Source organism: Xyrauchen texanus, chromosome 18 (assembly GCF_025860055.1).
Source record: "Xyrauchen texanus isolate HMW12.3.18 chromosome 18, RBS_HiC_50CHRs, whole genome shotgun sequence".
Classification (NCBI taxonomy): domain Eukaryota; kingdom Metazoa; phylum Chordata; class Actinopteri; order Cypriniformes; family Catostomidae; genus Xyrauchen; species Xyrauchen texanus.
In genome coordinates this window covers 20636273-20704162 of record NC_068293.1, presented here as the reverse complement: position 1 = coordinate 20704162, position 67890 = coordinate 20636273, and the positions used below count along the sequence as shown (strand labels likewise).

The 67890-nt window shown below is 39.2% G+C and overlaps 1 protein-coding gene and 1 pseudogene across 1 annotated transcript; one reads left to right on the top strand and one right to left on the bottom strand.

Moving 5' to 3' along the window:
* Window positions 1-8038: 8038 nt before the first annotated feature.
* Window positions 8039-15110, top strand: LOC127658798 (uncharacterized; annotated as a pseudogene).
* A 3350-nt stretch (window positions 15111-18460) lies between these two features.
* On the bottom strand, window positions 18461-67339 carry itgb5 (integrin, beta 5). The gene is made up of 15 exons (XM_052149014.1): window positions 66848-67339; window positions 66573-66658; window positions 66067-66274; window positions 64611-64860; window positions 63129-63297; window positions 60326-60487; window positions 55721-55816; window positions 55493-55582; window positions 54739-54873; window positions 49934-50363; window positions 24646-24868; window positions 23609-23709; window positions 20945-21064; window positions 19901-20067; window positions 18461-19350 (listed from the first exon to the last, which is right to left on the bottom strand). Exons 1-15 carry the CDS (start codon window positions 66924-66926, stop codon window positions 19255-19257), a joined length of 2412 nt encoding a protein of 803 aa, XP_052004974.1. The 5' UTR covers window positions 66927-67339; the 3' UTR covers window positions 18461-19254.
* Window positions 67340-67890: the final 551 nt, after the last annotated feature.

Below are 67890 nucleotides of genomic sequence, written 5' to 3'. Positions count from 1 at the left end.
GTTTTATTTACTCGTTTTTAAACTGGAATGTATTTTCTTCAACCTAGAGAGTCAAGAGTAGCTTAATTACTGACAGATTTTCAACAAGATAACATCTGTCTGCTGTGCTCACTATGTAAGTGTAAGAGTTGTTGAATAATCCATTCTGTTTTCACAATCTTGCCTACAATTTAGAAAACAACATTTTCCTCCCATTTGTTTTTCTTGATTTCATGTCATACTCTACTTATAATTCTGTTCACCTCTGGGATAATACAAGACAAATTTCTCAATTGAAAGGCCTACACACTCTGAAAGAAACAGGACACATCATAATAGCTGCCAAAGAAATGTTCAACCCAGTATTTATGACATTTGGCTATTCTAATGGTGGGGTGAGTATAATCCATGATAATAATGTTGGCCCATATGATTTACTTTGTCATGCAGGCTAATGGAGAAACAGTTCATCATTATTAGACAATTTCATTAGATCATTTCATCATAAACAATATGCACATTACTTTTAACCTCCCTTACTTAAATACGTCCAGATTTGCAGTTTACAGGGCTGGGAATGTAATCTAACAAATTATGTACTTCAAACTATTCTATTCTAGGTTTATCAAGAGTCTATAAATGGTGCAGGTATTTGTATAGGCTATATCAGAGTATATATATATATATATATATATATATATATATATATTTTTTTTTTTTTTTAAAGAACATAGACTCCATATCCAAAAACAAGTGCAAAAACAAGAAAAAGTAATTACATCAAAATCTACAGTGATGGTAGACAGTAGAGAACTTTATATCCTTACGTTGGGATGGGTTAATACATTTTAGAATAGCAACATGTACTGTAGAATTTTTTTTCATGTTTTCTGCATTATTTGCTGCTACTTTGTTGTTCATGTGATTTTATAGGTAATGGGCATAACTATTCAGATTGTGATTTGTTTCAATTAAATAATGCAATTGAAGTGTTTAACATAAATGAACAACACGCTTTGTGTTTATATATATATATACACCAACCAGCCCATTTGGCACCAACAATTATCCAAGCGATTATCTAATCAGCCAATCGAGTGGCACCAGTATAGTGCATAAAATCATGCATATACGGGTCAGGAGCTTTAGTTAATGTTCACATCAACCATCAGAATGGAGAAAAATGCTATTTCAGTGATTTGGACCATGGCATGATTGTTGGTGCCAGAAGGGCTGGTTTGAGTATTTATGTAACTACTGATCTCCTGGGATTTTCACACACAACAGTCTCTAGAATTTACTCCGAATGGTGCCAAAAACCAATAACATCCAGCGAGGCACAGTTCTGCTGATGGAAATGCCTTTTTGATGAGAGAGGTCAACAGAGAACATCCATACTAGTTTGAGCAAATATCTACTGTAACTCAGATAACCGCTCTGTACAATTGTGTGAGAAGAATACAATCTCAGAATGCTGTTCTGAGATGCGGCAGGTTGGTGCTGTTTTGGTAGCACGAGGGGACCTACACAATATTAGGCAGGTGGTTTTAATGTTGTGGCTTATCGGTGTATAAAAAAAGCCCCTATATGGGTAAAAAGGGCACTTAAATTAAGTTAAATTCCAAATATTTCAAAATATATAAAAGTTAAAATATTGCAACTAAAACAAGTAACTTTCTTACACAGGGCAGAAGGTACAAACAAATAAACAGAGATAAATAAGGAGATAAATCCTTGCTCTTCTGTGCCAATTGACTTCAGTATATCTTAAGCTAATCAAATGAGACTTGAATACCTCCATCTGTTTGTCTAGTTTTTGCACTGCACAGCAATCACATACTGCTGAACAATCTGTCATTCAGAACTGGTCTCAGTGTTCAGGTCACATTTGGCACATGTGTCATTAACCTGCTGAAATGGGAATTCTAGAATAGAGAAGCGGAAGAGAACAACTCTTTTGTTCACCCCTGTTTTTACAATTTATGCCAATAACATGTAATTCCATGACTTCACATCCTGAATCAAACAGAGGTGGCACTCTATGGGTATGAAACCACAAAGACACACCCTCCAAGCCCACACTCAGTCATGAGTCACTTTAGGCTCTCTCCTCTTCTGATCTTCTGATCTTTAGTTCAACACTTGTCTCTGAATGTTTGGTTCATTATATATATTCATTTATTTATTTATTACAAAATAAATGGTATCATCTTTGAGTGCTATTTACAAGTTCATGCAACAGAATAGAAATATAACAAGAATAACAGTTGCTGACATGAGCTTTGACACTTTATCCAGTAGATGGTGCAATATGTCAAAGCACTGATCAAAGATGCAGCACTTTTCTGCATTCTATTTTCTTCTTTTTACTTCTACATTCTAAATCCCAGAGAAAAGATTCTGTAAATGGATCAACATTTGAATACATAAAGTAAAATATTTCTATATTCAATTATGTTCAAAACATAGAGCTATTTCCTATGTTATTTGTCTTGATTTAGAGCCATATACAGCCTGTGCCCAAGCCATTTTATTTATATTTTTGACCAAAAACTCTATTTTTCACCCTGATAACTTCTGAAACATCTTGTAAAATGGTAACAGTCCTCCTCTTGGTGTTTTTATATATTATAATGATTTTTTCACCAGTTCCATTTTCTTTTCTTTTGAAAATAATCCTGGACACTTACTGATTTCACAACCTGTGTGAACTTTTCATGTCACATAGATTATTGTAAATGCTCAGTAGACAGTAGCTTTTTGGCCATTAATGATGAGGGTCTAAATTCTCTTAAGCAGGTTCTGGATATGGCACTGAGAGCATACCAGCATAAAAGGGTGATTTCTTTAATTACATTTCTTTTTTTAATCAATCTTCTGAGGGCTACTTGATCTCATTGAGGGAAAATTGACATCTGGGCTATAGAATGAGTAATAGTGTGGGAACACACACACACACAAGCATATTAAGGGTTTCACACAGACACCAACATCAACACCGGAGATGAACAGACAAATGTGAAAAGCTCCCATGTGCCATATTGTCTCAGAATAGTCAAAGAAAGTGGGCCTTAGTTTACATAAACATTTGTACCACAAACCCAATGTGTTCATAATTAGAGATGAAAATGTGTTGCAGCAATTTATTTGTCCCGGATCATGAATAAAGCATAATATGCCTGTTTTCAGCTTATTATAATGAAAAACATCAATAGGCATGCTGTGGAAACATAAGGCAGGTCTAGACCTTATTCACTCTAGCACCAATAATGCTATTAAATGCTTTTTAATAGAAATTACAATGAGGCTGTATGGGATAGATGTACAGTCTCTTCAATGGGCTGTACTGCAGTTTTTGGCATAGGGAGAACCTCTTCCCAGTCCACCCATGCAGGTGCCATGGACAGACAGGACAGTGCTCTTAAAAAAAGTGGTTGAATCTGGCACATCTATTTAATTTGATTTTAATTACAGCAAATCTTTGCACTCAGCAATGAAAATTTGTAATGAAATTCTGAAATGCTTCTGTTTAAGGCAAATACATTTGTGAGTGGACATATGGTATGAGGGAGAAAAAACTCACTTAAAAGAGGGAAGTAGGAGACATTTCACAAGAGAGTCGAAAATAATTTAGTTTCACTAATTCCCATAAAAAGGGTACAGAAGCAGGTTGATGAGATTCAGAGAAAAGCTTCAAACCAACCAGACATTCAATCAAATTTGTTTGAAAGGTATCCATCCATCCATCCATCTTCAACCGCTTATCCGAAGTCGGGTCGCGGGGCTTTGAAAGGTATATTTAATATAAATATGAAATTAATATTTAAATACATATCAATGTGTAATATATTTAAATATGTATTCAAATTAATTTTCATTCGGCTCCGTTTTAGCTAAATTAGGTATTCAAACATCAATACAAATAGTAAGAGTTACCTTCAAAACCAACAAGATAATTCTGTCCAAAGATGATTACCTATATCATAAGAAAATGACTGACACTTCATTCTAAAAAGTTTAATATATATGATATCTCATCATTGTGAAACATCTTGAGCAATGTAATAAAATTCAACTAGCACATATTATTTTAAAGTGCTTCTTTGCCTCAGGCCTTCAAAGGCACAGCTGTTGCTGTTCAACTCCTAATGGTTTAACTAAAACATCATAGTCCTGCTAGTGAGCACCTAACACGCAAACCTACTTTCCTGTTATGTGTTTTGTCCTTACCCTGTGTGGATGACTTCACTTCTGTCTAAATTTTCTGAATGTTCATACTGCCTCACAGCTCTGGAGGAAAGGAATATTTCGTTCATCGAACTCAACAAATGTGATTTATGAGCAAACCACAGGGTTGAGATGCAAGCGGGGAACAACCAGTGGAGCTGCACACACACATATTTGTATTTCTACATGCAACCCGAAGTCTCAACTCAAAATGTCAGCAATGGCTGTGTTGTGCGGCAAGAGAGCATGGAAATGATGGCAGTCTGACCACATGGCGGTTACTCTTGATTTGCAGAATATTTAAATTTACAGTGTTAACTTTTATTGCAAACATGGCTTCTGCAGGCACAGAAATAAAAAAATTAATAAAAAACAAACAAACCAAAAAAACTGGGTAATTTATCTCTTGATTTGATAGTAGGACCAGACCTGTAGGACTTTATATTTTTATTATTTGGACTGATAGACCACCCAACAGACCTTGCAAAATGTTCTTTAAGTCTGAGGACACATTTTTGTGTGGTTTCACAGTAAAGCAGTGCTAAAATTACACAGTTCTTTGCATCAAAGTGATATTTTATATTGTATTTATTTTTTATATTGTATTTACAAGATCCATTTACATGTTCAAGTTTTTAAAAAATTTTTATTGTTTGAAAAAAATAAGTAATTGGACTGTGATGCCTGTATAGGTTTTTAACTGGGTCCAAAGGGCAAACACGCATTCCCCGTCACAAACACAGCTGCTCTTTGTAAGCTGTAACTTGAGGACCTCAATGCAGGTGAACACCCCTTGTAGACACACAGTCACACCTCCTTTGAACCTCATAACAGTGTTCACTGCCCATTTTATCCAACTTCTCATTAGTCACTGGTAATAAGACAAATAGACGGTACAAATCACACATTAGGTAATTAAAACCATTGTCCCCTCCAGGTGTACGGCCCTCTTAGATCAAGGGCTTCTGACACTCTGCTTCAGTATGAAGTCAGATTTTCCCATCAACCCACCAAAAGGTGGTTATGGCGTTTCCTGCTGTGCTGGAATGCTTTGTTTAGCATTAACAAAAAAGTTTTGTGCTCCAAGACTTTAAAATGCTGTTAGTGTGCTTTAATAATAAATCATCTGTATTTTTTTAAGTGGATGTAAACAAGGCAAACTTTTAAATGGAGTCTGTTTGAAATGTTACACCCTTCTTACTAGCAGTTAGGGACTAGTGTCTATGTCCCTATGGGATGGGTGAAGAACACAAATTAAACTCCTAGCAACACCCTTCACGGCTGTCCGAGCGTTCGCAAGAGACGCCCTTGTGAACGCGCAGACGGCTGTTACCGGAAGCCAGTGATTATAGTTTATAAAGTTATAAATATGGATATTGTTCTTACAAAAATGCATCACTTCACTTCAGAAGGCCTTTATTAACCCCCTGGAGCCGTATGGATTACTTTTTTAATGGATGGATGCACTTTTTTGGGTACCATTCACTCCCATTATAAAGCTTGGAAGAGCCAGGATATTTTCTAATATAACTCCGATTATGTTTGGCTGAAAGAAGAAAGTCATATATAAATATGACTAAGATGGCTTGAGGGTGAGTAAATTATGGGATAATTTTCATTTTTGGGTGAACTATCCCTTTAAAGATGCAGTATGTTATATTCAGAAACCCTTGTTATTAATGATACCTGTGGCCGTTAAGTGAAATGCAGCCAGCTGCCTGCTGCTCATGATCGCACGCACACACTCCATAGGGACGCAAGCATCGAACAAATCAAAGAGACTGAATATGATTCACAAACATCATGCTGACAGATGAGGCAGCATAATTCAAATTACACAGTTATGATTGTTTTACTAGAGCCTTTGAGACTGCATATTATATTTGTCTCTCCAGAGCTGGAACAGGGCTAAAACAAAGTTTGGATATAGATCTATGCGACTGTAGTTTGAAGTAATCACTTTTCTTTGCATGATACATTGACTGCATTTATACGATAGCCTATATTGGCGTTAGCTAGCTAGCCAGCTTTATCAATAGCTGTTAGCTAAATTTGGTGCACGATGACAGTAGCTGTTTATAAAATAGACTGTACATTATAAATATTTTGACACAATTCAGAATTGATGTGATTCCATCACAACTGTCATTTTAATATATCGATGCGCTATTGTTTTATAATAACAGAATGTTTATATTTTCTGTATAACCAAGTTACGTTACACTAATGAGTCTTTTTGCATTATCTTGAACATTGTCTAAAATTAATTTAATGTATTATTGTAGTTTACCTTGCAGAATAAATACAGATTTATATTGACATTAACCTGACTTTTAGCATAAAGAAAAGATTGTTTAAATTATATGAAGTTACGAAGCAAGGAAGCTTGCAATTCGTCAGCATTAGCAGGCAAGATCAAGTTAGCTAAAATTACACAGATCAAGCCTTAAGGCACTATATTTAACATGTATTGCAGTTATGTAAGCTTTCCTGTCCAATAAGAAGAATGCCAATTCAGGATCAGTTTTTATCCCCTAAACCAAATGAAGGTTCCTCCAGGAATCAAATGCCCTGCCAATGTCCACTCTAGTTTTCGCTCAACAACGATCACGTACCCGCTTAGCCAGACGGGATTCAGTAGACAAATGTATATATATATATTTTTTGGCTTACTCATAGTTTGTGTAGGAATCGGTGTTGTGCTGGCAGCCGGAGGTTTGCTGGATTCCATCTCTAAGATAACGTTACCTAGTGTCGCAGACTGTCTGTTCAATAGTTGAATAGCAGAGGAGAAGCAGCGAGGCAAGGCTCTTGGGAGTGCGCATAAACATCCTTTGTATTTTCCCGGCAAAAGCGACCCACTCCCTTAACATGAAAATTAGTTTACAGGCTTTAGTAGGCAACCTAGGATGTTCGGGAAGGGCTCATTTTTTAAGTTGCGTTACAAGCCGTTCACACATTGGCAAAAAAATAGTATTGTATTACATGACAAATGTTACATTTTGCACACAGCAAAAATTGGAGTGTTACAATTTGGGTGTTAAACATTTCCGAGTTGATTTCAACACCCAAAGAGTAATTTTAACACATTTAGAGTAAGATGGTGTTCGGAGTTGGAGTTATTTGACAGAGTTTATCATCAGTGTTAAACCAACTCCTTTAAAGATGTAATAATTAATACACTCCGCCCAGTTGCGCCCGCGCACAAGCCACGCAGTTGCATTTCATTTCTTGGTTCGTAGGAAAAAGCGCCGCGAATGTCCTTGTGTAGGTTTGAACGGTAAGTCAAATTAAACCAAACTACTTAAACATTTATGATTGATGCAATGAATGCAACAGCAGCATGTGGAATATTACGTATAGTACATAGCCTTACATAGAACATGCGGACAAGTTAATCATTTAAATCAAAACGAGGACATGAATTGTAGGCCTACTTCGTGGTCACAATTTAGCCTAACGTTAACGTTACCTGCCATACATCTAAAATTAATTATTTTATTTATAATTAGGTAACGAATTATTAAGTCGTGGCCACGGTATCATCTCTCTCTCTTTATGCATGAATATAAACGATATGATCATGCATAACGTATGGCTACCACATGTAAATCGTGGTCATGTACTAATACGCTCCCTCGTTTTGATTTAACTAACAATGGATCAAATTATTGCAAGCCAAAATTTAATTAAAATGATGTACGTGACTTGTGTGCATCTGCACATCGAGATATTGATGTTAAAATTATATGTCGTGTAGCCATACAGTGTTCTTCATTTACACTGATCAACATTGTCATACGCATTTGCAGTTAAAAAAAATAAATAAAAAATGCTGGTCCAGGTCAAGTACAGCGAACAGCAGAAGTATGTGAAACTGGATTGCATTGATGGACGGTTTGACTTTATGCTATTTAATCTAAAAGGTATGTTTTATTTCACTTGATTCAAATATGATACATATTTTATATATAAATGTTGTATTTTATTTATATCAGTGTTGTATGATTTCTTAATCTTTACATGTAAAGTACATTCAGTTTTATCTTCTCATCTTTTTCAGTCATCGAGAGATTTTGCTTGCCTCCGGATGCAAAAGTTTTATTCAAGGATGCAACAGGGACTGAAGTCGATGCAGAAATATTCAGCGACCTCGTTGGACAAAGCAATGTGGTGCTGACCGTTTTCTCAAACGATGGTGAGTTTAATTGAATTTGAAAGGAGGAAGGTATTATCAGAGGTTAAATTGGGCCGGAGCGCACCAGAGCGCAGCTCCGCCGACTCAGGTCCACAACACACCCTGCCGGAGCTCAGCTCCGTCTCCTTCAGCACCAAATATTGTTATTCCACTTAAATTATGAGTGGGAGTGGGGGTTCAATCTTCAGCTGGCTGGCAGGAGCCGCCACTGGCAGGTCACGTGACCTGTCAGTGGATGGCTGGTAGCTGCCAGTCTGAGCCTGGCATGTCACGTGACCTGTCAGTGGCTGGCTAGTTGTCTGGCAGTCTGCCTTTGGCAAGTTTCAGAAACCATTGATTTTTGACAGTGTTTGTGTTTTGTGTTCCTCCCTTTCTAGCTCATTTATTATGCATCTGTTGATATGATTATGTTCTTTAGTATGATTGATGTTTTGGGGACTGTTATCCCAATATAACCAGTCAAATGGCCGTGATCAGACTGGCAGCTTACAGACGCTTGCTGGACGCTCATCCAGTCAGTCGCGGCTGATCAGCGAGTATAACGCGTTGCCTGACACTCTCACTGCAAGGAAATAAATTGTTTTCTTATTATGAACATAATATGCATTTATTTATTTGTATGATTGATGTTTTAGAGAATTTTATCCCAATTAAAGCAATCAAATGGCCCTGATCATGACATACAAATAAAACCCAAGAAACAAAATCTATTTACAAATAAAAAACAAGAATCAATATAGGCCACTGCTTGTCGCACTAAAACTATTATTCCACACACACACAGTGTGCAGCTGCAAAGGCCATTTCCGCTTGGAATCTGTGGAACCCCTCTGTCTTTCTTAGAATCAGAATGGTTATCTATAATCAAGGAAAAAAACACAGTCATTAAAATCTTATTACACATTAGAATCTGTGCTTTAAATGTACAATTGGTAACTGCATAATTCACACACTATATTTCAAATATCTATCATTAGCTCTTGAATTATTATTGTGTTCTTCACAAAACGTGATTTACCTCAGGTGTCATGACTTCCATAGCATACTGAAGGGCTACATAAATCTGTATTTGATCAATTTAAAGTGTAAATAAAGTGCTTATTATAGCACAGACCATCTCTTTTAAAACATAATGTCCAGGGGTGTCATGAAAAGTAAATGTCTTTATGATAATGTTGCAATACATCTGTGTGACAAACCCAAAATTCACCCTTTACCTTATATGTTTACCTTTTATTTTAGATTGGTGTTTGCGTTCATTCAGAAACGAAACGAGAATGAGAATGTTAAGGTCACAACAAATAATACATTTTTAACTGCCACCATCATTTAGTTACATTATAATGTAATGTTTTGTCTTAAGGTTAATATGTAAACATTACATTGTGCAGATGTTTTAAAGCACCTAACCCGACCCCTGAAACGCAGAGGTTAGGTCATAGGGCAAAAGAATGGGTTGCAGTCAGGAGAAAAAATATGTAAATGTAAATGTACTTTACTTTACTTGCCTGCCATGATTGTGGATTATCATGTGTAAATTCAGAGACCTACTGAACAAAAGTAAATAAGGATACAAAAAATACATTCCATATACTTATAACAATCTGAAACAAGCGACATCATTAATATGAATACATAATCTTAAGTCATCATAATTGTTATCATTTATAATTAAGGTTTCCGGTAAAGTTCTGGAAGTCTGCGATACATTATTTTTGAAGTGGCAACATACAAGGCTACAATTAAGACGAAACTTAGCCTACATCCCACTTCGTAAGATCCCATTTTTATTGCCCTGGGTAGTTTATTCGAAACTGTCAAATTCTGATATAGTTTACAATTGTTTACGTAGCATACGTCAATTATAGGCTAAATTCTTTTAATCCCATTTACTGAAGTGGCAACATGCCATACACCTCACAATTCTTTCTTTCGTCATAAGATGGGTGGGTGGGTAGGCGATTCAAACAGTCAGATCCCGGCACACACGTGACGTTACAAACAAGTTTATCTAAATATTTAGTTAAATTCATTATTAAAATATATATATGTATGTAGTTCACAATATAGTTATTGAATATAATTATATAATTAGTGAAAGTGTTTAACCATTAGGGAACAATAGAGAAAGATTCACTCACTGTTAGGCCTACTCTGTGAATAGATGGATACAGCGTCCAGCAAGCGTCTGTAAGCTGCCAGTCTGATCACGGCCATTTGACTGGTTATACTGGTATTACAGTCCCCAAAACATCAATTATACAAAAGAATAGATGCATGACATTATATTCATAATAAGAAAACAATTTATTTCCTTGCAGCGAGAGTGTCAGGCAACGCGTTATACTACGCTGATCAGCCGCGACTGACTGGATGAGCGTCCAGCAAGCGTCTGTAAGCTGCCAGTCTGATCATGGCCATTTGACTGGTTATATTGGGATAACAGTCCCCAAAACATCAATCATACTAAAGAACATAATCATATCAACAGATGCATAATAAATGAGCTAGAAAGGGAGGAACACAAAACACAAAAACTGTCAAAAATCAATGGTTTCTGAAACTTGCCAAAGGCAGACTGCCAGACAACTAGCCAGCCGCTGACAGGTCACGTGACATGCCAGGCTCAGACTGGCAGCTGCCAGCCAGCCACTGACAGGTCACGTGACATGCCAGGCTCAGACTGGCAGCTGCCAGCCAGCCAGCTGAAGATTGAACCCCTGCTGGAAATTATTTTTCATCTCCTGACTCCTGGCAAATACATGGCATATGAGACAAGACTCATAGCGCAAGACTACACAGAGACACCCAGGCTACATGGAATTATCAGACGTCATAAATGCATTAATCGCTGGTTCAGCACCCCGCCCACAACCATCAAGGGAAAACTGTCACTATTCTAAGACAGCGACATTACCATGGAATCCCGCTAACGGCTAGAGCGATCGAATATAAAAATAGCATGTAACTAGAACATGTTATATAACTAAAGCATGTTAGTTTACATGTTAAATGAACTACTAAATGAAGAATAACATCAGCTGCGTGAGCATCTAAAGTAATATATTGATTTTTAACAGTTTGCATATACTGTAGGTGCACGACAGTGAGGCCAGACTGCTCCTGTCTGTACATGAGCCCATTATTATCCCATTTGTTACCTAATATTTATACACATATTACACAGAAGGAAAGGCTCCTCATTACCATGGTTAGGTCAGTGTGCTAGTCTTAAATAATAGTAATAATAATAATAATGAATGTATTTATGAAAAATAAATACTAGCTGAAACACATCTTGAAACTTTAACCTGCCACTGTTGATGTCTAATAAATTTTACCTTTAGATTATTTCATTTGAAACTGAAATATTTTGTCAAAATATAACAGTTACTTTTACTGTAAAATCCTGAAACAAATTTGTAAAGGTGATGTGTGTAATTATTAATATTTTTAACTATTTTGGTTAAGGGGCCACATCAGGCTTTAAGTAGTGCATGGGGGGGCCACATTGTAATGCTTTTGAGATACAGTGTTCTGCATTGATTTGGTTTTTGTAACTTTTAAGGCCAGAAATAGTTGTGTACTCAATTTTCTGAAGTGTATCTGTGACTAATGGGACTATTCTGCAATTGCCTAAAGTATTATATTGCTCTCAAAGATAGATACTTTTCTATCAGGCATTACAAAACTCAATAAAGGCGGAGATTATAGTTTTTTTTCCAACTCTACTTCCCTGTTAATTTGTTATTCAGTTTTACTAATAATAATAAAAAAAAACTTTATAGAACGTTTAATGTTTCTTGCAAAGCGGGCGAGTTTACTCTTTTTTTTTTTTTTCTTTACCCGTTTACATGCTAAAAGTGTCATGATGCGTTTCTCCTCGATGGTTTTTCAACACTCAACAGAATAACACAGGCTGCATGAATATGATAAATAATTACTGCAAGAGTTACATTTACATACAGGTGCGAAGGGACTTCAACGTTTCTAAATTGTACAAATAAAAAATACATTTACTACATATTCGTCTCTGGCTTGCAATATTTTCAAACATGTTCCTTTCATACATTTTACGAGGGTGAAATCCATTGCCTGCCTGTTAACATTCAAGATAAAAAATTATAATAAAATAAGTGAATTGTAAAGTATTTGTCTTTGTTTGAATAACTACTCAACCCTACCTTACACATTAATACTGGAAAAAGAGCCCCATTGGTGTAATACCCTAAGTCATTTTACGGCGGGATTTTGAATGATGACCATTGACGTTAAATAAGGGCTCCCCCTCCCTACAAAAGCCAATTTAACCACTGGGTATTATCAAGCACTTTGAATAAATATATGATAAATGAGCATGTAAAATACATGTTTCTGATCCTTGTGCTGGTCATTAACATATTTAATATTTTTTAATTCTTTAGAATTTTCAGACTACTCTTCCATATCTGAGACATCTGACTCATGCAGCTCAAGTGCATCAACTGTAATCTTAGATGAGGTCGCTAACAAAAGACCAAGAACTGAGTATACATCTGCACTGTCTGCTAAACAGGTTAGAACAAAGCTTGATTTTTGTGCTACTCTTAAATGGTTAGTTTACCCAGAAATTAAAATCATGTCATTAAAAAGATTCCACATATGAAGATCTTTTTTTTTCTTTCTTTATTAGTGGCAGAATTAAAATTTTTGTGTGAACTATTCCTCCCCCTTTGAGTTTCTACAAATGTGTGAATCACCATTCTCATGTTTTTATTTTTTATTAGTTGGTTGAAGATGTGCTTAAATTCAAGTCTGGTGGTGAAGCAGTACTACAGGAGTATCAAGAAACAGAAACTCTTACAGATGCCACAAGAAGACACATGATAAACATTCTGGTGTCTCACATGATTGATACACACAGGTATTTGTTTTAGCGTGGTTTTTTTACACACCAATAACTGAATTGTCATTGAGTAAATTACGATAACTAATTTGATACTTTCTCTTAGGCAACTCTCAACTAAAGCAATCAGAGAACAGTAAGCTCATGGCATCGTGGTGCTGTTCCCTTCCCTCAGATATCCATATTCTAAGAAAGGCTACGTAAGTCATTGTTATTGTTTGCATGGCACTTTAATGTCATACTTGCAGTGTTATGACACAAGCTGTTTCTATGACATTGAAATTTGATTGTTTGATATTTTAATCCTAACATGACAAAGGATTAAAAAAAAAAGTATATTTCAGGAACACTTCTATGATGCTGCAAGCAACACAGGATACATCAGCCTGGCGTATGAAAACAGTCCACAGGAAGATTCGGTCGAGGATCTGTGCTACCAGACAGCTCTCTTGATGTTTCTCCAGGAGGCCCTAAATGCCAAAGGGCTACTAATTTTGAAGATCAACTTGATGGGGATGCTTGCAAAGAGGCCATGTCTTTGCTCAACCATGCCACAGAAAAGTTACTAATTTTCCAGAAGATGAGACAGACCTTTCAGCATTGCCAGAAGATTGTTGAAGATCCAGGCTCTAGTGTTGATATCCTCTCCACCTTCCCAAGATTCCTGGATACAAAGGGGCTGGTAAGTTTGGAATAACATGTTTTCAATGGCATGCAAATTGAGAGTATTGTTTATAGTTTAATATCTTCTTTCTTAAAGGTGGATCAAGACTTCACTCTCCTCTTTGATGCTGAGATATCCTCCAGGCTGCTTCAAAAGTGGGACACGTTCTTCAGGCCAAATTTCATAAAAGAAGCCAAGCAGCTATCATCAACAGCAGAGTTGAGTCAGTTGTTGCTGTCAGCAGAAGGTGATCTTGACGAGGCAAGAAGTAAGTTGTATTTGATTTAATTGTTTTGGAGGATTTGCTAAATTTGCAGTTATAGTTACTTGTATTGTTTTGATGAGAAAAATAATGAGCAACATCAAAACCTATAAGATGGTTGTTTTCCGGATTAATTTGTTTAATCTGGAAAACAAATTTTAGGCTAAACATGAACAAAACAAATTAAGGTTTAGAATGCTCTCTGTTCTTAATCAAACTTAAAAAGTATTACATTTAACTATTTCAGTTAATTAATTCATGTGAATCTTTGTCTTCAGTCTACGACCAGGAAATGGACCGAAGTCTCCAAAAATCGAAGTCTCCAAAAATCAGTGCATGTAATGCTGTTGAAAGACTTGTAATCTTTCATAAGGTAGTGGCATTTTAATAATGTGTTGTTGGTTGTTCAAAACATGAATGAGATTAAAATCAAGTCTTCATTGGCATTCCCATATTTCACTAGTCAATGAGTCAATGTTTGAAAATCACTTTTATAATGTTGTTTTCTCTGTGACTGCACATTATGTTTGTGTCTAATGTTCAGTGTTCATCCTAACCCTAGTCATGCTCCAGTTTGGAGGAGCACCTCCGAAACAACCGGCATCAGCACCCGTACCTCCTTGCAGTTGGACGTCAGAAAAGTAAGATTGACAGCTTCTACATCACCTTGGATAAGCATCTCATCCCATGCCAGGCAAACCGCTCCCTTGGGGCATTTGATGAACTTTTCAAGGCACATTTTGTGTTCAATTTGTCCTATGATACTGCACTTGTGAGCTTTTACACATTCCTGCAGACAACAGTGTATAACATTGATGTAGGGAAAATGAAGGAGTCACCCAGATTCAAAGACTTGAGAGCCAGACTGCTTAACCAGACAGTAACCTTGTCTTAAAATCTGAGCATTGTTGAGAGAATGCTGATCTGTTTTATTTGTCAGACACAGCACCACAGCAGTCAACAGTTGATTTCACATTTAAGAGGTGAACATAGTTACTATCCTGGTTCTAAGTTCAAGTTAATTTGTTCGCAGCAAGGTTGTAGGCATCAGTTTCAAACGTATGCAGGTTTTCAGTAAGCACCTTAATAATGTTCATAGCAATGTTCAGAAAATTGCTCTAACTTCAACAGTTGGATGTTCCTCGAGTGAGCCACTTGCAAGTTCATCTCGAGTAGATACTTTAGATGACCAAATGAATCCCCAGCATGAATCCCCTTGTTCCAGTGTTTCTTCTGAGAACAATGATTCTGAGCTTACTAAAGATTCAACTAAAGAATTGTGTGAATCCATTGTGGCAAAATTACAGGGAAGTGGGATTTCAAACAGTTTAGTGACCTCAATTGTAGGAGATTTAGAGGAACTAACAGATACACTTCACTCACAAGCAAAGCATAACATGCTTTCTGCTTTACCTAAAAGTGACCCCTACAAATTTGTGATAAATGAATCTTTTGAAAAATTAGAAAACCCATTCACAAATCTGAATACCGAATGGAAATGAAATAAATACTTTAAATACTTTAAAGAAAAATGGGGAGTGGTTGAACCAGTTGAGATAACACTTGGAATGAGATATGACAGCAGACTAAATCAGAAATCTGGTACTTATGACCAAGTACCAGTTAAAGATACTTTTATTTATGTGCCAATTTTAGAAACCTTGGAATTCATGTGCAGAAATCCAGACATTTGTGATCTCCTAAGGAAAAACTGTAGATTAGAGACTGACACTTTTACAGATTTTAGTGATGGCAGTTATTTTAAAACTCACCCTTTGTTTACAACCAAGAGACATGCATTACAAATCCAAATATACTATGATGATTTTGAAACTGCCAATCCCCTTGGCTCCAAACGTGTAATTCACAAAATTGGCTGTCTTTATTTTATTGTAAGAAACGTGCCCCCCAAATTTAATTCTGTTTTAATGAACATTCATTTGTTATCACTTTTTCACACACAAGATATAAGTAAGTACGGTTTTAATGTCATACTGGAACCATTGATAAATGATATAAAGATACTGGAAAGCCAAGGGTTAAGTCTTCCATTTTCAGATGAGCAGATTTATGGCACCATTGCACAGATAACTGGCGATAATCTAGGGATGCACTCAATTCTTGGTTTTAATGAGTCATTTAATAGCCGTCATTTCTGTCGCCTTTGTTTAATTGAAAAGCAGGATTCTCAAACAGTATACAGTGAGGATGATCCTAAGGTGGTACTTCGTGGAAGAGAAATCTTTGAAATGCATTGCCAGTCTCTCCAGGAAAACCCACAATTGAGGTCACTGTATGGGTTGAAAAAAAAATTCTACACTTAATACACTGAAGTATTTTCATGTTTGCAATAACTACTCGTTTGATATAATGCATGATCTTCTAGAGGGTGTGGCTCAGTACGAAATTAAAATGCTTTTTGGATATCTCACACAAAAATGTATCTCTGAAGAGGACTTGCTTTCAAGGATTTATTCTTTTGATTATGGATTTTTAGAACGTAAAAATCGCCCCACAAAGATTATTTTGGAGAGCGCTGGTAATAACGTTGGTTTAAATTCCATTCAGACATTATGTCTTGTGAAAAACCTCCCTCTATTGTTTGGTGACATTGTTCCTCCAGGTCACAAACACTGGGTTTGGGTTAAAGTTGGGTTAAAGTTGATGGTGTCGAATATAGAGCTGGACTTGTCGTTTGCAGTGCAATGGAAAATGAAATGCCAGTCTTTTGTCAAATAAGTGATGTACTTTTGGTTGACAATCTCATTTATCTATTGGTAAACAAACTATTTACAGAGAATTTTGATGAGCATCTTCATGCATTCAGAGTACTACGAAGTGAGGAAAGGCATGTTATAAAAATGTCAGAGATTAAATTTTGTAAGCCATTTGATATTCAAAGCTCATACAGTGTTGAAGATGAAAGTTTGTATATCATACCTTCTTTTGCAATGTTTTAAATCAACTTGAAATTGTACTGCAAAAGAGAATTAAAAATAAACAAGTTGATTGAAATTATGTTGTGTGCTGGAGTTTATTTAACTATGTTTAGTAGTTTTTTTTGACACTGATTAAAACTAATTCTACGTTAAACATGTAACTCTGAACAGTGTTGTTTTTCTGTATCCCTTTTAGTGTTATTTTAACACTTTATAGAGTCAAAGAAGGAACTCTGGCATAGTGTTACATTTTTAACTATTGTGAAAGTGTTAACTTGACTCCAGAGAGTGTGGAGCTATATAAACTCTCAAAAAGTGTTGAAATCAACTCTGTGAGAGTTAATTCAACACTCGACTTTTTGCTGTGCACCTTTAAAGGAATATTCCGGGTTCAATACATATGTAGCTCAATCGACAGCATTTGTGGTATAATATTGATTACCACAAAAATGTATTTTGACTTGCCCCTGGATTAAAGTGAGTCACTTACAATGGAAGTGAATGTAAAAAAAAATTAAATGTAAAAATACTCACTTTTTCAAAAGTATAGCCACAAGACATCAACCACATGTGTGTTAACATTATTTTAGTGTGATAAAATCGCTTACTAAACTTTTCTGTGTAAAGTTATAGCTAATTTTACAACTTCGTTTCATGATGTTATGTCAACAAACCCTAAAATGACTGTTAAAATTACAATTTAAACAACTTTACAGCTCAAATATTACATTACAGTTTTAACCTGTCTGTAACGTTGATTTTTGCTTTTATTATTTATAAGGAGGGACGAGTTGAAATAAATTTTTGTGGTAATCAACATTATGCCACAAATGCTGTAGATTGAGCTTAACTTGTATTGAACCTGGAACATTCCCTTGCACATGGTGGTCTTATGGTGTTCTAAAATTCAAAACAACTGTTTTCAATGAAGGTACCCACACTCTGTTGGCGGCACCCAGCTACGACTCTGGAGGCTGCTCAAAACACAGGCACGTCGATGCGGTTCAGGTGGCAGACATTAAACACAAAAGTTACTAACGTTTTGCCCTTCTTCAAGAATGAACAACGCTAGAGTAAATAATCTATATCTTTTGATAATGATTTGGGTCGAATTTAATGGAAAAATGCGAGTTGTGCTCTGTGGCGTGGCAGAGATTTGAGCACCATCTGGAGATGTAGCTTAGCGCTGCCAACAGACGCCGAGAGGCGGTGTGCGTACCTACATTGAAAACAGATGTTTCGAATTTTAGAACACGCCATTTCGTCCTCCAGACGCATCCAGTGTGTGTCCCCCTTTAAAGTGGCTCTAGGTATGATTGTTTAGAAAGAAATGAGACAGTCTCAAATTATCAGCAGGCAGTGTTATTGTATCAACCTGTACAATTATAAATCATCAAGAAAACGTGCAAACGTGTGCCAATATTTGCATACACAATAGACTAGCATTCTAGTGTGGAATTTATTTTTTACTTTATAAACCTTAACCCAATATCCAATGTGCAAATCAAGAGTTAAGAAAAGTATTGCTCTGTTTAGGTTAGAACCCTCTCCATCAAAGAGTTGATGTATAATTGCACAATTTGTGGCACCTGGCTACCATACATGTAGTAAATAAGTTGAATTAATTAAAAATGTGTAATGGTTGGGAAAGGCACACTGTTAAAAATATACACAAACTTGAAAACTTCTCCTTGTTTCTACAACACAATGCACAGTGAATCCATCATAATTTGGAGGAGGTATGGTTAGAACTGAAGGAAATTAGTAATGAAATTCAAGCAAGCTGTCCATGGTGGATAAGCGTCCAACGGCAAATGTTTTTAGTAGAAGACAGAAAAGCTTCTCCGACTAGTTCAGCTCATCCTGCACCAGTCCTCTTCTTAAATCCGCCATGTGTCGTAGTGCTGCTAAGCAATGAACTTTACTGAAATGCATAATGATCAGTTACAATCCTCAAAAAACATCCACAAAAAGGAGGTTGCACTGCACATAGGCAAGAAAATGTGCACAAACAAAATGGCCATCTCGGTTCTCCATTATAATGCAGTAGTGCACAACTGGACAGGACCTGCCATGTCCCCAATTCCAACTGCAGGTTAATCAGTGGACTCCTCCATTGCATGATTTGGTATGCATATGAAAAACTGTCTCCATTGGGTGAAAGGGGATGGACTGCTTATAAACAGGATTAAATGCCTAAGAGGAAGACAAGGGGGAGAGACACACCCAGACGGGAAAATAGGTCAGACAGGATCATTGAAATGCACATGGTAACAAGGGTAGAGCGAGCAGAGCCTTTGAACACAAGCTTTGGAATGATCATCATGACTGATTTGTACTCCCATCTGACTGATGCATTCCAAAATGTCTTATGGTTTCAATCAAAGCCTAGTTGTTTTTGTCCTATTGATGACTTAAAGTTGCCAGTACAGAATTTTTACAAACAGTGCTACATGTATGAATTCCTGTAGCTTTGTCATAATATATATACAATAAAAATATGTGCCTAAAAAGTTACAAATAATATTCAAAATGTTATATTTAATTGTTTCATAACTTTGTGGAATGCAATACAAGATCTCTGAATTACACATGGAAAAACATCATGAGCAAGTTTTGAAGTTCTGAAAATATTCTCAAGTATATTTCACGGCACTTTCCACGTATACTAAGTAAAAAATAGGGCCTGAAACTCAAGGCCTGAGACTAGGACCTAAAAAAGTTAGATATTGGTGGATATCCTCACCATCTCATATCGTGCCCGTGAACGTGCACTTTGGAAGCGGGCAAACTCGCGGTGGTCATGGATGGTGATAACCAGTTTCCAGAGAGCTAACAGAACAATACCCATCAACAGGATGCTGCCAATAACTGCCTGGAGTACCGTCATGGCATTTGGGGCAACAGCACACTCTGTAAACATACAAAAAGGCATAAATGCTTGGCTATAATGCTTAAAGGGATAGTTCACCCAAAAAAGAAAATTCTCTTATCATTTACTCACACTCATGCCACCCCAGATGTGTATGACTTTCTTTCTTCTGCAAAAAATTAACAATTTTAAAATAATATTTTAGCTCTGTTGGTCCTCACAATGCAAGTGAATGGTGACCAAATTTTTGAAGGTTCAAAAGGCAGTCTAAAAGCAATCCATACTCCAGTGGTTAAAATCAATGAATTCTGAAGTGATATGATAGGTGTGGGTGAGAAACAGATCAATATTTAAGTCCTTTTTAAACTGTAAATCTACACTGTTCTTTCACTTGTGCATTCTGGTGTGGAAGTGACATTCACTTTCATATTCAGCCACCTACTGGTTGGGTCTGGTCAAAGATGAAGATTGATAGTAAAAAATAACTTAAATATTGATCTTTTCTCACCCACACCTATCATATCGCTTCAGAAGACATTGATTTAACCACTGGAGTCTTATGGATTACTTTTATGCCTCCTTTATGTCATTTTTGGATCTTCTGAGTTCTTGTCACCATTCACTTGCATTGTTTGGAACAACAGAGCAGAGATATTCTTCTAAAAATCTTAATTTTTGTTCTGCAGAAGAAAGAAAGTCATGCTCATCTGGGATGGCATGAGGGTGAGTAAATGATGAGAGAATTTTCATTTTTGGGTGAACTATCCCGTTAATGGAAACAACATTTACCCTTGTTTGCACCAAATCTAAAGGAAGAAACGGCAATAAAAATATGCAACTTCTTATACTTTGCTAGTTTCTTACTTTACACTTTCCAAGCAGGAGTGTGCTTAAAATGAATTAACACAAAACACTGACCTGGTTCTTTAAGTGCGGTTAAGACCGACTGACCGTTGGCATGTTCAGAGTATGTGAACTTCATCACACAGTCATGCTCTGTCTTATAGATGCAACGAACAGTGTTAGGATCATCTGTTTCTAAAAAAAAAAAAAAAAGATGGTGAGAGGAAAGGAGTGGATTGAAAGAGCAGTCTAGTAAAAATAAAACAGCTGGACAAACTGTGGCTGAGGCACAAGAGAGAGAGAGAAAAACACTGAGCCAACAGCACAATCCTGAGATTATTATTGGACCAGAGCTTGCATTCCTCAGCAAGGACACCGATTATCAAGAACACTTGGATATTATTGTAATTAAAATCCCCTAAAGACTAGAAGTCTCTCCTTTTTCTAGAAGGGCTAAAAGTTTCAGGAATGTAAATGTGGAGTCCATTAAGGAAGTCAGCTGACTGAAACAGCAGAGAAATGTTGTGAAACATCAAATCCATGACACCTCCTTTTGCAAATATGGCTGACATAGAAAGGCTTTAAAAGAGTTCACAAGCTTCCTGAATGTTTCACTACAGCATCTCAACCAATAAAAAAAAAAGCTCCATACTGCTCCAAACAAATGACTCATTCAAACATGCATTCTTGGATGAACCTATAGTACCTCTAGTAATGAAAAAAAAACTGTTAAAAAACTCCCGGGAAAGTTTATTAATGGCTTTCAATCTCACACAAAACCTACATGAATTATTACAAATGAAAGATTCACAAAAATCATTCAGAGACATACTGTACATTTAAAGTATGTGCATTTGTGGTGAGGTGGGCGTGGCCAAGTGACATCTGTGGAGAGTGAGGCTGGGAGAGGAAGAACGGTAAGGATGGACACCTGTGGGAAATCCCTTCTAACAACTGTTTTGTGTTGCATTGAAAGCTGGAGAGGGATAAAAGGGCAATCCAAAGAGAGATGCCGGAGGAGAGAGAGAGAGCAGAAGATGAGCTGTGTGTTTATTTGTTGTGCTGAAAAGAAAAACATTTTTGGTGACTCTGAAAAGTGTATAAAAAAGTCTTATGTTGGACATTTACCCAGCCCTCACTTCCTCCTTATGAAGAGAACTAGAGATCTGTCACAGTGGTGCCGAAACCAGGGATTAGGAGGAAACGATGGCCAACGTAAGACTTTATCTTTTAAGTCATTCTCTCCTGGACTCGCTCTCCACAGACATCACTCGGCCACGCCCACCTCACCACAGCATTATACAGTGGTATTTTGATCGCTTTTCACAATGTCTGAATGTCTTTGCATAGATGAAATATCAAACTATCTTGCTTCTGCAAACAAATGATGCAAAAACGTTTCACAGAACACTTTTTAAACTGGTTTCAAGGTGGTTTTTAGATGAAATATGTAGTAATTTCCCCTTCGAATTCATATCCCTGCAGACTAATGACAGTTTATCATGGGTTATATTTGACCAAATATGACAATCAGAAAGTGTAAAAATACATTTTGTCTTAATTTTGAATAACGTATCTACTGTTTTATGATTTTAAACCTAACAAACCCATTTTGTGGAATGTTTTGCTTCAAAAGTGTGTTGTGCTATCAATCTTTAATGTGAATACCACCTGGCATTATATTTTGTTATAAAATGCAAGGACACTATATATAATAAATGTTATGCAAGAATAGTAGGGTTGTTATAAAGAGAGAGCAGTAAGTACTGGCTTTCACAGTGGCTCTGCTGAGACGTCCAGGCTTACATTCTAGATAATAACATAAACAGAGCTGGCCATGAAACACCACAAACTATGCTTCACCCTGCTGCTAATAACACACATATGACCTGGAAGCACAAACTCTGGAGCACAACCACTGAGTCCTGGTGTGCAAGAAAACAGACTGAGCTCTAAAGCTTTTAATGCAAGTTGCAATTTTTTTTTTTATTGAAAGCAAGTCACAACATTCCCTCTTGATAACAGTGCCCATGTAAAAAGTGCATGCTAAAAGAAGCATTCATTTCCATGAGCAGAAGTAGATTTGAAGGAGAATGGTTGGGAATATGCTATAAAGATTATTTATGACATTTCTTTGTAGCTGAAGTTTCATTCTCCAGCCACTGCAGTGGGCAACTGTGTTTATCCAGCAGAACTGACTGCTGAAATGAAACAGTGCAGGAAAAACACTTAGTTTCACATTGTTAAGAGGACATGGAATTGATGCACTGTGCTGTAGCATGCACATTTTGGGTGTCAAGTTCCACTTTATTGAGAAACGCAGATTTAAAGCAATCAAATGCACTTCATAGGTCAAAAGTCTTATTCACTGTAACTTTCATATCTAATCTGAACCTTAAGTATGTGTTTTATTCAAACCTTATTTTAAATTAAAAATTTTATATTTTTTTATAATTAAAAATAAATACAAATATAACACTTAACTCTGATCTTGTATACAAAACCAGTTGATCACCATGTATTATATTGAATGAAAGGTTAGAACATTACTTAATCTTAAGGGGTACTTAATAATCATGTAAATAATAATTAAAAAAAGGTTGTGAATCGCTATTCAAACCAATTCAATATTGGGTCTTATACAGAAAACAGAGCAGTATTTGTTCTTTGTCTACGAGTAAAGAGTCTCCGCCACAAAACACTGACCAAACACTCAAAAGTCAAATAGTGTGTACTCACTAAGGGTTTCCACGGTGATGATCTCATCCTTGCACATGCGCTGGCAGGTCTGGTTGTCAGCGAGTCTGCCTGTATTGAAGAGACGACACTCGATGCATTCCCTGATGAAAGACATTCAGTACAATCATTCAAACAGTATCATAATACTGAACAGACTGATAGAGTTGAGTATAAATACAGGTCAGTGCCAGAGGAAAGACATGTCAGACTGTTTAAAGCCTGTTAATCAGCTACGATTGAAGTCTAAATGAAGATCATAATTGGGTGTATGTCCAAACTGTTAAAGATTCTTTCATCTGACCAGAACTTTTTGACAACAAAAGGACAATCAATACGTTTTAAAAAGGAAAGGTTATGACCAGGGTCCAAAAGAAACTGTCAATGCGAAAATAATTAGCATTAGCTGGGAAATAAAATGTTATGAAAGATACACAAAACTTCTACAAATGAAAACATCTGCTGCGTGCATTCTGTGACATTTATCTCAGGTGATAAAATGTATCATCACAAATGTATCTAGGATGCCTAGATCTCTCTCTCTCTCTCTCTCTCTCTCTCTCTCTCTCTCTCTCTCTCTCTCTCACTTCATTTGATGACACATAAAACATTTCTCATAACCTTTCAGTGATGTTGCAGATCTTTCTGATCCATTTACAACCACTTTAAAAACTTGTCAAAATGACCCAAAATACCATGGATGGGTTTAGCTGCCAAAATGAAAATATGAGGAACAAAATCATGAGGTGCCTTCACATTTTTGAGATGTGTGAAGTGATGGTGCGTGTATGATGGTGTGAGTTTGTTCCAATTATGCAAAAAAAAAAAAAAAAAAAAAGAAAGAGAAAAAAAATAATATATTTTACAATTATAATAATGAATGTACAGTTATGTGGAAGGTAAGAAATATTAACGGTAATTTTACATACATACGGAAGCCCGCAGAGGCAAAGCAGTTTTTTTTTATTTTATATTGTGTTTTTCAACATGACAGAATAAGTTAGCTATATTATATATACATTAGTTTTAGCATCTCTTACCTCTTTGTTCCACAGGCGTCTGGACAGGTAGGACATTTCTCACATGTGTGCCCAAATGCCCCTGGCTCTGTGCACTGACATTGCCCACACACACAGCTGCCCCGTCCGCTACAGATCTTGCCATCGTCTGACACACAGGAAGCCGTCTCTGTAGAGCAATTACAGTTGTCTCCAATATAACCAGCATGACATTTACACTCACCGCAATGGCATTCCCCATGACCTGATGGAAAAATAAGAGGGGGAGAGAATAAACTTTATATAACTTTTATCTAACATTTTTTAAGTTATGTTTGTGTCAAATGGCTGGTTTGTGCAGTGCTTGAATGTACAATAATCTTTCTACACTAACAGCGAGTTAAAATCTGGCATAGGCAAGAGATATAAACACAAAGACCTCTCAGAGAAAGCCTTTGCAAATATACACGCATCATACACCGATAAGCCACAACATTAAAACCAGCTGCCTAATATTGTGTAGGTCCCCCCTTGTGCCACCAAAACAGCACCAACCCGCATCCATCCACAGAACTGCCGCTCACTGTATGTTTTTTTGTTTTTGCCACCTTTCGGAGTGAATTCTAGAGACTGTTGTATGTGAAAATCCCAGGAGATCAGTAGTTACAGAAATACTTAAACCAGCCCATATGGCACCAACAATCATCCATGCGATTATCTAATCAGCCATCGTGTTGCAGCAGTGCATAAAATCATGCATATACAGGTCAGGAGCTTCAGTTAATGTTCACATCAACCATCTGAATGGTGAGAAAATGTGATCTCAGTGATTTGAACCGTGGCATGATTGTTGGTGCCAGATGGGCTGGTTTGAGTATATCTTTAACTGTTGATCTCCTGGGATTTTCAAGCACAACAGTCTCTAGAATTTACTCAGATGGTGCAAAAACAAAAAGCATCCAGTGAGCGGCAGTTCTGCTGATGGAAATGCATTCTTGATGAGAGAGGTCAACAGAGAACGGCCAGACTGTTTCAAACTGACAAAGTCTACGGTAACTCAGATAACCACTCTGTACAACTGTAGTGAGAAGATTATGATCTCAGAGTGCTGTTCTGAGATGCGGGTTGGTGCTGTTTTGGTGGCATGAGGAGGACCTACACAAAATTAGGCAAGTGGTTTTAATTTTGTGGCTGATCGGTGAAAATATTGCACACACAAAGAGAGAGCAAGAGAGTTTGTGCATAACCATAATTTACTTGCAATGAGGTCATTATATTAATAGAAAACAAAAGTGTTCCACATTTCTCAGCCATACCAGAACCATCAAGACGGCCACTGTCTACTTGACCCACAATCCCAGTCAAACACGGTCCATTGCAGTGCACATTCCTACAGACTGATTGCATGCGGATCTCTTCATTCCAACATGAAGGGATCTTGGCTTATTCTTCCATCACTGAGCATATGCAAAACTGGTCTCTGTGGGCTGCAGCAAATGTGCCAATGTGTCAAAACACTTGTGGTCGCTGCATGAATGACCTGATTGAAATGTGATATTATGATGTGGTAATCGCTGTTTAAAAATATGGCTAGTAGCCCAGAGGGTTGATCTTACAGTGAAAATGTACAATACAGCACACTTTCATGTAAAATCAGATACCTGTAAATCTTTCTGTATTATTCTGTGTGTGACAGCAGCAGCCTCAAACCAATAGGTGCAAAAGAACTAGGAAATGTTGGAAAAAGTGCTCTATTGGCAAAATACTCTAAAGTTGCAGTTTTGTAGTTACAGAATGTCATAGAGCAACATCTTGGGAATATTTTCTTAAAAGAATACTTCACCCCAAAATGAAAATTATGTCATTATTTACTCACCATCATGTCATTCTGAACACATATGCATTATTTATTCAGTGGAACACAAAGGGTACATTTTTGAAAAATATTTATGCAGCTCATTACATATAACAACAATCCATAGTGTCAAAAAAGAGGGTTTGAGTCAAAGGGGTAGTTCACCCAAAAATGAAAATTCTCTCATCATTTACTCACCCTCATGCCAGATGTGCATGACTTTGTTTCTTCAGAAGAACAAAAATGCATTTATTTGTTTTAGAAAAATATCTCTGTAGCCTGCATAGTCTGATAGCTTGTTGTAACATAATTTTGTATTTTAACCTCAAGATATGCATTTGGATTTACACAGTATTTAGACATTATCAAACTATTATTTGTCAAAGTTTAGCATTTTAAATTTGATTTGAAGTGTCAGTTTTTACAGTTAATGTCATGCTTGTAATCAAACATGACCATGGTGTTACAAAGAGAAGACAGATAATAAGCATTTTCTACCAATAATTTATTTCAAACATAAAAATGTAATAGCTCAAACTAAGTAAATGCATAATAATGCCAAGAAAATGAACATCAAGAAACAAGAACTGCAAAATTCAGAAAATTCAATTAGAGTATAAAACAGAAGAAACAGAGTAAACATTTAGCAATTTCAAACTTTCTATAGTATAGTTTGTGTGTTTGTGCATGTGTGTCAGATAGCTGTCTTGGATGACTTGGAATGCCAACAATGACCAAAACATGGCAGTACAGCTCCACTTATTGATGCCCTGGTTCTCTGTGTGTGTTCTGCATAGTGAGTGTGTATCATCTCATCCCTTCATTTCTGAGTGTGTGTGTGTGTGTTTAGCATTGTAACTGGTTTATTTATTTATATTTTGGCAAATGTAAAAAAAGCTCTGTGTTAGAGTCTCATCATTTAATGTTTGTGTGTGTGTGTGTGTGTGTGTGTGTGTGTGTGTGTGAGTGAGTTTTGCACTGAGGATGTTTTAGAGTCTCACCCTGTATTTTCTATGTATTTTTTCCTGCATTGTGGCTGATTTATTGATTGTATTTGACAGATCAAAATTTTTTTAAATTGCTCTGCTTTTTGGTCTTTCCCATTCATTTTCAATGGTTGGTAAATTTTGGCCACAAATACCAAAGGTGCCTCTTTTTTATTTTTTTTACAAACACTTAAACTTATTGAATCAAGCCCAGTTTTATTTTATTTTTTGCTATGTTCAGATGGAAAATGGAGGAAAAGTCACCATATTTTGTACTGCTCAGATAAAGCAAACCATTTTTATTAAATGAGGAAAATGTATTTAGGTTTTATGGATTACTTCCATGTTTTCTCTGTGATTTTTGGAGCTACAAAGTTCTGGTCACCATTCAATTGCATTGTATAGACCTACAGAGTAGAGATATTCTTCTAAAAATCTCAGTTTGTGTTCAGAAGAAGAAAGAAAGATACCATAGAATGTTTGTCCTGCCCAAAACTCATTCCTCATTCAACCTGAGTTTTTGTTGCAATGTCTGGCTGGTTGTGACGCTCAAACAAACAGAGCAATTTTGTGATAGCACCACATAGCAATTGTTTATATATTTAGGGGGGGTTAACCTTCGAATTGTTTACTTATAGTCTCTGCAAATTAATCTGGGACAGGAGAAGGCATTGTGGCATTATTATAAATAATTTTAAAAATGACACTAAGAAATTAGCCTCAGGGTGTGTTTCTTTGAACCACTGTGAGATTCCAGAATACAACTCTTCCAATGAACACCTCTGTGTTGAGTAAACTCCCTTTACTGAATGAATTGACCTCTGAACAAATCTGGTATGAACAACGACATGTTGTGACATGTGTTCTCCACATCTGCTTTCTTAATCCTTTTTAAAAGGTGCACATGTGACGGTATGGAAGACTCTTGGTACTCTCTAAAGCTTCACCATTCTACTGAATGAGTGGAATGTTTAAGTTACCTAAGATATTTGGAACTATTATCTTTCATTTTGCAAATGTAATGTATTGAACCACAATTGAAAGCCATTACCTATACACAAACAAAAAAACTGAACATTTGTAGAGTAGAATCAATGCAAACCTGCTTTTTCAGCATTCAACACTTGCAGTCTTTTATTTAGGTCACTGAATAAATGTGTTGTTGCCATGCCAGAAAAGCAGATCCATGTTTCAAAGCCTCTGGGAAGCCCATTGTTTTTACCACATCCATAATCAAATTCACACATGAGAGAGTCCAAAGCCATGCAGGCAATGGCAATAACCAGTAGACCACAAGTATCAGACTATGTATGCGTGTAAAGCTTCAGTCAAAACAGAGACTTTGCTTGCAAATTACAGGGTTTGAATAGTTTAAACCCAAGAAATCCCACTGCAGACAAGTCTGTAAAGAGCATATCGATCTTTAAGCAATAAAGATGTCTTTTCTAACTTGATAGGCTTCTAACTTGACAAAGAATATGTGTAGGTTTATAATTTTTCATTAACTTTGTATACAGATATATGAGTCATGACTGTTTTGCCCTAAATTTAACCAGATTGATTACACAGACATGCACTATTCCAAAGCGGACAATTAAACGTTATTAAATTAAGTATACTCTCGAAAACATTTAATTGTCTTAATATCAAGCTGAGTTTTCCAATGCAAGTTATTTCCAAAGGTAGGAAATGACAAGTCCAAATCTTTCCTTTCTGCATGCTTCAGTCTTTTGTTTAAAACTACATTTTACTTAAAAAAAAAACACAAGATGAGATTTCTGGGTTTTTGACATCCAGCCACAACTTTTGGTATTACACCAAAATAAAAGAACTTTAAAATGTAGGACATGTATCTTGCCGTGCAAAGGCAAAACGCAGTAATTACAAATTTGGTCAAAACTGAGTTATGACTGGTTTCTCTTAGACCCCATTTACACCTCATGTATTAAGATGCTTTTGAGTGATCCAATCACATGGCTTTAAAGAAATATTTCACCCAAAAAAAGAAAATTCTCTTATCATTTACTCACCCTCATGCCATCCCAGATGTGTATGATTATCTTTCATCTGCAGAACACAAATTAAGATTTTTAGAAGAATATCTCAGCTCTATTGGTCCTCCAGTGTTGTAGTACCTTTGTAGGATAGAATTGGCTGATATTTATTCTTCTTAAAAGAATAATGTAATAACTGTATATGGCAATGAAACAAATATTATTTCAACAAGCTATTACATTAAATGGCTGCAAAAATCATTTGTAAAACCCCCTGACCAGTGCTTTTTAACCTTGACCAGTGCTTCCTGTTATAAAGACCTTTTGACCCTCTGCAGTTCCACAGGAACAGAAGATCTTCCAGTTCAAGCAACAGGAAAAACATTCCTCTCTATATAGTGACACCCCAGCTTACACCATCCCTTTAAAATGAAAAGCTTGAGCTATTCCAGCATATTTTCACAGTCCTCTCGGTTTATACAGAAAAGTCACCAATCATAACCAGTGTTGGGGAGTAACAAATACTTGTAACAGGATTAGTATTCCACTACAGTTACAATTTAAGTAATTGGTAATTAGAATACAGTTACATTCATAATGTATTTTGATTACTGAAGAGATTACTTGGCATTTTATTGTAATTTGTTTCATTTAATATTTAGTCCATTCAGATGAAAACATTTATACATATATGTCACGTTCCTCTGTTGTCTGCCCTGTGTCTCACTAGTCTATTGTTAAAGAACTACACTTCCCAGTATCCACCTGTCATCATCACTGCCATTTTGTTCATTGTTCTCACCTGTGTCCAATTTAGTCATCACTCCCTGTGTATTTAAGCCCTGCTTCTTGTTTTCTCCTGGTCTGTCGTTGTATGTTGTCAAGCCTGGAATGTTTCCCTGCCCGAGTTCTCAGTTTTATGTCATCGTGTTTAGTTTCCTGTTTGCCCATTGTGGCTGTTTTCTTTGTGTTTATTTGTTTGTTTGTTTTAATAAAGTTTAGCTGCATTTAGATCCACGCTCCTCATCTGCTTCCAAGCCTCCCATTCGTTACAGAACGATTCACCACAAATGGATCTAGCAGCTTATCCGGCGAATTACCGGCTCCTTTGCCTCAAGCAGGGGGACCGCCCTTTGGAGGACCACGTCCAAGATTTTCTGGAGCTGGCACAAATCTCTGATTTCCCCGACCACGCCCTGGTGGTATTCTTCCGGGGTAGCTTGAACGGGTCTCTGAGGGAGCGGTTGCCGCCCGGCGAATCGTTGCTGGACACTCCTCAATTATGTGGAGGAGACCCTACGAGTCAGCAGATCGCCGCCCACTATGGGCGATCTGGAGGATGGCGCTACCGCTCTTCCCATGAAGGTACTCCCCTGTCTGCCACGATTCGTCTCCCCACGCCCGTCCTGACTTACAGGCTGCCAACCTCGTCCGCTTCAGAGCGGTGTGCCCGCTTCCGCGATCCTCGAGCGGCGTGCTCAACTCGTCCGCCGGAGGAAGAGAAGCGCCTGCCCGGTCTGCGAGCCAGAGCCCACGCCTGTCACTGTGGCGAGCCAGAGCCTGCGCCCACGTCAGCCCGCGGTGGCGAGCCTGCGCCCACGTCAGCCCGCGGTGGCGAGCCTGCGCCCACGTCAGCCACGGTGAGCGAGCCTGCGCCCTCGTCAGCCCCGGTCAACCAGCCAGAGCCATTAGCCTCAGCCATCAGGGAGCCAGCGCCTGTAGCCTCCGATGTCAGGGAGCCAGCGCCTGTAACCTCCGATGTCAGGGAGCCAGCGCCGGCAGCCTCGACCGTCCACGAGCCGGCGCCGGCAGCCTCGACCGTCCAAGAGACAGCGCCAGCAGCCATGGCCGTCCAAAAGCCAGCGCCAGTGGTCGTGCCCGTCCAAGAGTTAGCACCTCTTGAGCCTCTCGAGCCTCCTACGGCTCCGCCTCCCGAGCCTCCTACGGATCTGCTCCCAGAGACTTCAGAGCTTTCTACGGCTCCGCCTCCCGAGCCTCCTACGGCTCCGCCTCCCGAGCCTCCTACGGATCTGCTCCCAGAGACTCCAGAGCTTCCTAGGGCTCCGCCTCCTGAGCTTCCTATGGCTCCGCCTCCTGAGCTTCCTACGGCTCCGCCTCCCGAGCCTCCTACGGCTCTGCTCCCAGAGACTTCTGAGCTTTCTGGGGCTCCGCCTCTCGAGCCTCCTACGGCTCGGCTCCCAGAGCCTCCCGAGCCTCCTGACCCGGCCCCTATCTTGTGGCCTCCTCCCAGGCCTCCTGACCCGGCCCCTGTCCTGTGGCCTCCTCCCAGGGCCCCTGACCCTGTTCCTGACCTGTGGCCTCCTCCCGGGCCTCCTGACCCGGCCCCTGTCCTGTGGCCTCCTCCCGGGCCCCCTGACCCAGTCCCTGTCCTGTGGCCTCCTCCCAGGCCTCCTGACCCAGTCCCTGTCCAGTGGCCTCCCCCCAGGTTCCCCAAACCTGTCCTTGCCCTGTGGCCAACTTCCAGACCTCCTGAACCTATCCTTGTCCTGTGGCCATCTCCCAGACCACCTGAACCTGTCCTTGCCCTCTGTGCCCCCTTGGACTTCCTGCCTGCCCTCTGTGCCCCCCTTGGACTTCCTGCCTGCCCTTTGTGCCCCCTTGGACTTCCTGCCTGCCCTTTGTGCCCCCTTGGACTTCCTGCCTGCCCTCTGTGCCCCCTTGGACTGCCTGTCGTGCCCCCTTGGACTTCCTGCCTGCCCTCTGTGCCCCCTTGGACTGCCTGTCTGCCCCCTGTGCCTCCTTGATCTGTCAGTTTGCCCCTTGTGCTCCCTTGATCTGTCGGTTTGCCCCTTGTGCTCCCTTGGTCTGTCTGTGTGCCCCCCCCTCCTTGGATGATTTTTTGTTTGGAGTATTTCCTTTTTTCTTTTTTCTGAGGAGTGTCTGGAAGCCGCTCCTTTGAGGGGGGCTATGTCACATTCCTTTGTTGTCTGCCCTGTGTCTCACTAGTCTATTGTTATAGAAGTACAATTTCCAGTATCCACCTGTCATCATCACTGCCATTTTGTTCATTGTTCTCACCTATGTCCAGTTTAGTCATCACTCCCTGTGTATTTAAGCCCTGCTTCTTGTTTTCTCCTGGTCTGTCGTTGTATGTTGTCAAGCCTGGAATGTTTCCCTGCCCGAGTTCTCAGTTTTATGTCATCGTGTTTAGTTTCCTGTTTGCTCATTGTGGCTGTTTTCTTTGTGTTTATTCGTTTGTTTGTTTTAATAAAGTTTAGCTGCATTTAGATCCACGCTCCTCATCTGCTTCCAAGCCTCCCATTCGTTACAATATAAATTATGTGATCCAAAGTGCATTTGAACAGCAGTGAACCACTTTCTTATGATGCGTTACATTCATACAAGCAAATCGAGAAGTAATTTTGAAGTAAGTTTGGAGCAGAAGAAATAGAAATAAACCTTGTATAAATGGTCAGCATTACGCTAAGATAAAATGGTATTTCTAGCCATTTTACATGCACATGTTACCAGGCACGATCATACTATTTATAAGAAAATTAACTTTGGATCATAACTTCTTTTCTAGTAAGAACTTTGATATTAGGGAACAAATCATATTCTTGATAATAATTTTTGTATTGTTTTCCTGAAAAAAGTATCTTAAAATCCTTAAAACAAGATCAATTACATTTATCTTGTTTTAGAAACAACACTGCATAAGATATTTATGTTTATCTGAGAATGTATTTTTACCATGTGTATTTTGTCTTTATGTACTGGCAGAAAAAAAAAATCTACCAGTAAAAAAGTATTTAGAATATGTTACTGACATTGAGTAATCTAACAGAATACATTACAAATTACATTTTACAGCATGTATTCTGTAATCTGTAGTGGAATACATTTCAAAAGTAACCCTCCCTACCCTGATAATGCATTTGTCTGCCAAGAGCAGCGTGAGCTACAATTACAGAGAGTGAATCTATGAAAGACTTTTGGGTCAGTATGAGACACTTCTGGTCATGTAATGGGCTCTAACCATGGACTGAACACACCCACCTATTCCCATTTCTCCTTAAAGTCAACTCAGTGATGTCACATTTATTATAAAAATGGGTCACTCCCATTACCATCATCTTGTATCAACAGCAGACCATTGAACATCATACAACTCTACAAATATGAGGCCAACCGCTTATCCTGTGTACAGGGTCGCGGGGGGCTGGAGCCTATCCCAGCTAACATTGGGCGAAAGGCGGGGGACACCCTGGACAGGTCGCCAGTCCATCGCAGGGCCACACATAGACAGACATACACACTCACACTCACCTCCACATCCACACCTAGGGCAATTTTTTTTGGAGACACCAATTAACCTAGCCTGCATGTCTTTTTGGATGGTGGGAGGAAGCCGGAGTATCCGGAGAGAACCCACGCAGACACGGGGAGAACATGCAAACTCCACACAGAAAGGCCGGGGCAACCAGGGTTTGAACCCACGACCTTCTTGCTGTGAGGCAACAGTGCTAACCGCTGCACCACCAGCAATGTCCTAGTCATTTTCCTAGTCTTCTTAATGACCATTCTTCAAAGGCCGCCACCCTCCCAATCTCCGAGCACAATTCATGAAATGAGGGCACTCTAGCTGACCTCCAACCCCTTAAAAGTATCTGTCTGGCAATCATGATGCTAGTTAGGACCATCTATTTATGTGTCTATTTTGTGCATCCTGTTTCCACTGATCATCCTTGAGATGTTTCTACAACTTGACTGGAGTCCACCTGTGGTAAATTCAGTTGATTGGACATGATTTGGAAAGGCACATAACTGTCTATATAAGGTCCCACAGTTAACAGTGCATATCAGAGCACAAACCAAGCCATGAAGTCCAAGGAATTGTCTGTAAACCTCAGAGACAGGATTGTATCCAGGCACAGATCTGGGGAAGGGTACTGAAATATTTCTGCAGCATTGAAGGTACCAATGAGCACAGTGGCCTCCATCATCCATAAATGGAAGTTTGGAACCACCAGGACTCTTCCTAGAGCTGGCTGTCCGGCCAAACTGAGCAATCAGGGGAGAAGGGCCTTAGACAGGGAGGTGGCCAAGAATCCAATGGTCACTCAAACAGAGCTCCAGCGTTTCTCTGTGGTAAGAGGAGAACCTTCCATCTCTGCAGCACTCCACCAATCAGGCCTGTATGGTAGAGTGGCCAGACGGAAGCCACTCCTCAGTAAAAGGCACAAGACAGCCCACCTGGAGTTTGCCAAAAGGCACCTGAAGGACTCTCAGACCATGAGAAACAAAATTCTCTGGTCTGATGAATCAAATATTGAACTCTTTAGCCTGAATGGCAAGCATCATGTCTGGAGGAATCCAGGCACCGCTCATCACCTGGTCAATACCATCCCTAAAGTGAAGCATGGTGGTGGCAGCATCATGCTGTGAGGATGTTTTTCAGTGGCAGGAACTGGGAGACTAGTCAGGATCGAGGGAAAGATGAATGCAGCAATGTACAGAGACCTCCTTGATGAAAACCTGCTCCAGAGCTCTGGACCTCAGACTGGGGTGAAGGTTCATCCTCCAACAGGACAACAACCCTAAGCACACAGCCAAGATAACAAAGGAGTGGCTACGGGACAACTCTGTGAATGTCCTTGAGTGGCCCAGCCAGAGCCCAGACTTGAAACCGATTGAACATCTCTGGCGAGATCTGAAAATGGATGTGCACCTATGCTCCCCATCCAACCTGATGAAGCTTGAGAGGTCCTGCAAAGAAGAATCGGAGAAACTGCCCAAAAATAGGAGTGCCAAGCTTGTAACATCATACATAAAAAGACTTGAGGCTGTAATCGGTGGCAAAGGTACTTCAACAAAGTATTGAGCAAAGGCTGTGAATACTTATGTACATTTGATTTTTTTCATTTTTTATTTTTAATAAATTTACAAAGATTTCAAACAAACTTCTTTCATGTTGTCATTATGGGGTATTGTTTGTAGAATTTTTAGGAAAATAATGAATTTAATCCATTTTGGAATAAGGCTGTAATATAACAAAATGTGGAAAAAGTGAAGTGCTGTGAATACTTTCCGGATGCACTGAGATTATATATACATACACACACATATATACATACACACACTATATATGAACATTTGGCAGTATAATTAAAATACATTATTTCTATATTTCTATACTTATAAATCAACAATTTTAAAATCAATAGTTTTATATTTTTCGTTTTTTATTTAATTATGCCATTCACGATGCTTCATGAGATTGTTGTTCCTTCCTGCCCTCATGGAAGACATTAGAGTCTTATATCTTTGTCTTTTCTTCCGATCTTAAGAAGGCCTCTTTTATGATAAATTCATGGTTAAGTTGCTGGTGTGTGCTTTACTAGGCAATTTACTGACTAAGACAAAGGAACATTGGGATTGTGGAACTGAACAAATTTCAAAAAGCAAACTAATCATACATGTCAGAGTGATCTGTAAAATGCAGCATCTAATAAAAGATTTAAAAGTTACCAAACTATGTAATGCTACCATAGAGTTTAATTTTCTTATTTGCTGTGCACATAATGTAGGTTGCAGGAGCTTTTGGTCTTGCAGACTGACTTCAGATCAGAGTTATAAAACAGTCATGGCTTGTGGTTTCTCAGTCGCTCTTTTGGTGGCAGCTTGAAATAGATCCTCTTTTGATTCTGAAAAAACACTTGCAAGAAAGCCCTGTAATCACAGCAGACGTGGGCTGCGCATTCTCTGCCACGTTCTACCTTCCACACATTTGAGGAACCACCAGCAGTTCTAATCCAGGGTCCTTCTCACTTTCCTGTCTGAGCCACATACAAACAATCTCATATCTCAACAGTCTCCATGCAAAGACTTCATATATAATTGTCACCACAGAGGCAGTAGTGATTCTTCCTTCCCTTCGAAAGAGGAAAAAAACTAGTGCTGGTATCACGGTATAAATCAGTTTGATGACTAGTGAATGCATGAGTAATTCAATTAATCTGTACAGTGGAAAATTCTAGACCCAATAAATACTAAGGTACAATAAAATATTTTAAGGAAATCTTTTTAAGGAAAATAATTTTGAAGAAACAGTCAAATACAATTAAATGATTGAAAGTAAAAAGAAAAATATTGAACCAATTTTTGTAACTATTTAAGAAATTCAATTTTTCCTCCTCAAGAACAAACATGCGTGACAGCAGCAGCTCTCTCTGCTGTGACATGGACCACAAAACAAATATTTTAGACACACGACAGTAAAACATCCAGAGACAACACAAGGGCCCCAAGGTCAAACATAGTTGATGTTGCTACTGGGAAATAAGCCAAAGGGGAGGGGAGGAGGGAACTATAATAGAAGTCATTCAGTTAACAGAATACCAAATTTCCAAGGTTTCACAGAGCTCTGATCAAACACTGACCGTATTAAGTGGGAGAGCACTGTGAATTTGTCAATCTAGAGGTTTTTTCCCAAGTCATCTAGTTTTCAAGTTCACGTCCTATCAGGATAACCCCAGGTGTAGCTCATCATGTTAACTATTGACAACCAGAAAGCGTCCAAATGCATTGTCTTAATTCTGAACAGTTTATTGTTTTACAATCTAAACCAAACAAAAACAAATAATGTTTATGGTTGTAAAAATTTTTCAAAGGAATAGTTCACACCAAAATTGTGATGTGTATGACTTTCTTGTGATGACCTTGCTATCCAGTTTCCACCAACACCCTGAACTTTGTGTACTTTCCTTAACAACGAAGATATTTATCAAAATTATTATTTTTTTTTTCAAAAACAAGAAATGCAGATATGTAGGCCTGGACACCAAAAGCTGCCTCTTGAAATGGTGAAAAAGTCTTTAAACAGAATTGTCTGTTAGAAGCCTAGATTTGGGGTCCGGTTTCTTTAGAGACTTCATCAGTACTGTCATGAATGATTAATGAGGCAGACGAGGAGATTCGGATCCAAACGCAGTTTTGAATTTTATTGAACCAAAACACCAAATGAACAACCCACGATGGGGAAAAGAAACATAAACTGAATAAGCTGACCAAGGTGGACACGAACAGGGCACTAGGGAGAGAAGCACACGCCAGGACAACATCAAACAACGATCGACGAAGACTGAACAAAGACACGGAGTATAAATACACAAACATGGGAAAAGGGGCCAATGAAAGAACAGAACTCAAACAAGATAACAAGGTGATTAACAGAAACCAAAGGAAAATTAACAAGGGCAGGTGCAAACAATGAACAGTGAACACAAGACTATGGAGGTACAAGCGTGACAAAAGTGAAAACTAAGGAAAACCAAAAGTGACAAAAATCACAAACAAAGGGCAACTGTGAGACAAGACAGGGTAACCGTTACATAGCCCCCCCCTCAAGGATCGGATACCAGACGATCCTTGACAACAAAAGACAAAAATCCACAAGAACAACATGAGGGCACCAGGGGCAAACAGACAGTACAAGTGGGCACATGGGCAGACAGGCAGACCAGGGGGGCACACTGGGCAGGCAGGAAGTCCGGGGGGCACAGAGGGCAAGACAGGCAGGTCCGGGAGGTGCCAGGGGCAGATAGGAAGTCCGGGGGGGAAATGAGACAGTCCACGAGGGCACGAATGAAGGTGAGACAGTCCACGGGGGCACAAGTGGAGATGAGGGTTAGGGGGCCAGGGAGGTATCGACCGGGCAGGGACAGGTTTTGATGGTCTGGAAGCTGGCCACCGGGCAAGGACAGGTTTGGGGAACCTGGGAGGAGGCCACTGGACGGGGACTGGGTCACGGGGCCTGGGAAGAGGCCACAGGACGGGAACAGGGTCAGAAGCCCCGGGAGGAGGCCACAAGACAGGGACCGGGTCAGGAGGCCTGGGAGGAGGCCACAGGATAGAGGCCGGCTTTGGTGGCCTGGGAGGTGGTCGTGGGCCAAGGGCCGGTTCAGGGGACCTGGGAGATGACCACAGGACAGAGGCCGGTTTTGGTGGCTTAGGAGATGGAGTGGCCACAGGGGAGGCCGGCGGAGCCGCGTGAGGCGGAGCCAAGGAGGACCTCTGAGGCGGAGCCGAGGGAGGTGATGACTCAGAAGGCCCAGAAGGCGGAGCTGAGGGAGGCTCAGGAGGTGAAACCGAAGGAGGCTCAGGAGGCGGAGCCGGGGTAGGCGGCGCCGTGGGAGGCTCTAGGAGCGGAGACCAGGAAGACTCTGGAGTCTCTGGGGGCAGAGACGTAGGAGGCTCTGAGGGTGGAGCCGTCAAAGGCTTGAGTGGCTTGAGAGGCGGTGCCGGAGGAGGCTCGGGAGGCGGAGCCATAGGAGGCTCGGGAGGCTCTGAGGGCGGAGCCGTCGAAGGCTTGAGTGGCTCGAGCGGCAGAGCCGTAGGAGGCTCGGGAGGCTCGGAGGGCGGTGCCGTCGAAGGCTTGAGTGGCTCGAGAGGCGGAGCCGTGGGAGGCTCTGAGGGCGGAGCCGTCGAAGGCTTGAGTGGCTCGAGAGGCGGAGCCGTGGGAGGCTCGGGAGGCTCAGAGGGCGGAGCCGTCGAAGGCTTGAGTGGATCGAGAGGCGGAGCCGGAGGAGTCTCGGGAGGCGGAGTCATAGGAGGCTCGGGAGGCTCTGAGGGCGGAGCCGTCGAAGGCTTGAGTGGCTCGAGAGGCGGAGCCGTAGGAGGCTCAAGAGGCTCTGGGGGTGGAGCCGCCAAAGGCTTGAGTGGATCGAGAGGCGGAGCAATAGGGAGGCTCTGGAGGCGGAGCCGTAGGAGGCTCTGGGGGCGGAGCCGCAGGAGGCCCCGTGAGGGCGGAGCTGCAGGAGGCTCGAGAGGCTCTGGGGCGGAGCCGTAGGGAGGCTCAAGAGGCTCTGGGGGCGGAGCCGTAGGGAGACTCGGGGCGGAGCCCTGGAAGGCTCGAGAGGCGGAGCCCTGGAAGGCCTCGAGAGGTTCAGGAGGCGGAGCCCTGGCAGGCTCGAGAGGCTTGAGGGGCGGAGCCCTGGCAGGCTCGAGAGGCTTGAGGGGCGGAGCCCTGGCAGGCTCGAGAGGCGGAGCTCTGGGAAGCTCAGGGGGCGGAGCTCTGGAAAGCTTGGGAGGCTTGAGAGACGGAGCCCTGGAAGACTCGAGAGACTTGAGGGGCGGAGCCCTGGAAGACTCGAGAGACTTGAGGGGCGGAGCCCTGGAAGGCTCGAGGGGCTTGAGGGGCGGAGCCCTGGTAGGCTCGAGAGGGTTGAGGGGCGGAGCCCTGGAAGGCTCGAGAGGGTTGAGGGGCGGAGCCCTGGAAGGCTTGAGAGGCGGAGCTCTGGGAAGCTCAGGGGGCGGAGCTCTGGAAAGCTTGGGAGGCTTGAGAGACGGAGCCCTGGAAGACTCGAGAGACTTGAGGGGCGGAGCCCTGGAAGACTCGAGAGACTTGAGGGGCGGAGCCCTGGAAGACTCGAGAGACTTGAGGGGCGGAGCCCTGGAAGGCTCGAGGGGCTTGAGGGGCGGAGCCCTGTTAGGCTCGAGAGGCTTGAGAGGCGGAGCCCTAGAAGGCCCGAGAGGCTTGAGAGGCGGAGCTCTGGGAAGCTCGGAGGGCGGAGCTCTGGAAAGCTCGGGAAACTCGGACGGCGGAGCTCTGGAAAGCTCGAAACTCGGAAGGCGGAGCTCTGGAAAGCTCGAAACTCGGAAGGCGGAGCTCTGGAAAGCTCGAAACTCGGAAGGCGGAGCTCTGGAAAGCTCGAAACTCAGAAGGCGGAGCTCTGGAAAGCTCGGGAGGAGGAGCCCTGGAAGACTCGAGAGGTGCTGGCTCTTGGACGATCGAGGCTTCTGGTGCTGGCTCTTGGACGGTCATGGCTACTGGCACTGGCTCTTGGACGGTCATGGCTACTGGCACTGGCTCGTGGACGGTCATGGCTTCTGGTGCTGGCTCTTGGACGGTCATGGCTACTGGCACTGGCTCTTGGATGGTCATGGCTACTGGCACTGGCTCGTGGACGGTCATGGCTACTGGCACTGGCTCTTGGACGGTCATGGCTACTGGCACTGGCTCTTGGACGGTCACGGCTACTGGCACTGGCTCTTGGACGGTCGAGGCTACAGGCGCTGGCTCTGGGACGGTCGAGGCGACAGGCACTGGCTCACTGACCTCTGAGGCGACAGGCTCCGGCTGGGTCACCGTGGCATGCGCCGGCCTGGGCTCGCTGGGCACTGAGGGCGGCGCCAAGGGGGGGTTTAGGGCACGGGGCGGAGGCTGGCGGAGGCTGGAGAGCAGACACCTTTCCCCTTCTCCTCCTCCTCCGGGCTGAGGCGACTGGCGAAGCTGGGAAGCTGTTCCTGGTCAGCGTGGCTTCAGGCTTGTTGACCATGGCTGGCAAGGGCTCAGGTTCGCTGACCGGGACAGGCGTGGGCTCAGGGGCAGGCAGAGCGGTCTCCACGGTTGATGGGATGCTCGCTAGTAGGGTCGCCTCTATGTAGTCCAGAAGACTCCAGCCGGGCGTTGGCAGTGGCGCCCGCTCCCTCAGCGAGGGGTTCAAGTTGTCCCTGAAGAAAACCATCAGCATTTCGTCCGGGAAGTTGGTTAGGTTCGCCAGGGGGAGGAAGTTGAGGACGTGGTCTACTATTGGGCGGTCTTCTTGTTTCAAGTTGAGCAACCGGTTGCTGGCCCAAAGAGCTGCTGGATCCATGATGTTGGTCGATCGTTCTGTCATGAATGATTAATGAGGCAGACGAGGAGATTCGGATCCAAACGCAGTTTTGAATTTTATTGAACCAAAACACCAAATGAACAACCCATGATGGGGAAAAGAAACATAAACTGAATAAGCTGACCAAGGTGGACACGAACAGGGCACTAGGGAGAGAAGCACACGCCAGGACAACATCAAACAACGATCGACGAAGACTGAACAAAGACACGGGGTATAAATACACAAACATGGGAAAAGGGGCCAATGAAAGAACAGAACTCAAACAAGATAACAAGGTGATTAACAGAAACCAAAGGCAAATTAACAAGGGCAGGTGCAAACAATGAACAGTGAACACAAGACTATGGAGGTACAAGCGTGACAAAAGTGAAAACTAAGGAATACCAAAAGTGACAAAATCACAAACAAAGGGCAACAGTGAGACAAGACAGGGTAACCGTTACAAGTACCAAGCAAAGATCACTGTTTTCCAATAAGAGAATAAAAATAGCGATAAGTTACTTCATTAAATGATTCCCACATGTCCCTCATATTCAGGAGAAGCACATGTGACTCACAGCTATTTAAGCAGAAAACCCCCCCCCAAAACATTTAAGATAATTAGAGCAGACAGAATTTTGTCTTAAGCCGACTTCACACTAGTAGACTCCAAACAACTTAATTTGGTTGAGGGTGTCACACTTGCTGACAGTTTTGATTAGACGTCAATGCATTCGTCTCTCATCTATTGGCCAGAGATTATTTTAATGATAATCACACCTGAAAATGACTAGAAAAAAATTAGCTAGTGTGATGTTGACTTCAAGGGTAACATCATGTGCTTTAGAGACAATGGCAATTACACAGTAGGCTTACTAGATAAATATAGTTTTCTTTTGAAACAAAGCCTTCTGATGCATTTTAAAAACAGGCATGGGAAAGCAAACACATTTTTGCTCAAAAGCCTATCAAAACTAAGTAATGCACATTACTTTTGAACCTGTACAGCTGACAACAGTTTAGGCCTCTGATCCAAATAAAGTGAGCAAGCTAAAATGAGCAACCACATACATTAGTTATAGGTTTCTTCCAAGGAGCAAACCAAGATGTTTCTATGCATGCTTTACTGCTGGTTTAATAGTGTAGTTTTGCACTAAATACTATTTGCACTAATAAACATTTCTAAAGAGGTCTTGCAGCCTCCTTGTACAAGAAATGCAAAGGAGGGATGTTGACAGTCCTGTTTGTCCTCACAATACCACTAACTACTGAGGTTTTCTGAGACACAGTGTTTAAGAGACTTTAACTCACCACTAATCTTACCTTGTCTAGTCCAACATGACCATGCATATAAAATCCTTTTAAATGAGGTAAAACAATCCAAAAGATTAGATATCATTTGAACAATAAAGAAATACTTCCAGAGGTATTCATAAGGGAGAAAGTAATTTAATTCTTATGGATTGTTGTATGGACATTTCTAAAATGCCTCACTACTGTGTGATGTAGAACAAGAGACTAGCCCCCTATCCCTAAATAGGAATGGGCATGGAAAAATCATTATCCTGTTAATATCATGTACCAGAGCCAGACATAATATTACGGTGGTGTTGTAATTACATTTTAGCAATGTGGTCAGTTAAAAAGAGACTGTAGCAGCTAAACAAGACCAATATAAACTGCTTTTCTAGCACACAAATCCAGAACACAGAATTACAGCTGTGATAAGTTTGTTAGCACTGATAGATTGCAGTGCACTAGTAAAGAGATTACACCACAAGACCTGAATGTGCTCTCTGATCCAACAGGCAGAGTGAAACTGCAGACACAACACTGAGAGTACTACCACAATTTAGACAATAATCCAGCTAAATCATAGAAATATGTAGGCAATACACAAAACATTATATTTCAAAGATGTACCTACTGTACTTGACATACAGTGGGGTCCAAAAGTCTGAACCACATTGAAAGGAACCTGGAAATGAAAGATGAAAAAATACTCAAGTCTGTACTGTTTCTAGGGTCACAAATCTAATTTAAGCAAATTTGTGACATTTACTCATGTTAATAAAACCTGGTCTCATAGTGAAAACATGACCGTATATAATTTTTGCAAAACTTGTTATGCACGTGTCTCCAGGTACAATTAACTGCAGTTTCCAGGTGAAGTGAACACAAGAGGCGCTACACTACAACTGTGTGTTTTATTCAAATTCACTCAAATCATGATTTTAATGGCTGATAATTACTTAATAAATACTTACTTTTCTCTCTATTACTCAGACCCTACTATTATATGATGTCAAAACACTTTTACTCTAATGCAGTGTTTCCCAACCCTGTTCCTTGAGGTCCCCCAACACTGCATGTTTTGTATATTTCCTTTATCTGACACAACCAATTCAGGTTAAGGAGTCTCTACTAATGAGCTAATGAGTTGAATCAGGTGTGTTTGATGAGGGAGATATCCAAAATGTGTAGTGTTGTTGAGCCTCCAGGAACAGGGTTGGGAACCAATGCTCTAATGTATCCTTTGAAAAACAAAACATTTTAACACTTGTATTACAGACCCACCAACAAATATTCACTTATACCTGCATTGATAGCTTGCGCAGTAGCTCACCATATAGGGCGTGGGACTTGAGTCCAGCCATGAACTCAATCTGAGACTTGACATTACAGAGTCATGGAAGTAGAACGAAATGATGTGGTTGTTTCAGAAAATTTGCTTTTTCATTTCGTTTCTGCATTTTAAAACACTATTGGGAAGGTTTTTGGCATTGATAAGGTAAGGATGTCTAATATATATTTTAAAACACTAATGGTTAGGTTTAGGTATTGATCTGGTTAGAATGTCTTTTTTAAATGTCTCTTTTATATTTGAAACACTATTGGTTGTTCACACAAACGTTTGATGTAAGGGAGGTATGTTTTAAAAAAATTATAATCTAAAATTCACCTTAAAACTGTGTCTGAATACGACACTATTTCACTTGCTTTTAGCGCCCCCAGCTGGACATTTAATTGGAAACATCACATGACTTCTGAAATGCAAATATTATGCTCATGTACATAATTCATGAGATCAGACTGTATTTAGATCAGATTTCCTTGCTTTCATTGAAACACACAAGATGCTCTTTGGAACATTCTCAATTCATGCTGGTATAACATGGATCCTCAGGTTTGGCACAAACTTGTGAAGTCCATACCAGCTCGAATACATGCTGTTATAAAAGCAAAAGGTGACATACCAATTAATACTAAGTCTGAAATCCATGTTTATTCATAAAAATTGTAATGCTGATGATATAATTTGTAATCAATTGTATTCCATTAGAAAAGAAAGCCAGATTGAAACATTTACATGAATGGTCTCAGAATTTTGGACCACACTGTATGTATCTGATTGTAAAACAAGCTTCGCACCAGGTAAAAAAAAAAAAATCCTCTGGGTATGTATCAAAATACTTTCACCAAAAGAATCATTTTAAAATGTCACTCAAACATGACCTGCCTTAAGAATCATGCACTGACATGCACCTGTTAAAATGGTCCCCTGTATAATTAACAGCATTAGCTGGGGGAGACTTTCTTTTATATGTAAGCAAAAGGGACATTATAACTGAAATAAACCCATATGAATCAATGTTGAATCTAATCAAATTGAGAGCTTGTGAATCAGAATCAAATTGAATCGGGAAACCTGTATCAATACCCAGCCCTAACTGCACCACAAAACAATAGAATAATGACCACTAGTCCGAAGTCCCAATTTGCTTATTTTTCTTGACAGCTCTTTTGTAAGATTCCAACAACAAAATTGCGCTTATAATACGTCATGATACACCAGAGAAATTACAGTCTTTGTTTATGGTCATTACAGGAACAGATCCACATTATTTCCAATCACTTACTTAAAATAATAAATTAAAAACTAAAACCCTGTACTGTATTCAGGATCATGGTAAAATGCTGTAGGCCTTTCTATGTTTGTTTGAATTCAGTGTGTTGCCAGGTGCTGATGTCATTTACTGCAGTATGAAAGGATGTAAGGGTGTGGAAAAAGACACTCAAACAGACGTCAGTACATGGCTTCATGTCTGTGTACAGTTAAAGAGAGAAGTTAATAGATGATGTCCCATACGCTTTGCATTAAAATTAACCAGATTCTGTCTTACAGCATTTGTTTGGTATTCAGCATACATAATCTAATCTGTTCCATGTGCTTAATGCTGAACTACTATCTAAAAGTATCAGAAACCAGCTCCAAAAAAAGGCAGGTGTTTAAAAATAGCATTGGAAGGACTGCAAATGTTGTGACATGCAATTTTTTATAAAAGTAACATGACCAAAATACATCAATCCTGACATATTTTAAATTAGATTTAAGGGGTTATGACATGAAGAATAAAACTTTCCTTGATCTTTTGACATTTAAGAGGTCATTGTACTATAACAACATACTGTAAGTTTCAGATCTCAAAACTTTCTCTTCACTGCAAAAAAAGCATTTGTTGAAACCAAGCCACCAAAACAACTTGTTGTCCACTTCCTTCGCATTGTGATGTCACACTGTGGTAGACATTTGCATCTGACAGCCTCCAAAACAACACATCAATGCCTACTTTACCTTAACACTTTAGTAGCCCCACCCAGCAGTGGTGAGAAGTGAGATGGCAAGGAGAGAGCAAGGAGAGAGTGTAGGTCAAAGTCAGAGAGCCAATCAGAACAGTGGGCGTTTACTGTTGAGTCTTAAATGAGAAGCAGCACCAAAACCGACAGAGGGTCACAATGAGTGTGGCAAATGATAATTTTTTACAAATATGACAATTGTTTTGTGTAAAAACATTACTTATATTATAAGTGAACCTCAAGGAACATATAACAATAGTAAAACAAGTAATGTCATGACCCCATTAAAGGTCAATGTATGATTCTACACTCCTTGGGGCCAACCAAGTACACTAGGTAAAATGGACCCAGGTTAAAGCTGAAGAAGAGTAATTTATGCACCAGGTGTCACCAAGCTGTAAAATAAATGTACTGTTTTCCTTTCAAAAATAGATTACTTCCAACTGTCACTGCATATTAAGGTGAGATAGGAAGAAAATATTTTCAATTTTCACTCTAGTGCCGCAAATATGCAAGTCTAGAAAACAAAGTAACTCTATTTCTAGCTCTTGGTGTTATTGAGTGGTGGAAAGCTAAATCAGCAGCAGATGTGTAAAACAGCACTACAAAGCCAAGGTTTACTAGGGACCCCATCAAAAACAAGTTGATAGTTTTAACATACTGTTATGCTCACACTTCTAAACATTCAAGAGTGCCATTGTGCAAAGATTCAACACATATTTACAATAATAAATCTTTATACGGTAAACTATTGACGATATGAAACTTCCAAAAGCTTAATCTGACCTTCAATAAACAGCCGAAGATCAGGTAGAAACATTGAAATTAAAATATTTAGAGCGTAGCACCTAATGAACCTCATGCAACACTAATAAGATTTTTTTTGCAAGTTTTATGTCTCTTGAATTACTCTGCCATTTGTTTCGTCTCACATCTAAGCAATATCACATGAGTGCTGTTGTACTGAATATAAGCACGGCTGTAATTTGGCCTAAAGGAGTAGTCACACTACACTTCATGCTCCATTCACTCCTATTCAAATGCATGCAAAAAAATGATGTACTACATTGTGTACCAAATTTCAAACTTGACCTTTTGGCTCAGTTCAAAGGATATATACAGTATTTCAAAGCTGCAAGACTTATTGTTGCAGGAAAGTGAGAAGACAACATATTTTAACATTTATAATTAAATATTATTTGTTATTTGTGATAAATGTTTTGCTTACACCAGAAGCCATCCCATGTGACATCATATCCTTGTTCATGGCATTGTCCGAAAAAAACAAACAAAAAAAGTGTGTTCTCAAAGCCTATTGTGACTGCCCCTTTAGGCATGAGGCTGCAGGAAATCAAAGTTGTGCTGGGATTCAGTGCAACAGCATAATTTCTTGTATGATATTGTTTTTATACAACAGATAAACAAAAAGTTAATATTAAGTAACTTAAATTCTAGACACAATATGGCCATTTATTGTCTATTTTTGCTCCACTAATCAAAATAGTTCCAATCAAACCCACAATTTAACACATTATTTGTTCCATGTAGAGACAAGACTTTGCAACCAAGATCTTGCTTATCTCAACAGTTATTCACCTGTCCATGTTTAGGTCGATAGCAGAGGCTGCAATCCACCCCCATCAAAGAGTCAATTTTCTATTTCTATTCAGTCTCAGATTACAGAATAGAAAACAAAATATTTTGATCTGATGATCTGGGATGATCTCTACATCTTGTCTTGGCTTTATTTTGTGCTATTGCTATACAAAATACAGTTGTAAGTAACAGCAGGGAGTGGAGTGCTGTATCTGCTCTGTCTGCTCAAACACCGATTCATAAAAACAAGTACAGCAGCAAAGGCATTTTAAATGGCACCTCCATCAAACAGAGGTTAACTAAAAATAAAAGTCTTTGTTTAACTCCGGTGCATGAGCAAAATCTATGCTTAAAGGCAGCCCAATAATACTTAAGTGCTTGCAGTCATTTTAAAGTAATGTTTACATTAAAATGCTTCCTTTAAAAAGTAACCTTGTTTTATTTCAGACATACAGTATATGGAAAAATAACATGTTTTGTGTCCCTTGTAATATAGACAAAAAATATATATTTTTTTAAGAACAGCTATATTTACTTATTATATTTTACCTTTAAACAAGGTCATGTTTACCCAACACACTTTATCACTATCAACACTACACAGCAAAGCAAACCATATCTACCTCTTTCCAAAGTATGAATCGTGTTTAACACACAAGTTTAAATACCCCATTGAATTGTGCAGTTTTCTTTCCTGTGTTGACATATTTCCTTTCATACATATCAAAGGACTTATCCTTTTATTGAATAGCCAATAGCCTTTAGTTTACATCTAAGCCTTGAAAATTATTTGCAACTTGCTATGGATAGTCAGAAAAAGGTAGAATTAGGGGGAGGGACATTCTCGATCTAGAGAGTGTAAGATGAGTCATCAAATTTGTTCTTTCAATAATCTGTTTTCACAGAGGAGAAAGACTGAACATTTAAAATGTGTATATCTGCTTAAAGAGAATTTTGTCAGTTCTTAGGAGTACAGTATAATTAACCTCAAAGCTAACTCACATGGACTACAAACCACAAAACCCTAATTTTGAGGTCTTTGGGTCATTAGGATTGATCTGGAGGGGCAGTAAAGAAAGTAAATTCAATACAAGAAATGGAGGGACTTCACTCATTCGGAGGTTTCAAAGTATTAAAAATTACCTCTTTCGTGTAAACACAGCAAGCTCAGAGGAAATCTTGTGTAAAGAAAATATAAGCACCACAACCTTATGACCATCCGACAATTTTAGGTCATGACGGTGTCATTATGCCATGATAGTGATAGATATCTCACTCTCTATTTGAAACATGCTTTCCTCCCCTAGAATGGTAGGTTCACTTCAGTGGCCTATACATTTGAGAGACATTTACAATCTGCTGATAAAAGCTGCAAGGCAGGTTTGGGGTTGAATTTAGTACCGAAGAGAAATTCAGTAGCTCATAATCTGTGAAACAAGCTGCTCTCACTGGGCATGACCAAATCAAAACACCACAAAACATGTTTACAAGGCATTTAACAAGTGAATGAACCCTACAGAGAACTCTCTCATCAACAGTTGTCTTTTCCCACAGCCTTTATTAGCAAGTTTACAAGAATTGTCCCTATTAATTCACCATGGCAAAGTGTGAAAGACCATAATTGCTCAGATTCATTAAGGTCTCATTACTGCAGAAGAGAAGAATTTCCATGGCTGAGATTGCATATTCTGAGCTCTACCAATGTCATTATTGCTCTCTAAGTCTACAGGCCTACGGGCCGGCCGATCACAACAAATGTCCATTTTGTGCTGGACCAGCACTTTCTGCTGACTTAAGAAAAACACAGGGCTTTATTACAGATAGACCAGCCATTGTGTGCATGTATAAACAAAATGCAGCCTGTTACAAAGCTCTCACTGTTGTATGGCAGGGATGGGTGTAGTGGAGAGGGAGAGATGGGGAGTAAGCCAGCAGCTCTCCAGCAAGATCTGATAAAAAAAATAGCTACAAGCAAAAATGTGGCATCCTGAGAAGTCTATTGGCAAGCCAAGTATGGCAGTACGAATTGCCTTGAGACAATTGCTCTACCACTGCATGCTGAAGGCCATGGACCATAACAGACTCTCACACTTGGGGGCATAATGAAAGTGAATGATGACTGAGGCTGTCAGTCCCTATAGCAATCCGCTTAACATAATATTTGGTGTGGGCCACATCATATTGAAAGGCATATGGGTTTGGAACAACAACATGAGGCTGAATAAAGTAAACGATGAGAGAGTTTTCATTTTTGGGAGACTATCCCTTAAAAGCATCCACCTTTAATCTTCTGAGACTCCAATGCACTGTGAAAAGTGGCAGGTGGAATGGACAAAAAAAACCAGAAAGCAAGGGAAGTGAAAATTAGATGTCACCAATGAGCTTGAGACATGAGACAGCCAAGTTTATTTAGGTGAACTTGTTTTCATTCGTGCCAAATTCTCTGTTGAGGATCCATTTTTCAGAATATCTACAATACTTAACAGGCATAACAAACAATTGCTCCAAATAGCAATAATGAAGTAAATCTGAGATGAATGGTATTTATGCTCTACCCATCATGAAAAATTCATTGTGACAACCAAGTCATATGCAATACAATTCTTCCATCTAATAATGGATTCTGTGGGTTTGTCTTACCTGAGCAGAGTACACCCTTGTGCCGGGCACAGGAGAAGTCGTCACACTCGCAGAAGGCACCATATATTTTGCCAAATTCTGACTCATAACACAGGCACTGGTTGCAGCTGCATTCTCCACGGCCACTGCACAGCTGCTTGCCCTCGGTCTCTCTGCAGGCACTCAGTTGCTGGTGGTCCACCTCACCCTCCTCACATTCACAGTGGGCTCCCAGGTATCCGGGCTCACAACTGCACATCCCACAGCTGTAGGTGCCAGCAGAATTGCAGAGGCTACTGTTGGACTTTGTGTAATGAGTGCAGCCACAATCACAGCGGTAGTCCACGGAAACCTCCAGATGATCTTTGAACCCAACTGGCCTGATTGTAAAACTCTTCCTGGTACCTTTTGGAGGGCATCCTCGAGTGTCCACCATTATGTCGAAGGACACCTGAAAGAAAAGGCAACTCATTTTCATGCATTCAAGAATTTAAGACAAAATGCACAATTTATTAAAAAAGGTCAATTCATTTTGAGAAACAAACCAAGTCAAATTATGGGTGATTTTTGTAAACCTCATTAAATCAAAATGTTTATTAGCTTTGGGATCATCTAAAGCTAATAAAGCTGAAGAGTGTAACTTTTTTGATGTTATATTACTATTTAAAAGCCCAGCTTATTTAGAGACATTTAAAGTAAACCATAGCTATAGGTTAATTTCCTTGAAAACTGTAAGCACAGTTTCTTTGGTGCTATAAATATTGCTCTGTTGTTTTGAGCGGCCCATCCAGCCCGACACAACAACATTAAATAGACCAATGGCGAACGTTTGGAGCAGAACTATCAGCGTGTTTGATCAACATGAGGAGTGTTCGACAAAGCAACTTGAAAACCATGTTAATTTTTGCAATTTTGTTTGGTGATGCTACACACTTCAGCTTTAAGGTAATGAGGTCAAAGAAGAGTTAAAAACTCCGAGTGGCCCCCTGGTGACATGTATAACCTTATCTCACAAAAAGAAAAAAGGAAACATAAGCTTTGATAACTGATGTAGATCACTTGTCAGATTTATCATAGACCATAAAGACCAGAAGAAAGACAGTCTCCATGCTGATGATTGCCCAGAGGAGGGGAGTTCAAACATAAAATGCTTCACCGACACTTTACTATCTTAGGCTTAATCTACATGGTATTCATTTCTGGTAAGATCCCTTTTGAACCTCAATTCTTGAAGATAAAGCATCCTGTAATTTTCCTTTTGAGATCTGGTTTGATTTTCACAAAGCAGCACTGGATTTATGTAACATGCAATGCAAAATTGCTTTCTATAAAAATGTGAAAAGGTGAAAGAAACTCACACAATGGCTAGTCTATCAAACCATTTTGCAGAAGAACTTCATGTGTGGATCCTCAGTTGTAAAGAACCCGACACTTCCGAAAACACATAGCCTGGCTGGCTTTTGATTCAGAACAACCCAGGGGAGAGGACAAGACCAACATGCTGAGTTTAAAAGCTTTGAAGTAGCATTTCAGATCAGTGAGTCTAAAGCCCATCCACAAAGCTGAACACCGGGCCAAAGTGGGTCATACTGATGTTGAAGGCCTAGACAGGAGGCTCAAATATCTCCCAAAACAGAACGAAAAGTTAAACCTGTCAGGTTACCATGTTTGGTCCTTAGTTTTGTGGCAAGTGGGGGGGTTCTTCATTGCACTGGTCTATCTACAACTGTGGTATGGCCTTAAGAAATATATAAATATATAGGCATTGTGTGTAAAAATAGAATTTGTGGTAGATGAGACTTGGCAGCAGTGGGATCTTGCATGCAGTCAAGTAAGACAATTGATCAAATATTCCAAACTGTATATTTCTGTACCAGTTTACTTTAACTATGCAGGGTGGAAAGGGCCCTTGAAAGATACTTGCATGCAAACCAGCTATTAGCTTTTAATATGGACATTATGCATTGTTCTCTTTATTGTTCTATTGCTAAGAAAAAAGGAAAAAGAAAAAAGATACCTCAACACCAAAGAGCGGGAAAGTGTTGGGTCATGGACAGATGAGGATGGAGGGAATGAGCGAAAGCTGGGACAGTACAGAATAATTTCCTTAATGAGGCAATGAACTGCAGAATTGGATTAAGGAGACATGTGAGTTACGAGGACATGCCATTGGTTAGAAGAACATTGCAACAGAAAAGATTGACATTATACAAGGATGTCTTGTGCTAAAAATCTAATATTGCATGTTGATTCAAGTTCATTGTTCAAAACTGTATGCTACAAAATTCTCAAACTAAGCATCAATAATAATCAAAGAAAGAATTGTCAATTAATCATGACCCATGATTAATCTATTTCTTTGCATATTTACTATGAATTCAGTGGCAGCAAAAAATTTGATAAAGCCAAACCATCTTTGCATAGATGGCCGGGACATTTCGTTCAGAAGTGCTGAATGGGACGATGTTCGGTCAGTAGGCAGAGCTTGTTTTCATAGTCTGACTCGGTGTCTGAGCATGCTTTATGAATGCTATAATATTACCATGGAGACGGGCTACCGGTAGAAAAAAATACAACTCCACAAGTCCACATGAAGAATTGACTGCATGCTAGGCAGATAAGCAGAGTATTTTGCAATGGCAAATGAGGGAATATGACACTATGTTGTTAAACCAACAACAAGCACCAACAACATTTTGAGCAGTATCGAGACCTAATAGAATGAAATGCAAGATGACTTGAAGGTCTGGGATCAGTTGCAACAAAACCCTTAAAGTGGGAGAGGGGGGCTGTATGTCATCATTTACTCACATTCATGTTATTTCAAACCTGAATTTCTTTCTTTCCCACATAAAAAACACAAAAATAAATAAAACATTTATTAGTTAGGGAGAATGCTAGGGACTAACCATCTTAGTCATTGCATATTTTCCCAGCATACAATACAAGTGAATGGTGACTGACACTAACATTCTGCCAAAATGTCATTTTGTATTTTTAGTGATTAAATTACAAAATGTTCATTTTTGAGTGACCGAGTAATACTCGGTTAAAGCTAAGGCAAGCTTTATTGAGGTAAAAGCTTTATTTATTTGTTAATTTTATATTGAACATTTTGGTATTAAACAGGGCATTGATATACAAGAGGAATCACTGCCTTTGACTCTACATGTACAAAAAAGCCCACAACAAGCAAACTAAAATTAAACCAATTAATTTCAAGAAATGTAAATTAGGGTATTCAAGAACAACAATGCATATGTGCATTACATAGTTCTTGCATTTGGACTTCAGTGAGAAAATATTTATATATCCATGGCAAACTAAGTCTATCCAAAAGTAAACTGGGACACCATCTAGCTTAATATAGGATTAGATCTATCTGTTATGTATGGGACAGTTTAGTGGGGCCTGAATCATGCTTCTTTAAATGCAATCCAAACTTAACTTTATAATCTGAGCTAGTGCCTCTGTATCTAAGGCCAGTGTTTTCCCACAGCTCCACACCCAGAAAGAACTCTAAACTATTGTATGAGGCCACTGAAATGCATCACCAGAGTCCTCAGAGAGCCTACTGAAGGACTGTGACTGACACATGGGATTCTGTATGGGTTGTGCCCCCTTTGTAAAGGCAAGATTGGCATTGGGAACAGTGTGACAAATTCCCACATGGATGAGACAAAAAGGCCCTAGGCCTTTTGGATTGGCCAGTGAAAATCGTGTTTCTTCATTCATTGTAGACATTCAGTTCTACCCCCCACTCTGGATAATTTGCTGAGGGTCAGCTCACTTCATGGTGACATGTACCAAGTAGTCCTCTAGATCTTCTACAATGACTACCTTATTAAGAATGTATGGGAAGTTTTTAGAATCAAACAATGAACAATAATAATAATAAAAAATCTACAGATCTACAGATAATCAAATAACCATTAAAATAGCAACATTCCGAGAAATAAGACTTTTGAAGATGTTGAATGGACAATTCTAATTCAGCCCAATACTCATACATGCACTTCTTGATTTAATAAAACAATATGCAAGTTATGATGTACTGATGTTGTCTAGTTCCCTAAAATTTAGCTCTCTAATCTTTAACCAAATTCCCAGACAGAGAGAATAACTAAAGGCATGAGACTGCACACCACGGTAAGCTATACTAAAAGTTCAACACATACATTGTCATGCATTACTTGTTTCAACAATTAGACCTATTTGTAAATGGACAGAATTTGTGCCTTGATACTGTTTGAAATGCAAGTAATTGCATCTGGTTGTATTTTTGAGACAATTTGGCACCTAAAAGCTGTTATGCATCTTTCTGGCTCAAATTCTACAGCTTCAATTACTAAAATGAATCAATTTAAGAGTAATCTTATGTAATCACCAAAAAATGCCCTTAAATTGGAATGACAAACATGTTGTGCGCTGAAATAAACTTCTTTCATTCTTTCTATTATCTCTCTTTTGCTGTCTTTCTCCATCACACTCTTTAGTTTCCTTATGGATAGTGAAAGAAGATGTGCCCCTTTCATTTTCAGGCCATTGGACACAGGGAAATTTTGGTACACCCTACTCCTCAGTTAGCTATTAGTATCATGCAACAACAAGATACAGATTTCTTAAAGTAGTTTGTGTGATTAATCCAAGAGGCAAATAATACTACTAATAAAAATAATTAAATAAATAAACTCCTAGCTAGATTTATTAGATTAAACTGTTTGGCTGCAGAGAGAGAGAGAGAGAGAGAGAGACAGGATCTGATGTGGTCAATGTTAACAATTTGTGTGTGTAATGGCAAGATTTCAGAAGTATTAAGTACTAACAGTGTCTCCAATTTTGAGGTCAGAACACTTTTGGAGGCCAGTCAGAGGCTGGCCATCTTGGCAGGTGGCAGTGAAGGCCAGACTGAGATCTTCAGGGTGATCCCACACGCTCAGCTCAACCTTTGACCTGATGTTCTTCATGAACAGAAACGAAAAAGGCAAACATAAAACACAATTGTCATTGGTGAAATATTACACACTCACTGGAAACAGTTTCAAATGTGTTCATGTTCCAAAGGGGACATACAGTTGTACTAGTTTTATGCTTTTAAAAACTAAAATGACAAATTTTCAACATAAAAATGAACTGCATACCATCACGTAAAGTATAAACAAAATAGGTAATATCTGTGAAAGTAATCATAGTACTGGCACGATGTATTAAATACTGATGTGAATGGACAGTCAGAAAGATGTATAACTAGTTCAAAGAAATCAGGTTTGATATTTGGTCAGAATTTGGCTTCAGTTTTAAACAAATTATTTAAATGTTTTTATATATTTGAGAAATCCTCCTAATTGTTCTACCTAGCTTTCTTATGATGCAGTTTCCCATGACACTTAATTGTCTTTGCAAGACCTCATTGAGTTCACGAGGATATTTCTACTCTGCTTTTTTATTTTTTAAGTTAAATCTCGCTCTTAGTAAAGGACAAAAAGATAATGTCATCCTCGCAAAAATGTCATCCTCCAACATATTGCTACAAAAAAACACAAGTAAAAGAATTCATTAATTTTAATAAGAACAACTTACATTATATGCATTTACAATTAGCTGTATGATATTTTTTGAGTCTTGGTCCAAAATTTCCACAGTAGTCCCAGGAATCAATGCAGTGAGGTTCTATTTGTAAAAAGTTTATGAGAACAGAGGAAAAGTCTATTTAAAACAAATTAAATACAAAACAGAAGCAAAATATGTTCTAGAACAACTGGTTATTACACACATCTGGCAAAATAGCTTATGATGAATGTAAGGTACCTTATAAAGAACATAGTGCCTTTTGGTCACTGCAAAGATGAGAAAAATGTTGTTTTCAGCCAGTTTCTCTCCAAGTAGAGCTAGAGAAGGGTAGTCCTGCAGAGAGATGCATCAATGTTCATATGTCAGTAAGATTAACTTTCATTCCTAACTTCAGCACTATTTCAGCAAGGAAGTTTGTGAAAGGAAGTCATCTCTCTTCTAATTCCCCTCCATGTTTTCCATTATAATTCACACTAATTTCCTCTATATATGGCTACAGGCATTCTGCTGCAAAAGGGCCTGAGAAACCAAGGAGCTTGCACACAGTCAATTAAAGTGCTTTTGACTCAATGATCAGATTTTTAAAGGTGCTCTAAGTAATTTTTTCCCATTAAAAAAAGTTTTACTCTTAATGAAGTTAATTGTAATTTTGAAACACATGTATAAACCACTCACATGAGATGAGGACTCTAGTAATATCAGTAACCTTATAAATGCCGTTTTATTCTACATGGGGCAGGGGGGCTGGCATTTTAGAATCACATGACCAGCTGAATACAACTTGTGTAATCTCAGTAACCATCTTGTTATTGGACACTTTCACTCTTGGATTAAATAAATCATTGTTGATTGTGAATAGTGAATTTCTACAATGGCATCTGTAACTGAAAAATATTGATTTTGAATGATGCTGCATCCACACCACTAGGTGTCACTGTAAGTCCAAGATGACATGAATAAAAAGTTACCGAATGCAACTTTAAAGGAATAGTTCACCAAAAAATGAAAATTTGCTAATAATTTACTCACCCTCAGGCAATCCAAGATGTATCTGAGATTCTTTCTTCATCAAAACAGAGTTTAAGATTTTTAGGATTTAATTTCAGGCCTCCTCCTTTAAACAATGCAACTGAATGTACTCCATTTTTTTATCAAATAAAATTCAATCAAAATAATCAACACAACTCCAGTCAACAAACCCAAACTCTGTGACACACGCTCATGAGAGGGATGACGTAAACTTGTAGGTAAGGTCATGCATCATGTGGAGGAGGAGGCAGGAAGTGCATCATTTTTAACTAGAGAAACTTGCCCAGACCACAGACCAAGCACTGTTCACAAACCAAAACAGTACAAAACCATTTCAAAACAATATAAAATGAAAAATCATTTCAAAATAATAATACAAAAAATAATACTGAAGTAAAAAAACATCCTTTATTTCGGAGCAATGCAATTGCATTATCTACTTGTTCTTTTTCTTTAGCAGAAATATATAGTCTATATGACTGTCAGGAATACAAGTCACACAAGTTGTAGTTAGTGAAACCAAATGTCCTTTGTGTGAGACTTGACAGTAAAGTGGTGTGAAGGGGAGTTATTTATGCAGGCAGTGATGAGCGCGTGAACTGAGTGCTGGTGTGGTGAATTAGAAATCAGGTGCTGAGGGAGGTGCAGATCCCGAGGGAGGTGTGACAATGACAAAGTTTTCACACATACCTTAGTTCGCTGGAAAAATAGCACAGGCACAGCCGATGAATTCAGATATCGACCCTTTGTTTCTTTCGATGGTCTGAAAATGTTCACTGCACACCCTCAAATATTTGAGAGAATGTAGGGGTGTACTGATATCCAAGTTCAGCGTGATAAACCAGAGCTTCAGTTGCTCATGATCATGTATCTGCATGTATATGCAAATCGATGAAACGTTTTTTTCCCGGTACACATTTCCTTTGGGGTTCCTGAAGGTTGAAGCATCCAGGATACATATGCCAAATGAACAATACACTTACAGCAAAGACAATTAAACTTCTGTACAGCGCCCCTTCTCTTGTAAACAATGACGCACTTCCTGCCTTCTCACCATGTGACTTTACAAATGAGCTTACGTCATCCCTCTCATGAGCGAGCGTCACAGAGATGTATGGAAGCGAACACTTGTAGTTAAAAAGTATATAAGTATTGTTTTGTTTCTAAAAATAATAAATAGTTTGGGTTCAGAAGAACTTTATTTGTCAACTGGAGTCATGTGTATTATTTTGATGCACCCTAAATATGCATTTTGGACCATCAGAAAATGGAGTACATTCACTTGCATTGTTTAAAGGAGGAGGCCTGAAATGAAATACAAAAAAATCTTAAAGTCTGTTTTGATGAAGAAAGAAACTGATACATCTTCGATGGCCTGAGGGTGAGTAAATTATCAGCAAATTTTAATAAAAAAAAATAAAAGAACTTTGACTAGCGGACGTGATCATTATCTGTGTGCATTGCCGGCAGCTCGGCACAGGTGCCTGCCATTGACCCTACTAAAAGAATGTCACGAAGAAATTGTAGTGGGCATGCATCAAACATGTTCGCATTCGCTTGCGGTCAAAAGAGTATATTCACAAAGGCAACGCGGTCGACCAGGCATGAGCTGATCCGGAACATGTGAAAACGAAGTATACCTGGTCCTTAAAGGCCATAAAACTAACTTCCAACTACATTGAAGATCAAACGGATGTAATGTCATGTACAACAAAATCTGGTCAAAAATAAGTTTTTTTTTAGCTGATTTCAGTGGTTCGTAACAGCTCACCAGGTCAAAGTTTCAGGAAAAGTACTTTCCAACTGCTAAACACCTTCTTGCTGCCATTGGACAACATCATCGGTAGGCATGACCTGGAGCTTCACCTACTTTGAAGTAGACAGCTAATTCCCATTCAGTCATTTAAGATCAGTCAACATGAACACACTGGCATGCAGAGTTATTAGCATTCTGGTGCAAATGTACATACATCTGTTTGATCATTTCCATTGAGACATTTTCCAAGAACATGCGGTTTTATTGTTTAATTAGTCTAAAAAATAATCAAATCTACTCAAATACTCTTAAGCACCCATTCATTCTATTGTCTGAAAGGCTTCTTCAATCATGTACTATTTTCAGCCAATGACTATTCACACATCTGCCCAAATTAAGATGTGTCCATCAATCTTTTGTCTGTATTCCACCCATTAACTCTTTCCCCGCCAAACACGGAATTTTCCGGGTTTTATGAAAAAACGCTTCCCCGCCAAACACGGAATTTTCCGGGTATCCGTGTTTTAGGTGGTATACGGTAAGGAAGACCCGCACACATGTTTTGAAAGAGTACACAACTCTTTGATCAAAGAAACAGACTGCGATCGTCTCAAACGTGAAGTGGAACACCATACTAATACTAAAGCACTTGTTTGATAAAAATGCCTTTTTCTCAGCTTTTTGTCCGAAATGTTGTTTTTGACAAAACCTACCTCTGTTCAAGTGGCAATAAAAAAAATAAAATCTTTGTTTTGCCTAAAAGCAGAGGCTCAGATCTTTATTTTGATATATAGCATCTTCATATATTCATGGAAGAAAATATTCTGCGGGCCATTAAAATTTAGCGAAAATCGTCAAAAACCCTGGCGGTGGCTGGCAACTTTTTTTAAAAACGCTGGCGGGGAAAAAGTTAACACTCTTTCATGCACCAATATTTGCAGTAGCAACAGAGTCATCATAAATTACCATAACAGAAACATTACAAATGACACATTATTTACTGCATATTAAGTCATCGAGTAGTTAAAACTGCTTATTTGAATGATCTTGTGTAAATTATATTCATAGAATGAAGCATGAAGTCATTGATAACCAGGGCTGGAGTCCATGTCCATGGAGTGAATTTCTGTTCAAACTGGCTACATTTGTTAGGGGAATGAAGAGTATCTTTTCTCCACTAAATAGCCTTCGAAAGCTATGCGGGTTCAGCACGATATGTGTGGGATCTTCTACATCTGTAGTTGCGCAATTTTGACTACCGTGAGTGCCTGAAACTACAGATCAAAAAATACACACGGGAACCCAAGGGCAACGATCCACACATGCACGCAACAGATCCACATGCACTAAATTCACGCACAGGAATGTACAAATATACCATTTTCTTTGGTCACAATATCATCCACAAGTACATAAGTCATGCAGTATGTGTAATTTAATGCACAAATAAATGCTGAGCCGTTTGTACTGATATTCTTCTTCGAGAATGTCTGTTCTGCAGTCTTGACATACACACATGTGGAATGCTGGGGGCATGGTTTAGCGTGACTGACAGAAAATGCCCATTTATTAAAATGAAAGTAAATATAGAGTAGATTTGGCTATTTTTTAAAGAAAAAGATGTGTTCAGAATGTTCAGTTTTGAACAAGATTACTGAGATATAATCTATGGTATACCTCTATAATACGCACCACCATTTAAAGGCTTTAGACATTTTTTTTTAAATAAAAAATATCCTTTTCTTTACCACTTGCAAAAACATTAGAAATATTGCAATTTATTATTACTGTTTGAAATAAGTGTTTTATGTTTTTATTTATAATAAAATTCCATATTTACCCATGATTCACCCATGACAAACCCCTATTTTCAACAATCATTTCTCCATTCTACTAAGCCTTGGAAGGCTTCTTAAAACTGCTCAGCAAATAACAAATATTTAAAAAACAAAACAAAAAGTATGGTCCTCAAGTGTCTACACAAAAATTGGAGTAACATTAGCCATTTATATTACACAGAGGAAGGAGTTTTGCAGGGTAAAATGTAGTTTCCTTACCATCTTTGTTGAAGCACTGTACTCATTCTTGTCATTCAGGTGACATTGTCCATCATGAGGATGCACTAATCCACCAAGTTTGCCATCCAAAGCCAAGTGTGGGACGTCATCCGTAGCAAACACAAGAAGATGATAGGCCTCCTTCCTCCAGCCAATCCTCTCCTGCCGCAATGAGATGAAATGCATACTTATGCCTGTCTTTATCTCCATTTTGTATATATACCATGTCAGGTTTATTAATATTGTAATTTATATGTTCATTATTGTAATAATTATTATAGTAGTTTATTGTTGTTTACTACACATTTATAATGGGTATTAATAGATTAAGTTGTTACAATGTTACAGAGTATTCTGAATATTTATTGACATAGTTAGTAAATTACCAGTGGGCTTTTTTTCCAAAACACACCAATTCACCATCATATGTAAGAAATAGATTCACATCAGCCCAAAATTAATATGTGATTATTATATATATATATATATATATATATATATATATATATATATATATATATATATATATATATATATATATATATATATATATATATATATATATATATATATATACACATATACATATATACATATATATACATACATACATACATACATACATACATACATACATACATACAGAGAGAGAGAGAGAGAGAGAGATATACAACAGTTAGTTTCGGTCCTCGAATCTAATTGGACACGAGACGTTCCATGAGCACTGATGGTCTGACACTGTGTGTGTATCACTCCGCTTGTGTTCTTGCCATTCTAAACTAAAGTGTAAGAGCAGTGCAGATCTGTTAAGAGCTATGGTTTGTCTTTTTTTTATTTATTTATTTTTTACATGTATTCTTTTTACATTACATATGTTAGACAGCAGGTGGTGGCAAAAGATAATTTTTATTTGTAATATGAGCCAGTTAGGTGAAGTGAAGTGATGCTGCTTCAGCCAGTGTTTACATACAGCACTATATTGTATTGCTTGTATTACTACTACTAAAGCTAGGAAATAGCTTTACACGGCTTTAAACTAACAACTTCAGCATTATGGCTCATCACAGCTGAGAGGCACAACAGACTGATTAATTACACAACTGAAGGTGCTTACATCTTATCAGACTTTCTAAATTTCCCTAAATCAGCACTGCTGTCATTACCTACAGCACTCGGCATCGTGCCTCTGGCCGAATCACAGCAGTGCTGATGTAGGGCCATATCGCACTCTTGCCCATGTGATATTGCTTAAATATATACACTCACCTAAAGGATTATTAGGAACACCTGTTCAGTTTCTCATTAATGCAATTATCTAATCAACCAATCACATGGCAGTTGCTTCAATGCATTTAGGGGTGTGGTCCTGGTCAAGACAATCTCCTGAACTCCAAACTGAATGTCAGAATGGGAAAGAAAGGTGATTTAAGCCAGTTTGAGCGTGGCATGGTTGTTGGTGCCAGACGGGCCGGTCTGAGTATTTCACTATCTGCTCAGTTACTGGGATTTTCACGCACAACCATTTCTAGGGTTTACAAAGAATGGTGTGAAAAGGGAAAAACATCCAGTATGCGGCAGTCCTGTGGGCGAAAATGCCTTGTTGATGCTAGAGGTCAGAGGAGAATGGGCCGACTGATTCAAGCTGATAGAAGAGCAACTTTGCCTGAAATAACCACTCGTTACAACCGAGGTATGCGGCAAAGCATTTGTGAAGCCACAACACGCACAACCTTGAGGCGAATGGGCTACAACAGCAGAAGACCCCACCGGGTACCACTCATCTCCACTACAAATAGGAAAAAAGAGGCTACAATTTGCAAGAGCTCACCAAAATTGGACAGTTGAAGACTGGAAAAATGTTGCCTGGTCTGATGAGTCCCGATTTCTGTTGAGACATTCAGATGGTAGAGTCAGAATTTGGCGTAAACAGAATGAGAACATGGATCCATCATGCCTTGTTACCACTGTGCAGGCTGGTGGTGGTGGTGTAATGGTGTGGGGGATGTTGTCTTGGCACACTTTAGGCCCCTTAGTGCCAATTGGGCATCATTTAAATGCCACGGCCTACCTGAGCATTGTTTCTGACCATGTCCATCCCTTTATGGCCACCATGTACCCATCCTCTGATGGCTACTTCCAGCAGGATAATGCATCATGTCACAAAGCTCGAATCATTTCAAATTGGTTTCTTGAACATGACAATGAGTTCACTGTACTAAAATGGCCCCCACAGTCACCAGATCTCAACCCAATAGAGCATCTTTGGGATGTGATGGAACGGGAGCTTCGTGCCCTGGATGTGCATCCCACAAATCTCCATTAACTGCAAGATGCTATCCTATCAATATGGGCCAACATTTCTAAAGAATGCTTTCAGCACCTTGTTGAATCAATGCCACGTAGAATTAAGGCAGTTCTGAAGGCGAAAGGGGGTCAAACACAGTATTAGTATGGTGTTGCTAATAATCCTTTAGGTGAGTGTATATATATTTACATTTGACACAAACAGGCTTTCACTAGTCTCACCAAGAACCTAGAAGAAGACTCAAAAAAAGAACTGGTACTAAAATAAGAGATAATATTGATGTCACAATATTTGTTGGTCCCTTTCAGAACTCAGCCACCAGTATCTCTTCTGGAAAAGGGTTAGATAGCACAGCACTAAAAAAAGGATAGCTAAAGACCTTCTTTATTTTCTTTAGTTCTTTCTAGACAGTCTTCAGTTTCCAGTCTCTTTAGGGAGAATGAGCCAAAGCAGCTTACTGATGAAGCAGTAAAATGCCTGTCTGAACTGACAGATTACCTTGCAAACAGCAGCCTGCAGAATGGCATCAAACCCCCCTTCTGGTGCATCCCTGTTACGTGACACCATCTGCTTTTGCACTTCTTCGTTGAAACTGTCAACTTTGTCCGTAAGAGACAAGAGGTGACGGAACCCAAATGTAGGGACACAATTTGGGAACAATTTATATCTGTAATGACAGAGTGGAATTTTGATTATCAGGAGCTTAAACAGAAATAGCTATGTACACAAGCACTTGTGTACATAGTAGTGTGACAATAAAGTGATATGATTCCTGAAAGTTACTTTATTTCTTAAATTACTGCACACATTTACTAATATATATATATAAGGGGGCTACAAAAATCTGCAATATATTAGGATTTAAAATATTGTATTTTATTAGGTTTTTCTTTTCTTCCTGATATCCATCATCTATCCATATACAAGAGGAAAGACACTTGGTTTGTTTATTGCACCATTTCAATATCCCAATTCTGTCAAATTTTAGAAACAGGTCAGAGAAAATACAAAAATGCTATTTTTAAGTGTTATGTTACAGGAGACTAACAAAACCAGCCAGCCTGACACATCATCATTGGCTCAACCAATCTGTTCAATCGTCCTCTCTTTAGATAGTTGTGACTCAAACTGCTATGTTTTGGATTTAGAACAAGGGACATGTCATTCGCCCTTATAATCTCTGCTGTGGCACAGTGAGGGCTCAAATGGACTAAATGCATAACCTATATGATCACTGATGCATGATAGGCTGTAATGGCTTTGCAACCTCAATCTGTTTAGTCACAATTTCCAAATAGCCTGTATTGGATCAGCATGACAACCATGAGTCACTGAAGGACAAACTAATAATAATAAAAACATGAAGGGATAGTTCACCTAAAAAGACAATTCTGAAAAATGTACTCACCCTCATGTTGATCCAAGCATCTTTTTCTCCATACTATGAAAGTAAATGCTGACTTAAAGCTAACATTTTACCTAACATATCCATTTGTGTTGCACAGAGGAAAGCTATACAGGTTTGGAACAACATGAGAGTGAGAAAATATTGCAGAATTTGTATTTTTACATGAAATAAACCATAATATATTTTTTTGTCTCTAAACTAAATTCAGTTTACACATAAGATGTTACATAACAAGAACAGAATTATGACATGCCAAGTGCTTTTGATTTTCCGATGATACATTTCTCCCCTAAGGTTGCACCAAGGCATTGCCACTTTTAATAACAGCAGGGAAGGAAATTAAGACAGACATTTACTTCCTAGATGAGAAAGTTGTGCCTAGACTTTTTCCACCAACAAGCAGCTGTTCCTTCCCTTCAGCTCTTTCTACTGCATAACAAAGGACATTAAAATACAAAAGGTGTAACAGACTTTTTGCATATGTATTTAGATATTAATCCAAAACCTTTTTACAGTCCATCACAGACCTGTGGGAGACAGACATCACCTTTGTGATGTTTGATGAGTCTTACCCATTGCAAGGGTTGTCCTGGTACTTGGGGGCTGTGTAGGAGAAGGGTGATATGTTCTTATCCACAAAGGAGCCAAACCCAAGGCGGAAGTTACTAGTGAGTTTCCTCATTTCCTCAGCCAGTTTGGTGCCCAGGTTGCGGATTGTGTCTAGATCATCCTTCATAGAGAGCGAGAGGTCCATCAGGTAGTACAAATCAACGGGGTAGTCTTCAACTGGACGCACTTGTACCTCAAATGTGGTCTGGTCACCTGAAAGAAATAAAGCCATTGAGAACATTACATTTCATCAACTTATTATTTTAGAACAGTGACATGTCTATAGATACTTTTTTTCCTCTTCTAACAATCTATTCACTCACTGATTCTTGAGACATTGTTGAGAATTTTCCTGCCATTTAAAATAGCAACATTTTCAACTTTGAAAACATGTACATTTATGCATTTGGCAGATGCTTTTATCCAAAGCAACTTACAGTTCACTTATTACAGGGACAATCCCCCCAGAGCAACCTGGAGTTTAGTGCCTTGCTCAAGGACACAATGGTGGTGGCTGTGGGGATCGAACCAGTGACCTTCTGATTAACAGTTATGTGCTTTAGCCCACTACGCCACCACCACTCAAATAATCATAGATGATCACTAGAATGTTCTTAAAGGGATAGTTCACCCAAAATTTAACTATCTCATTTACTCGCCCTTCTTGCATCCCAGATGTGCATGACTTTCTTCTGCAGAACACAAATGAAGATTTTAAATTAATATTTCATCCCTGTATGTCCTCACAATGCAAGTGAATGGGTGCCAAAATGTTGAAGCTCCAAAATCCACATAAAGGGTGCATAAAAGTAATCCATTTTACTCCAGTGGTTAAATACATGTGTTCAGACACAATATGATAGATGTGGGTCAGGAACAGATACATTTTTAATCATAAATTCTCCTCCCTGCCCAGTAGGGGGTGATATGCATAAATAATGTGAATCACCAGCAGAAGAAGGAGAATGTAAAAGTGAAGATTCCCTGAGCAGGAAGTATTATACTATAGTAAAAAAGGACTTAAATATTTATCTGTTTCTCACCAACACCAATCATATTACTTCTGAAGACATGAATTTAATCACTGGAGTCTTATGGATTACTTTATGTTGCCCTTATGGGGATTTTGGAAATTAAAAATGTTGGCACACATTCACTTGCATTGTATGGACCAACAGAGTTGAGATATTCTTCAAAATATCTTAATTTGTGTTCTGAAGAAGAAAGAAAGTCATACACATCTGGGATGGCATGAGGGTGAGTAAATAATGATAGAATTTTCATTTTTGGGTGAACTATTCCTTTAACACAAATTTACTATTTTATTAGATATTCTCTTAATTTTATCAAAATAATGACATGACATCACTCAATACCCCTAAATGTCACATATCAAAATCTTCCACAGTGGATGCATACCGGGTCTTAATGTGAGCGAGATCTTCTGTGGGTATATCTGAATGACATCATACTGGGTCGACCCAGAACTTTTGGAACTCAGGGGTTTGCTCCTCAAAAGGGAGATGCCACTCCTTGGATTTTCGATAAAAGGTAAATCACAGCCTCTTTTTAGTAAGTTCTGGCTTAAGTCACATCGTGAGGTGAGCGTTCTTGCTTGTCCAAAGTCCTGAATATGGAAAAAGAAAAAGATAAGTGTGATTTGCAATTTGAGTAAAAATGATCCAACCTATAATTGCAGAAAAAAGTAAGGTGCTTAGCTCCAAGTAAACTGTCAACAGACATGACTATAACTGTGTATTAAAATTAAAAGATATAATGGCCTGACTGCATAGACAGCATTTAAATGCAGCTATGATGCCCAAAAATGCTGTCTAAGTAGACGGCTCAGTATGTTTAATGACAAAACTGAAAGATTAGGCATCAATCACAGCTGCAGAATGTCCCGAGGAATGGCGTGTGCTTACCTCTTGTGCGCACCAGGCGCAGCTCGGGTGAATGAAGAGACATTCTTCACAAGACGTGGCGCTACCGCTCATGCAAACATTAAGACCTAAAAACAAAGAAAATAAACTGCAAGTCAGCATAGGAGAAATCCACATTTAGCTAGTGCAGAGACGTGAGACATCATTGCTTTCATCAAAACTAAAATGTGTTTGCCTTTTTAAAAAGGTAAATATCGGCTGGATGTCATCGTGTTTCATTAAGCATTGCGCTGAGAAGGGAGCGTGTTTATTCTTACCTTTGACGCTGTAAATAAATATTTCGAAGACTATGTAAACGAGAGCTGTGTGGCAGGTAAATGGCCAAAGTTTCCACATTATTCCTTGCAGTTAAAACCCCGTTCAAAGTTAAAGGAGGGTTTGTCCAAGTATAAAGAGCCAACCTGTTTATATTATAAAGTGAATCCCCGCTCTTTAGGTTTCAAGTTGCTAAAATCATCTTTTTGTCCATCTTATTCATATCACAGCGGTACACAATGGTTGAAGTTAATTTCCACAGCAAAAACTATATTGGTGAAATCCGAGGCGTAAAACTGCAACTCAATAATCCACCCTCGAAGTAATTGTTACTGTCGTACACTGGCTGTGGTCCATTGCAATAATTTACACAGCTTTATATCCATGAAGTCCAAATTATTTGCCGCGAGGGGCATTTAACATTTCGTGAACAGGCTGTTGTGTATCCTCGGTTAAGATGCCATCCTCTCGTTTTCAGCAGTTTAATAGTTGGGTGCCTACCGAGTCCCTCACATTAGTTTAAACTCCACCCACAGGCGAAAATATCGGGGACATGTTTCTCAAGCCGTTTTCCAAAAAGTCCCGCCTCCTGCGCCAGGATTGGTTTATAGTTTTAAAAGCGTTCTGCGATTAGATCAATAGCAAGTCATTTACCAAGCCGGACTATTTACATCAGCGTAATCAGGCGAAAAGCGGGGCTTGTCGGAATAGGGGTGGGATATATTAAAAGACGTTCACACACCTACTTGTGTCCGTCTATGCTCTTTTCCCTATTGTTTACTGCAAACGTGCGCTAGACAGACCTATTTGACCATTGCGCCGTGTCCAACTGTTTTCTACGTCCGACTTTTTAATAACTTTTTAAAGCGCGTTTCGAGACACTCTAGTTGTGTTTGTTATGAGTTGCTTTGCATCAAGTGAAAGTTTTTGTACAGCAAGAACACGTTTGGTTTGAATGGCCTTTGGCAGATTTAGAGGAAACTACAGAAAGGACATCTACCACTTTAGTTCACTGTGTGAAACTGTGAAATTACAAGAGGAAAAG

Bases quoted from the DNA above. Each gene is read 5' to 3' on its own strand.
- itgb5 (XM_052149014.1), bottom strand. From the start codon at position 66,926: ATGTGGAAACTTTGGCCATTTACCTGCCACACAGCTCTCGTTTACATA. The intron at 55,817-60,325 runs GTAAGGAAACTA...ATCTCTCTGCAG, and splicing joins ACAGTGCTTCAACAAAGATG to GACTACCCTTCTCTAGCTCT. The intron at 19,351-19,900 runs GTGAGGATATCC...TCTTCCTCTTAG, and splicing joins CACGGGCACGATATGAGATG to GCATTTAATCCTGTTTATAA.